Below are 72089 nucleotides of genomic sequence, written 5' to 3' on the forward strand. Positions count from 1 at the left end.
ACTGGGATATATGCTTCCCACCTAGTGATCTAGGTGGTAGTAGCAATCAGGTTATTAAGTTTGAAATGAAACTGTGCAGCCCTCTTACACTAGCAAGTGGAACTGCATGTTCTAAAACAGCCGGGAAGATAATTTCCCTAAAACCGTTACGTATATACGAGGTGGGAAGATAATATCCCAAAGACCTATAAAGAGTTAACAGGGGTGGTACCTAGAGCCTGACAAATCCTTCAACATGCCCTTTGTCCTATACGTTGTCTCTGTACACCTTATTGGCATAAATATGGGACGTAAAACAAATAAGAAAAAGCGTGTTCAAGAGGAAAAGGGTGCGCGGGAAGGACGGGGAGTCATAAATAATGTGTACTCTTTTCCACACCACCCAGCAGTAGAGTACCTGGCGCGTTTCTTTTAAATAGTAGTATCCCCAGTAGGCCTAAACCACTGACGGTGTTCTTAATCATTTTGTAGTGGCTCAATCCCTTTCATCTCATCTTCGCTGGTGCTGCTGCTATCAGGGCTTGATTAGGAGCTAGAACTGGAGAAACCTTCCAACCGTATTATAAGTTCGTCCACCTCGTAGTCCAAAGTCATCTCCTTTCCTATAGTAGTCTTAATTTCCTTCTCCACGTGTGAAACGGCGTTTTTCCAGTCTTCGGCAGTTACTCGATTGATTCCCTCAGACTTAAGTCTTTCGACCTCTGCCAGGGTGAATCGCTTGTTGTTTACCGCAACATTACCCTTAACTTGAGACCATATAAGTTCGATAGCGTTAAAATGGGGCAGTGGTGCGGGGGCAGCCTTATGACGTCATCGCCCTGCTCTCTGGCGATTTCGTCAATGTGATACACTGGTATTCTAGATTTCTTTTTCCTGATGAGGCCTAGAAAATTTTCCTTGTTTGCTTTGACCCCATGACGAACTAACCAGTCTATCATATCGTCCTTCCGACTAGCGTTTGTTGGGGCCTTATCAATCTGGACACTGTGGTAGGGAGCATTGCCCATCACTATCACGTGTTCGGTCTGATGTTCGGGAGTAGCTGTTCCTCAAACCACTTTCGGAAACTGTTGTGGTCGATCTTCGTGGTAATCTCCCGTCTTCCAGGATCTGAAGAGCAGTAACCACGAACCTGCTACGCAGGCGTAGCAGGGGGAGAGGTGATACTCCCACGTGGCGCGTCCCAGGTGGCGGATAGGGGGGTCCTAACCGGCTTGCCGGCGGACTTGAGGGAAATAAAATACCTCTCGCGGACCAAACACACACCCCCTGTGGGTGGGGGAGGCAGACGAATAATACACCCACGGTATCCCCTGCCTGTCGTGAGAGCCGACTAAAAGGGGCGACCAAGGGATGATTGTATTCGAACCATGCAACTAGATGTGATTAGTACCACCACGCGGAGAACACCAAGGGTCGCTTTTACTTGTGCGTAGTACCACCATATTAGGTACGAAATGGGTTTGTGATTAGTAGCACACAGGAGCACCGCGCGGTCGGCTTTTGCAGTACCTGTGATTAGTACCACCATATGAGCGGGACCATGGGATGATAGCTACCATGGACCTGCCTTACCTGTGATTAGTACCCACTCTATGAGGAACACCACGGGATAGGGAGAGGTCCCTGTGGTTAGTACTCTTATGTGATGAACATCATAGGTTTGCGTTGCCTGTGAATGGCTCCGCAACGTGAGAAAATCATAGGTCTGTATTCATGTCGAATTTCATAACCTCTGAGTAGTACAATAATATGTGGAATACCGCAAGTCTCTGCTACTTTTGATTAGTACCGCAACAGGACAGATACCATGGTTCTGCATTACTAGCGATAAGTATCATTCTGAAGGGCCTTTGACTTCTATTTTGGACCCATTTAGACACCAAGCATCCTCGATTTGCTTTGGAAGTGGTCCCTTGGTCAGTAATACTATTAACTATGATAGTTTTTTGAGTCGGATCCACTGATTGTTTTAAATTCATGTTCATTCATTCATTTCTTAATTCATTCATTCATTCAGTCATTCTTCATGACATTTTGTATTTTGGTCAGTGGATAATTTTTAACTTTTACTTCGTCGTTTCATTTCGTACCATTAGGGGCCGATGACCTCGATGTTAGGCCCCTTTAAACAACAAGCATCATCATCATCATGAAGAGCAGTAACGCGTCAGTCACAAATCCATTCGCTGATCCCGCGTGGCAGACAGTCAGTCGTCGTCCTCGTTCACTTGGTCCTGCGATTGTTCCATTGAGAGAGTCGTCGGTCCATCCCTTATTTCTGGTATGGCCAGCATTGACCCATGTCTCGTGTAGCCACACCACGAACCTGCTACGCACGCGTAGCAGGGGGAGAGGTGATACTCCCACGTGGCGCGTCCCAGGTGGCGGATAGGAGGGTCCTAACCGGCTTGCCGGCGGACTTGAGGGAAATAAAATACCTCTCGCGGACCAAACACACTACCCCCTATGGGTGGGGGACGCAGATGAAGAATACACCCACGGTATCCCCTGCCTGTCGTGAGAGGCGACTAAAAGGGGCGACCAAGGGATGATTAACTTGGAACTAAGAAACTGCTTTTCATTCGTGCCATCACGCGGGGAACACCAAGGGTTGCCTGTACTTGCGAGTTGTACCACTATATTCGGTACGAAATGGGTTTGTGATTAGTAGCAGCAGAGAGTTGGTTCCCCTGTGGGTTTTCCAGTACCCGTGTGTCGTACCCATGTGAGCAACACCGCGGGTCTGGGCGTAGCCTGTGAGTTGTACCACTTTTTTATGAGCGACACCATGGGTCTGCGTTGCCTTTGATTAGTATCCACTACGGGAGGAACACCACGGAGCCCGTGAGACCGGCATCCGTGCCTAGTACACCTAGCTGAGGAAACTCATTGGTTTGCGTTGGCTATGAGTTGCGCCATTGTGTGCGAAACAGCATAAGTCTGCGTTACCTGTACGAAGTACATTACTTGTGAGTAGTACCGTCTTGTGTGGAACACCGTGAGTTTTCGCTACTTTTGATTAGTACCGCAACATGACAAGTACCATGGTTCTACTTTACTCGCGACATGTACCATTCTGTCGGACCTTCGACATGGATTTTGCACCCCTTTAGACATCAAGCATCATTGTGCTTTGAGTGTTCCCTTGGTCAGTAATCAATTATGTACGATCTTTGTTTGAGTCTGATCCACTGTATTTTGTTTGTTTGTTTCCTCTTTCTTTTTGTGGGGTTCATGTCCATCCATTCATTCTTCATGTCACTATTATTTATTTTTTTGGTCAGCGGATGAATTTGACATTTTTGTTCTTTCATTTCGTACCATTAGGGGCCGATGACCTCGATGTTAGGCCCCTTTAAACAACAAACATCCGGGAGATAGTAGGTTCGAATCCCACTATCGGCAGCCCTGAAAATGGTTTTCCGTGGTTTCCCATTTTCACACCAGGCAAATGCTGGGGCTGTACCTTAATTAAGGCCACGGCCGCTTCCTTCCAACTCCTAGGCCTTTCCTATCCCATCGTCGCCATAAGACCTATCTGTGTCGGTGCGACGTAAAGCCCCTAGCAAAAAAAAAAAAAAACAACAAACATCATCATCATCATCGTTTAGCCACACAATAGACATTAGATCCCGCCTTCAAATGTTTTGCAGGAACGTACTCCTTGGACCTACTACGTCATCTCCCTCCAACAGCAGCTTCCTACCGTTGATAGTTTTATATTAAAAACCAAGGCTATGAACCACTTTCAGTAAGGAAGATTAACTGCCTTTAAATAACTCGTTCGGAAGTGTAAATAGCAGCTTTTGAATTGTTGGATGTTCCCTTCTGGAATAGTAGGAATATATGTGATAGCGAATTGCATCCTCTTTAAACGGATCCAGCTTTGTAATTCTGGACGTGCCAGGCCTCTTCTTTCCAGGCGTTGACAGTTTTGATGACCCCTCTTCTGAGATCTTATATTTCTCAATCGTAACTCTTGTCACAGTACTTTTGCTAACTCTAAGAGCATTGGCAGTGCGTTCCTGGACTCTCTGGAATGGAATTAAGGGAACACTCCGTTCCGATAAACTCGTAGCCTCCTCTTCAAAGAATTCCCTTGCAGCACATATCATTTCTCTTCCTTGGTGAGGAATTGTCACACCATGGCCGGCGGTACTTTTTTTGAGGTGGACAAGTCCTGGGCCTCTCGCCCTGGAGGAGTATTCATAGTACTCGAAATATAAATTAAAATACAATGATTGTACGTAAATAGTATTTAAAATACAGTTAGATACTTACTAACGGCCACAAAAGAGAAATAGAATGCCACTCACACTGGGCTGCTTGCGACAAGATCTAACTCAGAAGTGAGAGGTTTGGCAACTCCAAGCAAGACGAGCTGGTCAGAAGATTTATCTCCATGGACGGAAAGGAAAACCAACCTGGAAGTCTTAAGGGAAGTTAAAGAAGAGAGAAGATTTTTAAACGAAATGGAAAACAGGAAATTAAACTGCTGGGAAAGAAAGGGAGAGGAAGACGTAGGATGAAGTATTTGGACATCAAGAAGAGGTTAGGTTGTGTCAACTACATGGAACTGAAACGAACAACCAATGAAAGAAAAGAGTGGTTGCCTTTAGAATATTTATTTATTTATTTATTTATTTATTTATTTATTTATTTATTTATTTATTTATTTATTTATTTATTTATTTATTGATTAGCAACCGCAGTCGCCCCACCCTCGGTTCCATGGCAACCATACCCCCACTCCCTTTATCCCGCCACGGCAGGCAGTAAACGGACCTCCCTCTAAGAAATGTCAGACATCAACATTAGTTATTACAGGTATAGGGAATGGAGAGAGATGTTAAAATTTCTTCAGATGGGGTTAGCCGTGGGGTCCTAAAAGTTAAGCATAGGTCCCGCAAGAAGAGCTTGCCAAAGAAAGCTGCGCAGAACTTCGGCAGTGTTCGGGTGGGCTCGGTAGTGGTACTGCACGCCCCCTCACTTCGCTAAATCGGCTTACTGCCAGCAGTTAGTGCTGGGAAAGGAGCGGTAGGAGCGGAGCAGTTGTTCGCGCAACATGAATCGGTATCTCCGATTACCTCCGTTGCCTCCGCTTCCTCCGTTAAAACCGTTATGCAAGAAAAGGAGCGGTAGGAGCGGAGTAGTTTGTTTTAGTATGACCTATTTTAAGTAGAGTGTCAACGCGGCCAAGCCGTTGGACTGTTACGTATGGTAACCTTTTTAAGCAACAGATGTAGTGGTGTTTTTTACTGAAGAAATTACCGTATATTATATAATATACCAATACATCATTTAATGTAACAATAATTCATAATTTTTTGATATATCAAGGAGAAGTATGTTATAAAAAGGCAGCCTCATAATACACTGACTGACAGAGCAAATGCAACACCAAGGAGGAGTGGTTCGAAAGGGATGAAAGTTGGGGAAAAAACGGAGTCGGCACGGAAGAATAATTGATGTTTATTTCAAACCGATATGCAGGTTACACAATGCGCACGGCATCGACTCAGTAGGATGTAGGACCACCGCGAGCGGCGATGCACGCAGAAACACGTCGAGGTACAGAGTCAATAAGAGTGCGGATGGTGTCCTGAGGGATGGTTCTCCATTCTCTGTCAACCATTTGCCACAGTTGGTCGTCCGTACGAGGCTGGGGCAGAGTTTGCAAACGGCGTCCAATGAGATCCCACACGTGTTCGATTGGTGAGAGATCCGGAGAGTACGCTGGCCACGGAAGCATCTGTACACCTCGTAGAGCCTGTTGGGAGATGCGAGCAGTTTGTGGGCGGGCATTATCCTGCTGAAACAGAGCATTGGGCAGCCCCTGAAGGTACGGGAGTGCCACCGGCCGCAGCACATGGTGCACGTAGCGGTGGGCATTTAACGTGCCTTGAATACGCACTAGAGGTGACGTGGAATCATACGCAATAGCGCCCCAAACCATGATGCCGCGTTGTCTAGCGGTAGGGCGCTCCACAGTTACTGCCGGATTTGACCTTTCTCCACGCCGACGTCACACTCGTCTGCGGTGACTATCACTGACAGAACAGAAGCATGACTCATCGGAGAACACGACGTTCCGCCATTCCCTCATCCAAGTCGCTCTAGCCCGGCACCATGCCAGGCGTGCACGTCTATGCTGTGGAGTCAATGGTAGTCTTCTGAGCGGACGCCGGGAGTGCAGGCCTCCTTCAACCAATCGACGGGAAATTGTTCTGGTCGATATTGGAACAGCCAGGGTGTCTTGCACATGCTGAAGAATGGCGGTTGACGTGGCGTGCGGGGCTGCCACCGCTTGGCGGCGGATGCGCCGATCCTCGCGTGCTGACGTCACTCGGGCTGCTCCTGGACCCCTCGCACGTGCCACATGTCCCTGCGCCAACCATCTTCGCCACAGGCGCTGTACCGTGGACACATCCCTATGGGTATCGGCTGCTAGTTGACGAAGCGACCAACCTGCCCTTCTCAGCCCGATCACCATACCCCTCGTAAAGTCGTCTGTCTGCTGGAAATGCCTCCGTTGACGGCGGCCTGGCATTCTTAGCTATACACGTGTCCTGTGGCACACGACAACACGTTCTACAATGACTGTCGGCTGAGAAATCACGGTACGAAGTGGGCCATTCGCCAACGCCGTGTCCCATTTATCGTTCGCTACGTGCGCAGCACAGCGGCGCATTTCACATCATGAGCATACCTCAGTGACGTCAGTCTACCCTGCAATTGGCATAAAGTTCTGACCACTCCTTCTTGGTGTTGCATTTGCTCTGTCAGTCAGTGTAAATACACCCAATTACTTCGGAACCACAGCCATGCACCAAACACGTAAATAAATAAATGAATAAATAAATGAATAAATAAATAAATAAATAAATAAATAAATAAATAAATAAATAAACGTTTCAGTCAAGAAGAAACGAAGTTCAAGGCAACATACGTTACTTTAAGAAGTATTTAGAGTTTGCACGTAAGAAAAGCGAAGTGTTTGCTCATTCTGGCGATAAAGCATTTCTTCTTGCTGTGATTATTTCTCTGGCAGCAGAAAACCTTCTCTCCGCTGGGACAGAGGTAGCCAGAATACAAAGGTAGTATCCAGCTATTTCATGAAGCGGATTGAGCTAATTGAGCCCAGTACTTGACAGGGTCAGTCAACCTATGCTATGGCTCTAATTCCACGTACTGCCTTAGGAGTATCGTGGTATTCGACGTAGGCGTCATAACACGTCGCTTCTGGGCCAGATTTGCCTCCAGAAACGCTAAGCAGTGGTATGAGTATTTCAAATATAGCCCTGACTTTGAAACATTTAGTGAACAGCTTAAAATTTGTCAGTTTTATTTCGCTATTCCAAGTTGAAATGCAACCGTTGAAAGAGTGTATTCCCTAATTAATACACAGTGGTCAGAAGAAAGAAACCGTTTGCTGACCGAGTCGGATAAGGGTATTATAATAGTAAAGTACAACTTTAGAAACATGTCATGTAGACAGTTTTACAATTATTCATTTTAAAAAATCATCTTTCCTCTCGAATGTGGGTGCAGTCGATAAGTACCAGCATAAAATAGTTACAACTTCAGCATCTTCATCAGCATAACAGTTATAAAGTATGTAATACTAAGTTTTGTAAGTAAATATTAAAATTACATTTGTCCTCCATTTTTAGAACAATTTTATGAAAAGTCCTCCCTGTATTAAGAGTCTGTCCTCCATTTGAAAATTTAGAGTTGGTCACTCTAAAGAAATTAGATGTGCCGCCTCCCGTTGAAAAACTACGTGCACACAATTTGCACTTGGCAGATTTCTTCTGATCGCCTTCTGCATCGAAAATATTCAAAACGACTGATGGTTTTCGTGGCATTAGCTACATAGTGAAGGTGGTGCCAGAAAGTTCACCCGTCACACGCAGCAACTGACAGGAAGGAGTGTTTTGAATGAATGAGCAGAGCAGGTTCGCTCCGTTTCCTCCGCCAGCCTCCGTATACCTCCGCAATTCTCCGCAGTAGTACCGGAGAATACCGGTGGAGCGCTTCACTTGCTACAACCGATTCAATCACTCGGAGGACTGCCTCCTCTCCCAGCACTACCAGCAGTTGTTAATGAACTGTCTGCGCTGGCGGTCTGGCCAGCTGAACTGTGACCAGCGTTCGAGTGAAATCTCAGCGCTTGTATGTAATGCCTTATTGTAGTTATAATCAGAGCCAGGACACATTAACCTATAGCATAATGATATTGTTGGACATGCAGAATCAGAAACATTGAATAAAATAACAATAATAATAACAAACAGATTAAGAATTATGTAATCGTAAAATAGCAGTTAACTTACCCAATGGCTTGTTCTAGTTCGCATCTTCCACGAATCTGCTACGCAGGCGTAGCAGGGGGAGAGGTGATACTCCCACGTGGCGCGTCCCAGGTGGCGGATAGGGGGGTCCTAACCGGCTTGCCGGCGGGCTTGAGGGAAATAAAATACCTCTCGCGGACCAAACACACACCCCCTGTGGGTGGGGGAGGCTGACGAATAATACACCCACGGTATACCCTGCCTGTCGTGCGAGGCGACTAAAAGGGGCGACCAAGGGATGAATGAATTAGAACCATGCAACTACTTTTGATGCGTACCATCATGCGGGGAACACCATGGGTTGCATGTACTTGCGAGTAGTATCACTAATATGGTACGAAATATGTTTGTGATTCGTTGCAGTAAAAAGCCTGGCCTGGTGGATTCCAGTACCCGTGCGTTGTACCCATGTGGGCAACACCGCGGGTCTGGGCGTAGCCTGTGAGTTGTACCACTATATGAGCGACAGCGTGGGTCTGCGTTGCCTGCGATTAGTACTCACTATGTGCGGAACACCACGGGGCCCTTGGGACCGGCACCCGTGACTAGTACCCTAGGTGCGGAAACTCATCGGTTTGCGTTGGCTGTAAGTGACGCCATTGTGTGCGAAACACCATAGGTCTGCGTTACCTGTACGAAGTACAATACTTGTGAGTAGTACCATCTTTTGTGGAACACCGTGAGTCTTCGCTACTTCTGATTAATACCCCAACATGACACATACCATGGTTCTATTTTACTCGCGACATGTACCATTCTGTGGGGCCTTAGACGTGGATTTTGCACACCCTTTAGACACCAAGCATCATTGTGCTTTGTAAGTGGTTCCTTGGTCGGTAACAATGTTATTTTCGATCTGCATTGAGTCCGCTCCACTGGTTTTTGTTTTGTGTTTTGTTGGGTTCATGTCCATCCATTCATTCATTCTTCATGACATTTTATTTTTATTTTGGTCAGTGGATGCCTTTGAATTTTTTGTTCTTTCATTTCGTACCATTAGGGGCCGATGACCTTCGATGTTAGGCCCCTTAAAACAACAAGCATCATCATCATCATCATCATCATTTATTTTGGTCAGTGGATATCTTTGAATTTTTTGTTCTTTCATTTCGTACCATTAGGGGCCGATGACCTTCGATGTTAGGCCCCTTAAAACAACAAGCATCATCATCATCATCATCATCATCACCAGTACCCGTGAGTCGTGCCCGAGTGTGCAACACCCCAGGTCTGGGCGTTGCGTGTGAGTTGTACCCGTGTGAGCGACACCACGCGTCTGGGCGTAGCCTGTGAGTTGTACCACTATATGAGCGACACCGTGGGTCTGCGTTGCCAGTCATTAGTACCCACTATGTGAGGAACACCACGGGAATGCCGGCGCTCGTGCTTAGTACACCTAGGTGAGGAACCTCATCGGTATGCGTTGGCTATGAGTGGCGCTATTGTGTGAGAAACACCATAGGTCTGCGTTACCTTTACGACGTACAATACTTGTGAGTAATACCTTACTGCTTGGAACACCGTGACTTTACGCTACCTTTGATTAGTACCGCAGCTCGAGAAATATCATGGTTCTACTTCTCGCGACTTGTACCGTACTGAGGGGCCGTACACCAGGTTTTTGGACCCCTTCAGACATCAAGCATAATCGATTCAGGACTATGCTTTGTAAGTGGTCCCTTGGTCAGTAATACCATTATTTATGACCTTTTTTAGTCGGTTCCACTGTTTTTTTGTTTGTTTCTTGTTTGTTTTTTGTTATTTTTTAGGTTCATGTCCATCCATTCATTTTTCATGACTTTTATTTATTTTGGTCAGTGGATTTTTTGAACTTTTTGTTATTTCATTTCGTACCATTAGGGGCCGATGACCTCGATGTTAGGCCCCTTAAAACAACAAGCATCATCATCATCATCAAACAGACACCCCCTGTGGGTGGGGGAGGCTGACGAATAATACACCCACGGTATCCCCTGCCTGTCGTGAGAAGCGACTAAAAGGGGCGACCAACGGATGATTGAATTAGAACCATGAAACTACTTTTGATTCGTGCCATCACGCAGGGAACAGCATTGGTTGCCTGTACTTGCGAGTTGTACCACTATGTTCGGTACGAAATGGGTTTGTGTTTAGTAGTAGTCATGAGCGTGGCCTGGGGGTTTCCAGTACCCGTGCGTCGTACCCATGTGAGCACCACCGCGGGTCTGGGCGTAGCCTGTCACTTGTACCACTATATGAGCGACACCGTGGGTCTGCGTTGCCTTTGATTAGTATCCACTCTGTGAGGAACACCACGGGACCCGTGGGACCGGCATCCGTGCCTAGTACACCTAGGTGAGGAAACTCATTGGTTTGCGTTGGCTATGAGTGGCGCCATTGTGTGAGAAACACCATAGGTCTGCGTTACCTGTACGAAGTACAATACTTGTGAGTAGTACCGTCTTGTGTGGAACACCGTGAGTTTCGCTACTTTTGATTAGTACCCCAACATGCCAATACCATGGTTCTACTTTACTCGCGACATGTACCATTCTGTGGGGCCTTAGACGTGCATTTTGCACCCCTTTCGACATCAAGCATCATCGTGCTTTATGAGTGGTCCCTTGGTCAGTAATCAATTATGTATGGTCTTTGAGTCTGATCCACTGTATTTTGGTTGTTTGTTTCCTTTTTTTGTGTTTTTTTGTTGGGTTCATGTCCATCCATTCATTCTTCATGACGACATTATTATTTTTTTGGTCAGTGGATGAATTTGACATTTTTGTTCTTTCATTTCGTACCATTAGGGGCCGATGACCTCGATGTTACGCCCCTTTAAACAACAAGCACCATCATCATCATCATAGACTACGGCAGTGCAGCATATGGCTCAGCAAGGCCAAGCGTGCTTGGGACGCTGAACAGTATCCACCACAGCGGGGTTAGGTTGGCGACGGGAGCTTTCCGTACAAGCCCCATTTCCAGCCTGCTCGCTGAGTCTGGTGTGCCACCTTTACATCTGAGGCGCCAACATATGCTTCTTTCGTATGCAGCAAATTTGCGACAGATGCCACTTCATCCAAGCTATCCTTGCGTGTTCAACAATGGCAACCGTTTGCTGTACGCTGCTTGTCCTCGAGCAACGCGGCCGGATGGAATACGTTTGGATAGCAGTTACCGATTGTTCGACGTACCTTCGGTTCCTTGCCTTGTCAGACAACCAAGTGGGGTACTTCCGTGGGTAGTACGCCGACCTGAAATAATCCTGGATCTGCACACTGGCCCGAAATAAAACACGGACCCTTCGATTTATCGGAGGCTCTTCCTGTCCGTTGTTGGCCGCTATCCAGGTTCAGTCGTCGGCTACACGGATGGTTCGAGGACAGATACGAAGGTGGGCTGTGCGTTCGTTGTCGACAATGATAGGTTTCTTTTTGCTCTCCCGGAAACCTGTAGTGTGTCCACAGCAGAGCTCTATGCTATCCGCGAAGCTCTGCGGTACGTACTGTACAATGAGCGCCGACACTTTCTCGTGTGTACTGACTCCTTGAGTTCGCTCCAGTCTATTGATTCTTGTTTCCCTCGGCACCCTCTGGTGCAGCGGATCCAGGACCTGCTGGCCGGGTTTTCGGATGCCGGCACCAGAATCACGTTTCTATGGCTTCCGAGCCACATGGGCATAGAGGGAAATGAATTAGCAGATAAGGCTGCCAAGGAGGCAGTTGCACTGCCCCCGTTGCCTTTCAAGGTTCCAGCTAGTGATATTCGCTCTCAGCTGAGGCATCTGGTTATGTCATATTGGGAGATGGAGTGGCAATAAGCTGCGAGCGATAAAAGGAACAACGAAGGTTTGGAGGACTTCCCTTCGGGCTTCGCGGAGGGAAGCCGTGGTATTATGTCGTCTTCGGGGCCATGGTATCCTGACTCACTCGCATCTTTTGAAAGGGGAACCGCCTCCGATGTGTACCTGCGGCGAACACCTTACCGTGGTACACATCCTTACGGAGTGTGTGGACCTGGTCGATCTGCGCCGTAGTCTTAACCTTCCGAGTACAATCTCCCTTATCTTGCGAGATGCCGAGCAGTCAGCAGACCACCTCATCCGCTTTATGGGGGATAGTGGTCTGTTTCATCGTGTGTGATGATGTCCTTTGTCCTAGTGTTTTTTGTGTCAATAGTGCTTTTATCCCATTGACTTCATTTTAGTTTGTGTTGCGCATTTTAATGTGTTCTTTTAATGTCTAATGTTCAGTACGTATATATATCTGTCCTAGCAAGCAATGCCTTATTCCTTTGTCTGCTGTATTTTCTCTTATTTTATTACAAAATAAGGCATTGCGAATCAGATCCACTGATTCTTTTAATCTCATGCTCATTTTCCATTCCCATTTTTTAAACTCTAGTCACTGGATACGTTTTAAAATTTTAACTGTCATGTATCCTGTCGTCCATCTCGTTCCATTAGGGGCCGATGACCTTCGCTGTTAGGACCCTTAAAACAACAAGCATCATCATCATCACCTACTTGTGCGACTACGCTCGAAAGCCCGTGCAAGCAACCACCCAGGAAGCGGCGGGTGGGAGTGTTATGTACCCGGGCAGTAGTATCCGCCTGGCAATACAGGTCCCCGCACAGCCGAATGCCAGAAGGACATATTATTATTAATTATTTTTATTTTTTTCCCTATATTTAGTGCTCTGTACACGCTATGGGGTACATGCTATTGCGGGTGACTAGAGGGATGGAGTCCTAGTGCTAATTGCTTCAGTCATCCCGTATTAGGCATAGTCTAACTTCGGACCCCGGGCCGTACCTGCTACGACCAGGTGGGTATTGCCTTGGCTGCTTGGTTCGGCTACAGAGGCCCCTGATCTGAGTGGGTGACATTCGGAGACGATGATTTTGGGCATGGCGTCGAAGCAAGTTCCGCCAGCCACATCGGGTAGTTCGCTACCCAAGTCTTTAACATTTGATTCCCTAAAGGGGGCAACCCCTTGGGAACAAGCGCAGCGACTTAATCTGGGTTCCCCACGAACCTGCTACGCAGGCGTAGCAGGGGGAGAGGTGATACTCCCACGTGGCGCGTCCCAGGTGGCGGATAGGGGGGTCCTAACCGGCTTGCCGGCGGACTTGAGGGAAATAAAATACCTCTCGCGGACCAAACACACTACCCCCCTGCGGGTGGGGGACGCACATGTAGAATACACCCGCGGTATCCCCTGCCTGTCGTAAGAGGCGACTAAAAGGGGCGACCAAGGGCTGACTGAATTAGAACCATGAAAATAATTTTGAATCGTACCATCACGCGGGGAACACCATAGGTTGCCTGTACTTGCGAGTAGTACCACTAAATTCGGTACGCAATAGGTTTGTGATTAGTAGCAGTAAAAGCCTGCCCTGGTGGATTCCAGTACCCGTGCGTCGTACCCATGTGTGCAACACCGCGGGTCTGGGCGTAGCCTGTGAGTTGTACCACTATATGTGCAGCACCGTGGGTCTGCGTTGCCTGTGATTAGTACCCACTATGTGAGGAACACCACGGGAATACCGGCGCCCGTGTTTAGTACACCTAGGTGGGGAACCTTCTCGGTTTGCGTTGACTCTGAGTTGGGCCATTGTGTGAGACACACCATAGGTCTGCGTTACTTGTACGTATTGCAATACTTGTGAGTAGTACCATCTTTTGTGGAACACCGTGAGTCTTCGCTACTTCTGATTAATACCCCTGCATGACACATACCATGGTTCTATTTTACTCGTGACACGTACCATTCTGTGGGGCCTTAGACGTGGATTTTGCACCCCCTTTAGACACCAAGCATCATTGTGCTTTATAAGTGGTTCCTTGGTCGGTAATAATGTTATTTTCGATCTGTACTGAGTCCGATCGACTGGTTTTTGTTTGTTTTGTGTTTTGTTGAGTTTCTGTCCATCCATTCATTCTTCATGCCATATTTTCTTTTTATTTTGATCAGTGGATGCCTTTGCAAGTTTTGTTCTTTCATTTCGTACCATTGGGGGCCGATGACCTTTGATGTTAGGCCCCTTCAAACAACAAGTATCATCATCATCATCAATCTGGGTTCCAGCTTCCCTCGGTTCCTGGTTGCTACCAGAACCGATGGGCAGGATTTCAAGATGGTTAAATCGATCCTCTTCAGTCGCTACATCGAAGGTGTACATGGTGAACTTGAGGACCTGAAAAATTCGCAATGGTGGTTTGCTTGTTAAGACGGGTACTGCGCCCCAAGCCGATCAATTGCTTAATGCGACCACTTTGGCGATATCCCCGTCAAGGTGGAAGAGAACAAAACATTGAATCTGGTTCGTGGATTTATTTTCCACCGCGATCTCGTCCTGAACACTGACGATGAATTGATGGAAGAAATGAAGCACCGTGGCGTGACCCACGTCCGGCGTATCACACGCAAAGTCGACGGTGAAGACGTTGCCACGGTTGCGTTCATAGTCTCCTTCAAATTGTCGGTGTTGCCCGAGAAAGTCAAGGTAACAACCTATCGTTGCGATGTGAGGCCGTACATCCCGCCTACTATGCGATGCTATCAATGCGAGAGATTCGGACACATAGTATCTCCTTGTTCGAATCAGTCTGTGTGTGGTACATGTGGGAAAGTAACTCACGGCGCGGCTGAGTGCACACCTCCGTATAAGTGCTCTAATTGCTCTGGGCTTCATTCTCCTCGGGATCGGAACTGTCCGACCTATCTGAGCGAGAAGAAGATCCAGGAGATCTAGACCCTGGTTGGTCCTTCCTACCAGGAAGCGCGCCGTAAGTTCAATTCTCTGAATGCACTGGCCAAAACACTCGACTTTAGCTTGATAGCACAGTCCCTGCCAGGTTCCTCATTTTCCACTGGATCACCTTTCCAGAAGATCGCTGCGCCCAAGGCGGCAGTTGCTCCTGCGAGCAACGCCGCAACGAGAACGAGCTCGAAGCCGGGTACACCCCGGCTTTCGACCACCACTAAGCCTGTGCCGGCTAATAAACCTAAGCCGGCACAAAAGGGGAAGAAGACAACATCTCCTTCCCCCACGAGGTCGGCGACAGCCGCGCCTAAGCCGGCGGAGGCGGCATCGTCGACCAGGGCTGGGAAACCACCTCCCAGCCCGTCTAAACAAGAATCGAAGGTGGGGAAGAGGAACGCCCTTACTAGCCGTTGTTCTACTTCTCCTACGAATGGGGCCTCACGCCCTCCACCTGGAGAACATGATTCTGCGCCAGCGGGTTTTCCTTCTGGGAAACCTGCGCGCTCACCTCGTAGGCAGAAACCCCGCCCCCGGACTACGTCGAAAAAATTTTAGGCGTGCATCACCTGGTCTAGTGACGAGGCGCTGAATATGGAGCATGAATCTCCATCTTCGGATGGGGATGTGGGTGTAGGTTAGGTAGCATTACGATGCTCCTATCATATAACTTCGAAGTCCACACTTACAATATGGCACTGTTACAATGGAATTGTAACGGTTATGATAGGCATCTTGCTGAGCTGCGCCAGCTCATTAGCGAGTATTCGGCGAGTATAATCTGTATTCTGGAAACAAATTTCCGACCAGGTCATCATACGGTATTGAGAAATTTTCGACTACACTCGACAGAACGACACTATGCTCACCGGGCTTCCGGTGGCGTTGGCATTTTTGTCCGTTCTGATACCTACAGCGAGGAGGTTCCAATAAGAACCCCGCTGCAGGCCGTAGCTGTTCGCGTTCCGCTGCCTGTCATAACAACAGTGTGTAATGTTTATCTTCCACCCGGTCAGTCTCTTAACATCAATGACGTCACTGATCTTATCGATCAGCTTCCACCTCCCTTCCTCTTGTTGGGCGACTTAAGCAAGTATTGCACGTCGTACAAGTAACGCAGTCCTATAGTGTTTCCCACACAATGGCGCCACTCATAGCCATCGCAAACCGATGAGGTTCCTCACCTAGGTGTACTAGTCACGGGTCCCAGTATTCCCGTGGTGTTCCTCACATAGTGGGTACTAATCACAGGCAACGCACACCCACGGTGTTGCTCACATGGGTACGACTCACGGGTACTGAAAACTCACAATCGAACCAAGTCAGTGCTGCTACTATTCATAAACCTATTTCGTACCGAATATAGTGTTACTACTCGCAAGTATAGGCAACCCATGGTGTTCGCCGCATGATGATACGAATCAAAAGTAGTTTCATGGTTCTAATTCAATCATCGCTTGGTCGCCCCTTTTAGTCGCCTCTCAAGACAGGCAGGGGATAACGTGGGTGTATTTTTTCGTCTGCGTTCCCCACCCACAGGGGGTAGAGAGCGAGAAAAAAGAAGAAAGAAGGGGTCCGTCACTTCGAAAAATGAAGTAACGGACGATGACAGGCAAGGGCCACGAAGGGCATGAAAATGAAAGACTCCCTAGTCCTCGAATTCGCTAATACCGTCGGGGTCGGAAAAGAACAAGAGTTGACCAAGGGAGGTCGGACAGGATAGAAGAAAGTGAGGAGCCTGGCACAAGTAAGTGGAAGCAATGCCGAGACTCAGCTAAGGGCTCCGTGCTCGCCAATACACACTCCCAAGTTGAGAGCCCCTTGGGCCCCTTGTAGTCGCCTCTTACGACAGACAGAGGATACCGCGTAAGTTGCTTATCCTCGAGCAACGCGGCCGGTTGGAATACGCTTGGAGAGCAGTTACAGGTTGTTTAACGTACCTTCGGTTCCTTGCCTTACAAGACAACCAAGTGGGGTACCTCCGTGGGTAGTACGGCGACCTGAAATCATCCTGGACCTACATACTGGCCCGAAGGAAAACACGGACCCTTCGATTTATTGGAGGCTCTTCTTGTCCGTTGGTGGCCGCTATCCCGGTTCAGTCGTTGTCTACACGGATGGTTCAAGGACAGATACGAAGGTGGGCTGTGCGTTCGTTGTTGACAATGATAGGTTTCTTTTCCCTCTTCCGGAAACCTGTAGTGTGTACACAGCAGAGCTCTATGCTATCTGTGAGGCTCTGCGGTACTCACTGTACAATGAACGCCGACACTTTCTTGTGTGTACTGACTCCTTGAGTTCACTCCAGTCTATTGATACCTGTTTCCCTCGGCACCCTCTGGTGCAGCTGATCCAGGACCTGCTGGCCGGGTGTTCGGATGCCGGCACCAGAATTACGTTTCTGTGGCTCCCAAGCCACATGGGCATCGAGGGAAACGAGTTAGCAGATCAGGCTGCCAAGGAGGCAGTTACACTGCCCCCGTTGCCTTTCAAGGTTCCAGCAAGTGATATTCGCTCTCAGCTGAGACATCTGGTCATGCCCCATTGGGAGATGGAGTGGCAGGTTATTCCACTTCCCAATAAGCTGAGAGCGATAAAAGGAACAACGAAGGTATGGAGGACTTCCCTTCGGGCTTCGCGGAGGGAAGCCGTGGTATTATGTCGTCTTCGGATCGGCCACTGTATCGTAACTCACTCGCATCTTTTGAAAGGAGAACCCCCTCCGGTGTGTACCTGCGGCGACCATCTTACCGTGGTACACATCCTTACGTAGTGTATGGACCTGGTCGATCTTCGCCGTAGTCTTAACCTTCCGGGTACCATCTCCCTTCTCTTGCGAGATGACGTGCAGTCAGCAGACCTCGTCATCCGCTTTGAGGGATAGTGGTCTTGTTTATCGTCTGTACTGGTGTCCTTTGTGCTAGTGTATTTATGTCAGTTGGGCTTTTATCCCATTGACTTCATTTTAGTTTGTGCTGCGTATTTTAATGTGTTATTTTAACGTCTAATATAAATTATATATCTGCACTACCAGGCAATGCCTTATTCCTTTTCTCCCTGTATTTTCTCTTATTTTATTGGAAAATAAGGCATTTCGAATTAGATCCACTGCTATTTTAATCTCATACTCATTTTCTCATCATATTTTTTAACTCTTGTCAGTGGATACATTTTAAAATTTTAAATATATGTAACCTGTCGTCCATCACGTTTCATTAGGGGCCGATGACCTTAGATGTTAGGCCCCTCAAAACAACAAGCATCATCATCATCATCATCATCATCATCATCATCATCGTACCATCGTGTGTGGAACACCGTGAGCCTTCGCTACTTTTGATTAGTACCCCAACATGACAAATACCATGGTTCTACTTTACTAGCGAGATGTACCGTTGACCTGGATTTTGAACCCCTTTAGAAAACAAGCGTCATCATCATTATCAGGATTGTACTTTAGAATGGTCCCTTGGTCGGTAACGCTGTTTCTTTCTGGTAGTTTTTGTATAGGATCCACTGATTGTTTTGGGTCATGTCTATCCATTCATTCTTCAAGTCGCCTTTTTTCTTTTGGTCAGTGGATGATTTAAAACTTTTATTTTGTCATTTCATTTCGTGCCACCCGGGGCCGATGACCTGGATGTTAGGCCCCTTAAAACGACAAGCATCATCATCGTCATCTTTGGATGTGTATTGTTTTCTGTGGCCATTACTGCTTCTGCTCTGTGTTGTAATTCCGAAGATTTTCGTTTGTTTACCGCCATTGTAAAGTCATATCGTATTTCTATGGATACTTACGTAGTGTTTAGTGCAGTTTTTAAGTGTTACCAAGTTTTTGTGGTAGGTAGAGGTGAAAGAAGGTGCGGGTGGTGAACAGGTCTCAGGCTACGAAGTTAAAATTAATTTAAAATTTCACAGGGTTATATTTTCTTTTCAAAATACAGAAATAACAAAAATGGCAGGTACAGAGTAGCAAGGCAACAAAAGTACAATTACAGTATTTACAGGATTTGGGCTTCGAGCCCCGAACTCACAATTCTTGGGCAACTAGCCCAACTTTACCCCAAAACAAGATTTAACAGAGGGGCAGAAAACCCCATTCATGCCCAGGAGCACTTGCTCTAAATTACACAGAAAAGCCTCCTTGAGGCATACAACACTCAATTTTCGAGAAAGAGCCACTCGCTCTCAACTTTAAGCCTATCAAAGGCCACACCCCACCAATCTGCCTGTGCCGGCTAAGAAACCTACGCCGGCACAGAAGGGGAAGAAGACAACGTCTCCTTCCCCTACACGGTCGGCGAAAGCCGCGCCTAAGCCGGCGGAGGCGGCATCGTCGACCAGGGCTGGGAACTCCCCTCCTAGCCCGTCTAAACATGAATCGACGGCGGGGAAGAAGAACGCCCTTAATAGGCGCTCTTCCAAATCTCCTATAAATGGGGTGTCACGCCCTCCACCTGGAGGGCCTGATTCTGCGTCAGCAGGTCTTCCTTCGGGGAAACCTGCGCGCTCCCCTCGTGGGCAGAAACCCCGCACCCGGACTACGTCGAAGAAGTTGAAGGCCTGCATCACCTCGTCTGATGACGAGGAGCTGCACATGGAACACGAATATCCATCTTCGGATGGGGATGTTAGTGTAGGTTAGGTTAGGTAGCATTCCGTTGCTCCTATCCTAATCCTCAGAAGTCCACATTTACAATATGGCACTGTTACAATGGAATTGTAACGGTTATGATAGGCATCTTGCTGAGTTGCGCCAGCTCATTAGCGAGTATTCGGCGAGTATAGTCTGTATTCAGGAAACAAATTTCCGAGCAGATCATCATACGGTATTGCGAAATTTTCCGACTATACTCGACAGAACGACATTATGCTCACCGGGCTTCCGGTGGCGTTGGCATTTTTGTCCGTTCTGATACCTACAGCGAGGAGGTTCCAATACTAACCCCGCTGGAGGCTGTAGCTGTTTGCGTACCGCTGCCTGTCATAACTACAGTGTGTAATGTTTATTTTCCACCAGGTGAGGCTCTTAACATCGATCATGTCACTGATCTTCTCGATCAGCTTCCACCTCCCTTCCTCTTGTTGGGCGATTTCAACGCCCATCACCCCATCTGGGGCTCTGAGTCACCTTGCCCCCGGGGACGAGAGCTGGAAACATTAGTAACAGAGCTGGATTTATGTATTTTGAACACAGGGGAACCAACACACTTCAGTGTACGTTACGGCACATATTCTCGCATAGACGTAAGTCTATGCAGCCGAACATTGGTTCCGCTGTTTCGGTGGAACACACACGGCGATCTTTGTGACAGTGACCATTTTCCCATAATTCTTACTTTGCTGAACCACAAATCCGTCGAGGCGCCCCCTCGATGGATTTTTAAACATGCTGATTGGCCAAAGTACACATCACTAGCTGTCTTTCACGACAAAATCAGGCGGAACGTCGGCGAGGAAATAACTTACATCACCCAGGTTATTCTTGCTGCTGCTGAGGAGTCCATTCCGTTCTTCTCGGGGACTCCTCGCCGAAAGCTCGTTCCTTGGTGGAACGAAGACATAGCAGCAGCTATCAAAGAACGCCGTCGTGCTCACAGACATTACCGTAGACAGCCCGCTGCGGCCAACTTGGTAACATTTAAGAAACTCCGCGCTAAGGCGCGAGTTCTTATTCGCCAAAGTAAGAAGGCTTCATGGGAGAGATATGTGTCGTCTATGACGTCACATACTCCATCATCTCAAGTGTGGACTAAGCTTCGACGTATTTCGGGTATCCAAGGATCATCTTCTGTACCGGGAATTTCCATTGCAGGCAACATCTTCACTGAACCCCTCCTGATTGCTGACCATCTCGCTAGTCATTTCGCGGATGTATCTGGTTCCGGGAATTACCATTCTGATTTCCTCGCTCTGAAGCGGGAGGCGGAACGTTCTCACCTTAGTTTTGCCTCTCAAGCTTCAGAGGACTACAACGTGCCCTTTACGGAGTGGGAACTCCGCAGCGCCCTAGCGCTTTGCAAGGACACATCTCCTGGACCGGACAACATCCATAACCAGATGTTGCAACACCTTAGTGATAATAGTTTATTATATCTCCTTCGTGTGTTCAACCGAATCTGGATGGAGGGTGATTTTCCGTCTCAGTGGCGAGAGGGCATAGTCATTCCTGTCCTCAAGCCTGACAAAGATCCTAAGTATGCAGGAAGTTACAGACCGATTTGCCTTACAAACTGCCTGTGTAAGCTGTTTGAGAGGATGGTTAATCGGCGACTCGTGTGGTGTCTGGAGAAAAAAGGACTCTTGTCCGAGTACCAATGTGGATTTAGAGCCGCTCGATCCACCACTGACCACTTGGTACGGCTGGAAAGCTCTATCCAGGATGCGTTTCTCCGCAAACAGCACTTGGTAGCTGTTTTCTTTAACTTAGAGAAGGCTTATGACACCACATGGCGATATGGTATCGTTTCAGCCCTGCATCAGTGGAGATTCCGAGGTAACTTGCCGGCGTTTATTGCGAATTTCTTGTCCCTCCGTTTATTCCGTGTCCGAGTAGGGAGGACATATTCGCAATACCACGCACAAGAAAATGGAGTCCCACAGGGATCGGTCCTTAGTGTCACTCTGTTCGCGATTGCCATCAACGACATTGTTGCTGCTGCTGGTCCAGCAGTTATACCGTCGCTATATGTGGACGATTTTGCTCTGCACTATAGCTCGCGTAATATGGCAGTCGCAGAGCGACAATTACAACACGCTATTAGGAGGGTGGAGCAGTGGACCTTAGAACATGGCTTTCGGTTTTCTGCCGCAAAGACCTCTGTTGTCCACTTTTGTCGTCAACGTACTCTTCACCCCCATCCTGAGCTTAATTTAGACAACATCCTTCTTCCAGTTGTTGACACTTACCGATTTATTGGGCTCCTTTTTGACAGCAAATTATCGTGGGAGCCACACGTGCGGCAATTAAAAGTGCAATGCACTAGGAGGCTTAATATCCTTAAGTTTCTTAGCAGCACTTCTTGGGGGGCTGACCGCACGGTGCTCCTGCGATTCTATCGGGCACACATTTTTATCCCGGTTAGACTACGGCATTGCAGCATATTGCTCCGCAAGACCAAGCGTTCTTGCGCAGCTGAACAGTATCCACCACAGCGGGGTTAGGTTGGCGACGGGAGCTTTTCGTACAAGCTCCATCGCTAGCCTGCTCGCTGAGTCTGGTGTGCCGCCTTTACACCTGAGGCGCCAGCACCTTCTACTTACATATGCTGCAAATTTGCGACAGATGCCACTTCATACAAGCTATCCTTGCGTGTTTAACAATGGCAACCGTTTGCTGTACGCTGCTCGTCCTCGAGCGACGCGGCCGGTTGGGATACGCTTGGATAGCATTTCCGAATTGTTTGACGTACCTTCGGTTCCTTGTCTTGTCAGACAACCAAGTGGGGTACCTCCGTGGGTCGTACGACGACCTGAAATAATCCTGGATCTGCACACTGGCCCAAAGGGAAACACGGACCCTTCGATTTATCGGAGGCTCTTCCTGTCCGTTGTTGGCCGCTATCCAGGTTCAGTCGTCGTCTACACGGATGGTTCAAGGACAGATACGAAGGTGGGCTGTGCGTTCGTTGTTGGTAATGATAGGTTCCTTTTTGCTCTTCCGGCAACCTGTAGTGTGTACACAGCAGAGCTCTATGCTATCTGTGAGGCTCTGCGGTACGCACTGTACAATAAGCGCCGCCACTTCCTTCTGTGTACTGACTCCTTGAGTTCGCTTCAGTCTATTGATACCTGTTTCCCTCGACACCCTCTAGTGCAGCGGATCCAGGACCTGCTGGCCGGGTGTTCGGATGCCGGCACCAGAATCACGTTTCTGTGGCTCCCAAGCCACATGGGCATAGACGGAAACGAGTTAGTAGATCAGGCTGCCAAGGAGGCAGTTACACTGCCCCCGTTGCCTTTCAAGGTTCCAGCAAGTGATATTCGCTCCCAGCTGCGACATCTTGTTATGTCCCATTGGGAGATGGAGTGGCAGGCCATTCCACTTCCCAATAAGGTGAGAGCGATAAAAGGAACAACGAAGGTATGGAGAACTTCACTTCGGGCTTCGCGGAGGGAAGCCGTGGTATTATGTCGTCTTCGGATCGGCCACGGTATCTTGACTCACTCGCATCTTTTGAAAGGAGAACCCCCTCCGTTGTGTACCTTCGGCGACCGTCTTACCGTGGTGCACATCCTTACGGAGTGTGTGGACCTGGTCGATCTGCGCCGTAGTCTTAACCTTCCGAGTACTATCTCCCTTATCTTGCGTGATGACGAGCAGTCAGCAGACCTCGTCGTCCGCTTTATGAGGGATAGTGGACTGTTTTATCTTGTGTGATGCTGTCCTTTGTCCTAGTGTGTTTTGTGTCACTTCCGCTTTTATCCCATTGACTTCATTTTAGTTTGTGTTGCGTATTTTAATGTGTTATTTTAACGTCTCTCGTAAATTATGTACTACCCGGCAATGCCTTATTCTTTTGTTTTTCCTGTATATTCTCTTATTTTATTAGAAAATTAGGCATTGCGTATTAGATTCACTGATTGTTTTAATCTCACCCTCATTTTTCTCCATCATCATTTTTTTTAAACTTTAGTCAGTGGATATGTTTTTTTTAAATTTTAACATCATATCTCATGTCGTTTATCTCGTTCCATTAGGGGCCACGAACCTACTACGATGGCGTAGCGGGGGAGAGGTGATACTCCCACGTGGCGCGTCCCAGGTGGCGGATAGGGGGGTCCTAACCGGCTTGCCGGCGGACTTGAGGGAAATAAAATACCTCTCGCGGACCAAACACACTACCCCCTGCGGGTGGGGGACGCGCATGCAGAATACACCCGCGGTATCCCCTGCCTGTCGTAAGAGGCGACAAAAAGGGGCGACCTAGGCGCGGACATGGATTGCGGTTTGGTATAATGTGTTGGACCTCCTGTGGATGGGAGAGGCTGAATACATCCATAGGTAATCCCTGCCTGTCGTAGAAGGCGACTTAAAGGGTCATGTGGCCATGGTCCCCTCTTTATTTTTTATTATTTTTCTGAGGGTCAGATGTAGACCATTCAAAATATGATGTGCGTGCTGCCCGGCGATGGAGCTCCTATGTGTGCGACTACGCTCGAAAGCCCGTGCCAGCAACCACCCAGGACGCGGCGGGTGGGAGTATCATGTACCCGGGCAGTGGTATCCGCCTGACAACGCAGGTCCCCGCACAGCCGAATGCCAGAAGGACATATTATTATTAATTATTTTTATTTATTTTTTCTATTGTTAGTGCTCTGTACACGCTATGGGGTACATGCTATTGCGGGTGACCGGAGGAAGGGAGTCCTAGTGCTCATTGCCTCAGTCATCCCGTATTAGGCATCGTTCAACATCGGACCCCGGGCAATACCTGCTACGACCAGGTGGGTATTGCCTTGGCTGCTTGGTTCGGCTACAGAGACCCCTGATTGGAGTGGGTGGCATTCGGGGAGGATGCTATCGGGCATGGCTTCCAAACGAAGTCGGCTCTCACAAGGTGGTCGCACACCTAAGTCTTTAACTTTTGCTTCCCTGAGAGGTTCAACTCCCTGGGAACATGCGCAGCGTGAAGGAATGGGATCCAGCTTCCCTAGGTTTCTGGTCGCTACCAGAACCGATGGGCAGGATTTTAAGCTGGTGAAGTCGATCCTGTTTAGTAGACACATCGAAGGCGTCTATGGCGAACTGGAGGAACTTAAGAAACTGCGCAACGGTAGTTTGCTTCTAAAGACTCGTACAGCACTGCAAGCTGATCAGTTGCTTAAGTGCGAGCACTTTGGCGAAATCCCCGTCAAAGTGGAGGAGCATAAGTCCTTGGACCTGGTTCGCGGAGTCATCTTTCACCGCGACCTTATTTTGAACAATGACGACGAGTTGATGGAAGACATGAAGAACCGTGGCGTGACACACGTCCGGCGAATTACGCGCAAGGTCAACGGTGAAGACGTTGCCACTGGTGCCTTCATTGTCTCTTTCAAGTTGTCAGTGTTACCAGAGAAAGTCAAGGTACCAACTTATCGTTGCGATGTGAGGCCGTACATCCCGCCCCCTATGCGATGCTATCAATGCCAGCGATTCGGACATATGGTATCTCGCTGTTCGAATCAGGCTGTATGTGGTACATGTGGACGAGTAGCTCACGGCGCGGAGGAGTGCACAACTCCGTACAAGTGCACTAACTGCTCCGGTTTTCATTCTCCTCGGGATCGGAATTGTCCGACATACCTGAGTGAGAAGAAGATCCAGGAGATCAAAACCCTGGATGGTCTTTCCTACCAGGAAGCGCGCCGTAAGTTTCATTCTATGAATACACCTGCCCGTACACTCGACTATAGCTTGATAGCTCAGAGTCTTCCAGGTTCGTCATTTACGACCAAGACACCTGTCCAGACCGCTGCGCCCAAGGCGACTGTTGCTGCTCCCAGCAACGTCGCAAATAGTCAAAGCTCGAAGGGGGGGACCACCCCACCTTCGACCAACCAGAAGTCTGTGCCGGCTGGGAACTGCCAGCCGGGACAGCAAGGGGGGAAGACTAAGTCTCCCCCCCCCCTAGGAGGTCGACGAAAGTCGTGCCCCAGCCGGCGGAGGCGGCTTCGTTGACCAGGGCTGGGAAACCATCTCCCAGCCCGTCTAAACTTGAAAAGAAAAAGGGGAAGAAGAGCGCCCGTCCTGAGCGCTCTCGGACTTCCCCTGCGAAGGAGAAGTCATGCCCTCCATCTGGGGGATATGAGTCTGCGCCGGGAGGCACTCCTGCTCCCAAACCTGCGCGCTCTCCTCGTAGGGGACCCCCTCGCGCCCGAAAAGCGTCGAAGTTCTGGGCGGCACCCCTGCCATCTTTTGATGACAAGATGGATGTCGCGCTGTCCTCTACATCTACGGATGTAGAACTAGATAGTGTTTAGGCTTACGAGCATTTTGTTGCTCATAACCTAACACTCCTTTTATAGTCCACACTATGGCACTGTTACAGTGGAATTGTAACGGTTATGACAGGCATCTTGCTGAGTTACGGCAGCTTATTAGTGAGTACGCAGCGAGTATAGTCTGTATTCAGGAGACCAATTTCCGACCTGGTCATCACACGGTCTTGAGGCATTTCAAACTATACTCGACAGAACGATAATATGCTCACCGGGCTTCCTGAGGCGTTGGCATTTTTGTACGTTCTGATAGCTACAGCGAAGAGGTTCCTTTAAGAACCCCTCTTGAGGCTGTAGCTGTTCGCGTCTCGCTGCCTATCATAGCCACAATGTGTAATGTTTATCTTCCACCAGGCCAGCATCTGAACATCACTGATGTCGCTGATCTTATAGATCAGCTTCCACCACCCTCCCTCTTATTGGGCGATTTTAACGCCCATCACCCCATATGGGGCTCTGAGACGCCTTGCCCCCGAGGAAGAGAGCTGGAAACACTCCTATCAGATCTGGATTTATGTATTTTGAACACAGGGGAACCAACTCACTTTAGTGTACGTTACGGCACATATTCTCGCATAGACGTTAGTCTATGCAGCCGAACGTTGGTTCCACTGTTTCGGTGGAATGCACACGATGATCTCTGTGACAGTGACCATTTTCCCATCGTTCTTACTTTGTTGAATCATAAACCCGTCGAGGCTCCCCCTCGATGGATTCTTCAACATGCTGATTGGCCAAAGTACACATCACTAACTGTCTTTAGCGAAGATGTCAGGCGGACCGTCGGCGAGGAAATAACTTACATCACCCAAGTTATTCTTGCTGCTGCTGAGGAGTCCATTCCGTTTTTCTCGGGGACTCCTCGCCGAAAACTCGTTCCTTGGTGGAACGATGAAATAGCACCAGCCATCAAAGAACGCCGTCTCGCTCATAAGCGTTACCGTAGACAGCCTACTGTGGCCAACTTGGTAACATTTAAGAAATTCCGCGCTAAGCCGCGAGTTCTTATTCGACAAAGTAAGAAGGCTTCATGGGAGAGATATGTGTCGTCCATGACGTCACATACTCCATCATCTCAAGTGTGGACGAAACTTCGAAGAATTTCGGGTATTCAAGGATCATCTGCTGTACCGGGAATTTCCATTGCAGGCAGTATCGCCACTGATCCCCTCGCGATTGCTAACCATCTCGCTAGTCATTTCGCGGTTGTCTCTGGCTCCGGGAATTACAATCCTGATTTCCACCCTCTGAAGCGGGAGGCAGAACATCATCACCTGAGTTTTGCCACCCAAGCTTCAGAAGACTACAACGTGCCCTTTACGGAGTGGGAACTCCGCAGCGCCTTAGCGCTTTGCAAGGACACGTCTCCTGGACCGGACAACATCCATAACCAGATGTTGAAACACCTTAGAGATGATAGTTTACTATATCTCCTTCGTGTGTTCAACCGAATCTGGACAGAGGGTGATTTTCCGTCTCAGTGGCGAGAGGGCATAGTCATCCCTGTCCTCAAGCCTGACAAAGATCCTAAGTATGCAGGAAGTTACAGACCGATTTGTCTTACAAATTGCCTGTGTAAGCTCTTTGAGAGGATGGTAAATCGCAGACTCGTGTGGTGTCTGGAGAAACAAGGACTCTTGTCCGAGTACCAATGTGGATTTCGAGCCGCTCGATCCACCACAGACCACTTGGTACGCCTGGAGAGCTCTATCCAGGATGCGTTTCTCCGAAAACAGCACTTGGTAGCTGTCTTCTTTGACTTGGAGAAGGCCTACGACACCACCTGGCGATATGGCATCCTTTCAGTCCTGCATCAATGGAGATTCCGAGGTAACTTGCCGGTATTTATTGCGAATTTTTTGTCCCTCCGTCTATTCCGTGTCCGAGTAGGTAGGACATATTCGCAATACCACGTTCAAGAAAATGGAGTCCCACAGGGATCGGTTCTTAGTGTCACTCTGTTCGCGATTGCCATAAACGGTATTGTCGCTGCTGCTGGTCCACCCGTAATACCGTCCCTATATGTGGATGATTTTGCTGTGCACTATAGCTCGTGCAGTATGGCAGTCGCAGACTGACAGTTACAGCAAGCTATTAGGAGGGTGGAGAAGTGGACCTTAGAACATGGCTTTCGGTTTTCTGCCGCAAAGACCTCCGTTGTCCACTTTTGTCGTCAACGTACACTTCACCCTCATCCTGAGCTTTATCTAGGTAATGTCGTTCTTCCAGTTGTTGACACCTACCGATTTCTTGGGCTCCTTTTTGACAGGAAATTATCGTGGGAGCCACACGTGCGGGAGCTAAAAGTGCAATGCACCAAGAGGCTTAACCTCTTGAAGTTTCTTAGCAGCACTAATTGGGGAGCTGACCGCGTGGTGCTCCTGCGATTCTATCGGGCACACATTTTATCTCGGTTAGACTACGGCAGTGCAGCATATGGCTCCGCAAGGCCAAGCGTTCTTGCGAAGCTGAACAGTATCCACCACAGCGGGGTTAGGTTGGCGACGGGAGCTTTTCGCACTAGCCCCATCGCTAGCCTGCTCGCTGAGTCTGGTGTGCCGCCTTTACACCTGAGGCGCCAGCAACTACTACTTATGTATGCTGCAAATTTGCGACAGATGCCACTTCATCCGAGCTATCCCTGCGTATTCAACAACGGCAACCGTTTGTTGTACGTTGCTCATCCTCGTGCGACGCGGCCGGTTGGGATACGCTTGGATAGCAGTTATGAATTGTTTGACGTACCTTCGATTCCTTGCCTTGTCAGACAACCAAGTGGGGTACCTCCGTGGGTTGTACGACGACCTGAAACCACGAACCTGCTACGCAGGCGTAGCAGGGGGAGAGGTGATACTCCCACGTGGCGCGTCCCAGGTGGCGGATAGGGGGGTCCTAACCGGCTTGCCGGCGGACTTGAGGGAAATAAAATACCTCTCGCGGACCAAACACACACCCCCTGTGGGTGTGGGAGGCTGACGAATAATACACCCACGGCATCCCCTGCCTGTCGTGAGAGGCGACTAAAAGGGGCGACCAAGGGTTGATTGTATTAGAGCCATGAAATTACTTGTGATTAGTACCACCACGCGGAGAACACCAAGGGTTGCTTTTACTTGTGCGTAGTACCTCTACATTAGGTACTAAATTGGTTTGTGATCAGTAGCACACAGGAGCACCGCGCGGTCGGCTTTTGCAGTACCTGTGATTAGTACCACCATATGAGCAGGACCATGGGATGATAGCTACCAAGGTTCTGCCTTGCCTATGATTAGTACCCACTATATGAGGAACACCACGGGATAGGGAGAGGTCCCTGTGGTTAGCACTCCTATGTGATGAACACCATAGGTTTGCGTTGCCTGTAAATGGCGCCGCAAAGTGAGAAAAGCATAGGTCTGTATTATGTCGAATTTCATAAGCTCTGAGTAGTACAATAATGTGTGGAATGCCGCAAGTCTCTGCTACTTTTGATTAGTACCGCAACAGAACAAATACCATGGTTCTATTTTGATAGCGATCAGTACCGTTATGAGGGGCGGATAAATGCTATTTAGGACCCCCTTTTGACTGCACGCATATACGATTCCGTGTTATGCTATAGCAGTAGTCCCTTGGTCAGTAATACGATATTGTCACGTCTGTTTATGTGAATGTGAGACATTGCGGGTCGCAACCACTGATTGTTTTAAATTCATGTCCATCCATTCATTCTTCGTTCTCACGGTTTTGAATTTTGGTCAGTGGAGAATTTTAGATTTTTAATATGTCATTCCATTTCGTCTCATTTCGCACCATTAGGGGCCGATGACCTAGATGTTAGGCCCCTTTAAACAACAATCATCAATCGACGACCTGAAATCATCCTGGATTTGCACACTGGCCCGAAAGGAGACACGGACCCTTCGATTTATCGGAGGATCTACCTATCCGTTCTTGGCCGCTATCCAGGTTCGGTCGTCGTTTACACGGATGGTTCAAGGACAGATACGAAGGTGGGCTGTGGGTTCGTTGTCGACAATGATCGGTTTCTTTTTGCTCTCCCGGACACCTGTAGTGTGTACACGGCAGAGCTCTATGCTATCTGTGAGGCTCTGCGGTACGCAGTAGACAATGTACGCCGACACTTTCTCGTGTGTACTGACTCCTTGAGTTCGCTTCAGTCTATTGATACCTGTTTCCCTCGGCACCCTCTGGTGCAGCGGATCCAGGACCTGCTGGCTGGGTGTTCGGATGCCGGCACCAGAATTACGTTTTTATGGCTCCCCAGCCACATGGGCATAGAGGGAAACGAGTTAGTAGATCGGGCTGCCAAGGAGGCAGTTACACTGCCCCCGTTGCCTTTCAAGGTTCCAGCAAGTGATATTCGCTCTCAGCTGAGACATCTGGTTATGTCTCATTGGGAGATGGAGTGGCAGGCCATCCCACTTCCCAATAAGCTGCGAGCGATAAAAGGAACAACGAAGGTATGGAGGACTTCCCCTCGGGCTTCGCGGAGGGAAGCCGTGGTATTATGTCGCCTTCGGATCGGCCACGGTATCTTGACGCACTCCCATCTACTGAAAGGAGAACCCCCTCCGGTGTGTACCTGCGGCGACCATCTTACCGTGGTACACATCCTTACGGAGTGCGTGGACCTGGTCGATCTGCGCCGTAGTATTAACCTTCCGAGTACTATCTCCCTTATCTTGCGCGATGATGAGCAGTCAGCAGACCTCGTCATCCGCTTTATGAGGGATTGCGGTCTGTTTTATCGTGTGTGATGATGTCTTTTGTCCTAGTGTTGTTTATGTCAGTTGCGCTTTTATCTCATTGACTTCATTTTGGTTTGTATTGCGCATTTTAATGTGTTATTTGAACGTCTAATGTAAATTATGTGTTAATATCTGTATTACTGGGCAATGCCTTATTCCTTCGATTTCCTGCACTTTCTCTTATTTTAATAGATCATAAGGCATTGCGTGTTAGATCCACTGACTGTTTTAATCTCACCCTCATTTTTCTTCATCACCATTCTTTTTTAACTCTGGTCAGTGGATACTTTTTAAAATTTTGACTTCATGTCTCATGTCATTCATTTCGTTCCATTAGGGGCCGATGACCTTCGATGTTAGGCCCCTTAAAGCAACAAGCATGATGATGTATTACCATTGTCCACTTCAATGTTCACACACGAGTCTCTAATCAAATCATGCCTGTGGGGCACGTTTACTACAAAGATGTTAGTGTGAGTCAGCTGACCTAGTGTACATTTAAGTTCAGAAATAACAATCTTAGCGTCGTTGTGAGCTACGTCGTTCGTCCCGCCGATGATCACTCCTGCATCACGACTTCCGAGATATTTTGCCGCCTGCTCTGTGTTTTCCAATACTTTCTTCATTGGGGCCCCAGGATAGATGACTGCCGATGCTGCAATATCTTCATTGACTATTTTCTCCGCAATTCCCCTCGCCTGGCTATCACCAAATATAAGAATGTTCGATACTTTCTCCGGTGCACTGTGTGGGATTTTAGGCCTAACTTTGCCGCTCCTCGTAACGGATTTTGCGCTATACGTTTGACTGCTTCCTATACGGATACCTTGCTTATAGCTTACTTCCCTCAGGGCTGAAAATCTATTTTTGGTGTCAATTACAAAGTTGTTTTTATTAAACTGTACAATTTTCCACCTAGAATCTGAAGCAACTTGACACCACGCGCTAGTATTCTCGGAGCCACCTGTGTTCTGAGTGTTTACTGGTACCGGTACTTTCGATTCCAGTAAACGTACCTTTTCCTTTATAATCTCATTCTCCGCTTTTAATGCTTGTAAATCCTGTTGCAATAAAGAGAGAATTACAATTACATTATCATTACCTCCATCCTCCAAGTAATGAGACGCCAGCGATTCGTTGACCGTTATAGGCCTAGGTTTGTTACCGCTATTCAAATTGCTCTCGCCACAGCTAACACAAGTCCAAGTATCTTCATTATTAGCAAAACCAGCACTACATATACACTCACAATGGTACCAAATTAAACACGTTTCACACTGGATACCATTCTTCACTCGCTTCTTGTTTACACCACATTTATTCCCGATTATTTCGCAAGAGAACCGGGAGCTATCTTCACTTACATTCTTCGCTGACGCCATCTTGTACCATCATATATCACCTCTGCGTTCCACAGATACTCTGGAACAGTTACATCACTTGGAAACTGGGGATCATAATTAGCACGGTTACAATCGTATTCATTCTTTTGGGAGAAAAAATCAAGATAATGATGATGATCATCATCATCGTAAGAAGACGACTAGGCATATGTGAATATTGGGCTACACTTATCATTATCATTCGAATGGCATGTTTTTTTTTTACAGGAGAGGGATGACTGTCACCAGTCCCACGAACTTGTGAAAAAAATTTCTCAATACAATCTGTTGATAATCTACCAGTTAACAGATACTCAATCCTCGCGAAGTGAGTTCCTCAAATAACCGTATAACACTAGCAGTAGAAAACTGGTAAACGGTCTGTATAGGCTTCCATAATATTTTATTATTGAAAAGCAAAGATGGGAAACACCCTAAGATATCTTTCAGAAATTTTAGTATGTCAACATTGCTGCTGCTAAGACAATCACTTTTATGCATACTTGACATTATATCATATCACCTGTCTACTAGTTGTATGAACCAACTTGTTGCTACTGCATCATCAGGTATGATCCCTATAGATATACAAAATAACAAAGCAGAAGAAACGTTATGGGAAAATAATGTCCTTGCTAAAGGTACCCTACTTTTTTCAAAGGCACTTGGATCTACAGTCTTCATTGTAAGTTTTGGAACCAACACAGGACCACCTTTTTCTTGGTATTCAACCAAACTAGTGACATATTTGAGTGACACTGTGCCAGATTTTAGTTTTACGTCGCTTACGATATTTTCAGGAAAGTTGATGCCTTGTTTTAACAAATAATTTCTGATGTTTTTCAGTACGTGGGGGACATCAGCTACAAAATAATGCTTTCCTCTGGCTTACAAGGATGTGATATTTTGCAGTTAATTTAGTTCCTAATAGAATGAACCCCAACCACCCCCCACATACCCCTGTTATTCGAACCCATATCACTATACACACACTTTACAAGTAGACCATGTAAATATTAATTCGTTATGAGATTTTTAACAAAGTCCACAACTTGACAGGATTTGTAGAGTTTCCTGTAAAAACATAGGCTACAACTTGTTTCCAGTGTACGTTAAACCTCTTACAGTGAATACAAGGGCATAACTAGCGATTTCAGGCTCGTCAGAAGGACTAAACTCACTGCTAACAAAGCCAACGTACCTCTTCAGACATTTATCGTATTCTATATGTGGTCTTAATTGCAATTCATGGGTGACGAAACACAGATTTTACCATCATCACCAACAGACTGCAACTTAACACCCAGCCTTTGAATTACGTCATATTGAATCCCTTGAGTAAACGTGCAAGATTATATCCTTCTGCTTAGTGTGCTCGGGGAAGGTAAACGATATGAAAGACTCCTCAAAGGATGCCTTCCACGAACCTACTACGATGGCGTAGCAGGGGGAGAGGTGATACTCCCACGTCGCGCGCCACAGGTTGCGGATAGGGGGGTCCTAACCGGCTTGCCGGCGGACTTGAGGGAAATAAAATACCTCTCGCGGACCAAACACACTACCCCTTGCGGGTGGGAGACGCATATGTAGAATACAACCGCGGTATCCCCTGTCTGTCGTAAGTGGCGACTAAAAGGGGCGACCAAGGGATGCTGGTATTAGAACCATGAAACTACTATTGATTAGTACGTTACGGCACTTATTCTCGCATAGAATAGACGTAAGTCTGTGCAGCCGAACGTTGGTTCCGCTCTTTCAGTGGAACACACACGACGATCTTTGTGACAGTGACCATTTTCCCATAATTCTTACTTTGCTGAACCACAAATCCGTCGAGGCTCCCCCTCGATGGATTTTTAAACATGCTGATTGGCCAAAGTACACATCACTAGCTGTCTTTAACGACAAAATCAGGCGGACCGTCGGCGAAGAAGTAACTTACATCACCCAGGTTATTCTTGCTGCTGCTGAGGAGTCCATTCCGTTCTACTCGGGGACTCCTCGCCCAAAAGCTCGTTCCTTGGTGGAACGCAGACATAGCAGCAGCTATCAAAGAACGCCGTCGCGCTCACAAACAATACCGTAGACAGCCCACTGCGGCCAACTTGGTAACATTTAAGAAACACCGCGCAAAGGCGCGAGTTCTTATTCGCCAAAGTAAGAAGGCTTCATGGGAGAGATATGTGTCGTCTATGACGTCACATACTCCATCATCTCAGGTGTGGACTAAGCTTCGACGTATTTCGGGTATCCAAGGATCATCTTCTGTACCGGGAATTTCCATTGAAGGCAATACCGTCACTGAACCCCTCCTGATTGCTGACCACCTCGCTAGTCATTTCGCGGATGTATCTGGCTCCGGGAATTACCATCCTGATTTCCTCGCTCTGAAGCGGGAGGCGGAACGTTCTAACCTTAGTTTTGCCTCTCAAGCTTCAGAGGACTACAACGTGCCCTTTACGGAGTGGGAACTCCGCAGCGCCCTAGCGCTTTGCAAGGACACGTCTCCTGGACCGGACAACATCCACAACCAGATGTTGAAACACCTTAGTGATGATAGTCTACTCTATCTCCTTCGTGTGTTCAACCGAATCTGGATGGAGGGTGATTTTCCGTCTCAGTGGCGAGAGGGCATAGTTATTCCTGTCCTCAAGCCTGACAAAGATCCTAAGTATGCAGGAAGTTACCGACCGATTTGCCTTACAAACTGCCTGTGTAAGCTGTTTGAGAGGATGGTTAATCGCCGGCTTGTGTGGTGTCTGGAGAAACAAGGACTCTTGTCCGAGTACCAATGTGGATTTCGAGCCGCTCGATCCACCACAGACCACTTGGTACGGCTGGAAAGCTCTATCCAGGATGCGTTTCTCCGCAAACAGCACTTGGTGGCTGTTTTCTTTGACTTAGAGAAGGCTTATGACACCACATGGCGATATGGTATCCTTTCAGCCCTGCATCAATGGAGATTCCGAGGTAACTTGCCGGCGTTTATTGCGAATTTCTTGTCCCTCCGTCTATTCTGTGTCCGAGTAGGGAGGACATATTCGCAATACCACGTACAAGAAAATGGAGTCCCACAGGGATCGGTCCTTAGTGTCACTCTGTTCGCGATTGCCATCCACGGTATTGTTGCTGCTGCTGGTCCAGCAGTTATACCGTCGCTATATGTGGACGATTTTGCTCTGCACTATAGCTCGCGTAATATGGCAGTCGCAGAGCGACAATTACAACACGCTATTAGGAGGGTGGAGCAGTGGACCTTAGAACATGGCTTTCGGTTTTCTGCCGCAAAGACCTCCGTTGTCCACTTTTGTCGTCAACGTACTCTTCACCCCCATCCTGAGCTTTATTTAGACAACGTCGTTCTTCCAGTTGTTGACACTTACCGATTTCTTGGGCTCCTTTTTGACAGTAAATTATCGTGGGAGCCACACGTGCGGCAGTTAAAATTGCGATGCACTAGGAATCTTAATATCCTTAAGTTTCTTAGCAGCACTTCTTGGGGGGCTGACCGCACGGTGCTCCTGCGATTCTATCGGGCACACATTTTATCCCGGTTAGACTACGGCAGTGCAGCATATGGCTCCGCAAGACCAAGCGTTCTTGCGAAGCTGAACAGTATCCACCACAGCGGGGTTAGGTTGGCGACGGGAGCTTTTCGTACAAGCCCCATCGCTAGCCTGCTCGCTGAGTCTGGTGTGCCGCCTTTACACCTGAGGCGCCAGCAACTTCTCCTTACATATGCTGCCAATTTGCGACAGATGCCACTTCATCCAAGCTATCCTTGCGTGTTCAACAATGGCAACCGTTTGCTGTACGCTGCTCGTCCTCGAGCGACGCGGCCGGTTGGGATACGCTTGGATAGTATTTCCGAATCGTTTGACGTACCTTCGGTTCCTTGCCTTGTCAGACAACCAAGTGGGGTACCTCCGTGGGTCGTACGACGACCTGAAGTAATCCTGGATCTGCACACTGGCCCAAAGGAAAACACGGACCCTTCGATTTATCGGAGGCTCTTCCTGTCCGTTGTTGGCCGCTATCCAGGTTCAGTCGTCGTCTACACGGACGGGTCAAGGACAGATACGAAGGTGGGCTGTGCGTTCGTTGTTAACAATGATAGGTTCCTTTTTGCTCTTCCGGCAACCTGTAGTGTGTACACAGCAGAGCTCTATGCTATCTATGAGGCTCTGCGGTACGCACTGTACAATGGGCGCCGACACTTTCTTCTGTGTACCGACTCCTTGAGTTCGCTCCAGTCTATAGATACCTGTTTCCCTCGGCACCCTCTGGTGCAGCTAATCCAGGACCTGCTGGCCGGGTGTTGGGATGCTGGCACCAGAATCACGTTTCTGTGGCTCCCAAGCCACATGGGCATAGAGGGAAACGAGTTAGTAGATCAGGCTGCCAAGGAGGCAGTTACACTGCCCCCGTTGCCTTTCAAGGTTCCAGTAAGAGATATTCGCTCCCAGCTGCGACATCTTGTTATGTCCCATTGGGAGATGGAGTGGCAGGCCATTCCACTTCCCAATAAGCTGAGAGCGATAAAAGGAACAACGAAGGTATGGAGGACTTCCCTTCGGGCTTCGCGGAGGGAAGCCGTGGTATTATGTCGTCTTCGGATCGGCCACGGTATCTTGACTCACTCGCATCTTTTGAAAGGAGAACCCCCTCCGGTGTGTACCTGCGGCGACCATCTTACCGTGGTGCACATCCTTACGGAGTGTGTGGACCTGGTCGATCTGCGCCGTAGTCTTAACCTTCCGAGTACTATCTCCCTTATCTTGCGTGATGACGAGCAGTCAGCAGACCTCGTCGTCCGCTTTATGAGGGATAGTGGACTGTTTTCTCGTGTGTGATGCTGTCCTGTGTCCTAGTGTGTTTTGTGTCACTTTCGCTTTTATCCTATTGACTTAATTTTAGTTTGTGTTGCGTATTTTAATGTGTTATTTTAACGTCTCTCGTAAATGATGTACTACCAGGCAATGCCTTATGCTTTTGTTTTCCTGTAGATTCTCTTATTTTATTAGAAAATAAGGCATTGCGTATTAGATTCACTGATTGTTTTAATCTCACCCTCATTTTTCTCCATCATTTTTTTTAAACTCTAGTCAGTGGATATGTTTTTAAAATTTTAACATCATCTCTCATGTCGTTCTTCTCGTTCAATTAGGGGCCGATGACCTTCGATGTTAGGCCCCTTTAAACAACAAGCATCATCATCAGAAAATATCAAAATAATGATGATGATGATCATCATCATAAGAAGACGACTTAGGCATATGTCAATATTGGGCTACACTTATCATTCGAATGGCATTTCTTTTCTTTTACCACGAACCTGCTACGCAGGCGTAGCAGGGGGAGAGGTGATACTCCCACGTGGCGCGTCCCAGGTGGCGTATAGGGGGGTCCTAACCGGCTTGCCGGCGGACTTGAGGGAAATAAAATACCTCTCGCGGACCAAACACACACCCCCTGTGGGTGGGGGAGGCTGACGAATTATACACCCACGGTATCCCCTGCCTGTCGTGCGAGGCGACTAAAAGGGACGACCAAGAGATGAATGAATTAGAACCATGAAACTGCTCTTGATTCGTACCATCATGCGGGGAACACCATGGATTGCATGTACTTGCGAGTAGTATCACTAACATGGTACGAAATATGTTTGTGATTCGTTGCAGTAAAAAGCCTGGCCGGGTGGATTCCAGTACCCGTGCGTTGTGGCCATGTGGGCAACACCGCGGGTCTGGGCGTAGCCTGTGAGTTGTACCACTATATGAGCGACACCGTGGGTCTGCGTTGCCTGTGATTAGTACTCACTATGTGCGGAACACCACGGGGCCCTTGGGACCTGCACCCGTGACTAGTACCCTAGGTGAGGAAACTCCTCGGTTTGCGTTGGCTGTAAGTGGCGCCATTGTGTGCGAAACACCATAGGTCTGCGTTACCTGTACGAAGTACAATACTTGTGAGTAGTACCATCTTTTGTGGAACACCGTGAGTCTTCGCTACTTCTGATTAATACCCCAACATGACACATACCATGGTTCTATTTTACTCGCGACATGTACCATTCTGTGGGGCCTTAGACGTGGATTTTGCACCCCCTTTAGACACCAAGCATCATTGTGCTTTATAAGTGGTTCCTTGGTCGGTAATAATGTTATTTTCTTTCTCTATTGAATCCGATCCACTGGTTTTTGTTTTTGTTTGTTTGTTTTGTGTTTTGTTTTATTACTGTCCATCCATTCATTCTTCATGATATTTTTTATTTTTATTTTGGTTTGTAATTTTTGTTCTTTCATTTCGTACCATTAGGGGCCGATGACCTTCGATGTTAGGCCCCTTAAAACAACAAGCATCATCATCAGCATCTTTTCTTTTACAGGAGAGGGATGACTGTCACCAGTCCCACGAACTTGTAAAAAAAATTCTCAACACAATCTGTTGATAATCTACCAGTTAACAGATACTCAATCCTCGCGAAGTGAGTTCCTCAAATAACCGTGTAACACTAGCAGTAGAAAACTGGTAGGCGGTCTGTATAGGCTTCCATAATATTTTATTATTGAAAAGCAAAGATGAGAACCACCCTAAGATATCTTTCAGAAATTTTAGTATGTCAACATTGCTGCTGCTAAGACAATCACTTTTATGCATACTTGACATTATATCATATCACCTGTCTACTAGTTGTATGAACCGACTTGTTGCTACTGCATCAGCAGGTATGATCCCTATAGATATACAAAATAACAAAGCAGAAGAAACATGGGAAAATAATGTCCTTGCTAAAGGTATCCTACTTTTTTCAAAGGCACTTGTATCTACAGTCTTCATTGTAAGTTTTGGAACCAACACAGGACCACCTTTTTCTTGGTATTCAACCAAACTAGTGACATATTTGAGTGACACTGTGCCAGATTTTAGTTTTACGTCGCTTACTATATTTTCAGGAAAGTTGATGCCTTGTTTTAACAAATAATTTCTGATGTTTTTCAGTGCGTGGGGGACATCAGCTACAAAATAATGCTTTCCTCTGGCTTACAAGGATGTGATATTTTGCAGTTAATTTAGTTCCTAATAGAATGAACCCCAACCACCCCCCACATACCCCTGTTATTCGAACCCATATCACTATACACACACTTTACAAGTAGACCATGTAAATATTAATTCGTTATGAGATTTTTAACAAAGTCCACAACTTGACAGGATTTGTAGAGTTTCCTGTAAAAACATAGGCTACAACTTGTTTCCAGTGTACGTTAAACCTCTTACAATGAATACAAGGGCATAACTAGCGATTTCAGGCTCGTCAGAAGGACTAAACTCACTGCTAACAAAGCCAACGTACCTCTTCAGACATTTATCGTATTCAATATGGGGTGTCTTAATTGCATTTCATGGGTGACGAAACACAGATTTTACCATCATCACCAACAGACTGCAATTTATCACCCAGCCTTTGAATTACGTCATATTGTATCCCTTGAGTAAACGTGCAAGATTATATCCTTCTGCTTAGTGTGCTCGGGGAACGTAAACGATATGAAAGACTCCTCAAAAGCATGCCTTCCACGAACCTACTACGATGGCGCAGGAGGGGGAGAGGTGATACTCCCACGCGGCGCGCCACAGGTGCCGGATAGGGGGGTCCTAACCGGCTTGCCGGCGGACTTGAGGGAAATAAAATACCTCTCGCGGACCAAACACACTACCCCCTGTGGGTGGGGGAGGCTGACGAATAATACACCCACGGTATCCCCTGCCTGTCGTGCGAGGCGACTAAAAGGGGCGACCAAGGGATGAATGAATTAGAACCATGAAACGACTCTTGATTCGTACCATCATGCGGGGAACACCATGGGTTGCATGTACTTGCGAGTAGTATCACCAACATGGTACGAAGTATGTTTGTGATTCGTTGCAGTAAAAAGCCTGGCCTGGTGGATTCCAGTACCCGTGCGTTGTGGCCATGTGGGCAACACCGCGGGTCTGGGCGTAGCCTGTGAGTTGTACCACTATATGAGCGACATCGTGGGTCTGCGTTGCCTGTGATTAGTACTCACTATGCGCGGAACACCACGGGGCCCTTGGGACCGGCACCCGTGACTAGTACCCTAGGTGAGGAAACTCATCGGTTTGCGTTGGCTGTGGGTGGCGCCATTGTGTGCGAAACACCATAGGTCTGCGTTACCTGTACGAAGTACAATACTTGTGAGTAGTACCATCTTTTGTGGAACACCGTGAGTCCTCGCTACTTCTGATTAATACCCCAACGTGATACATACCATGGTTCTATTTTACTCGCGACATGTACCATTCTGTGGGGCCTTAGACGTGGATTTTGCACCCCCTTTAGACACCAAGCATCATTGTGCTTTATGAGTGGTTCCTTGGTTGGTTATAATGTTATTTTCGTTCTCTGTTGAATCCGATCCACTGGTTTTTGTTTTTGTTTGTTTGTTTTGTGTTTTGTTGGGTTCCTGTCCATCCATTCATTCTTCATGACATTTTTTATTTTTATTTTGATCAGTGGATGCCTTTGTAATTTTTGTTCTTTCATTTCGTACCATTAGGGGCCGATGACCTTCGAAGTTAGGCCCCTTAAAACAACAAGCATCATCATCATCATCTGTCTGTCGTAAGAGGCGACAAAAAGGGGCGACCTTGGCGCGGACATGGATTGCGGTTTGGTATAATGTGTTGGACCTCCTGTGGATGGGAGAGGCTGAATACATCCGTAGGTAATCCCTGCCTGTCGTAGAAGGCGACTTAAAGGGTCATGCCGCCATGGTCCCCTCGTTATTGTATTATTGTTTTTTGAGGGTTGGATGTAGACCATTTTAAATTATTAATGTGCGTGCTGCTCGGCGATGGAGCTCCTATGTGTGCGACTACGCTCGAAAGCTCGTGCCAGCAACAACCCAGGACGCGGCGGTAGGGAGTGTCATGTACCCGGGCAGTAGTATCCGCCTGATAACGCAGGTCCCCGCACAATCGAATGCCAGGACATATTCTTATTAATTATTTTTGTTTCTTCTTATTTATAGTACTCTGTACAGGCTATGGGGTACATGCTATTGCGGGTGACTGGAGGAAGGGAGTCCTAGTGCTCATTGCCTCAGTCATCCCGTATTAGGCATCGTCCAACATCGGACCCCGGGCAGTACCTGCTATGACCAGGTGGGTATTGCCTTGGCTGCTTGGTTCGGCTACAGAGACCCCTGATTGGAGTGGGTAGCATTCGGGGAGGAAGCTATCGGGCATGGCTTCCAAACGAAGTCTGCTCTCTCAAGGTGGTCCCCCAACCTAAGTCTTTAACTTTTGCTTCCCTGAGAGGTTCAACTCCCTGGGAACAGGCGCAGCGTCAAGGAATGGGATCCAGCTTCACTAGGTTCTGGTCGCTACCAGAACCGATGGGCATGATTTTAAGCTGGTGAAGTCGATGCTTTTTAGTCGACACATGTAAGGTTTCTCCGGCGAACTTGAGGATCTCAAGAAAATGCGCAACGGTAGTTTGCACATGAAGACTTGTACAGTGCTGCAAGCTGATCAGTTGCTTAAGTGCGACCACTTTGGCGAAATCCCCGTCAAAATGCAGGAGCATAAATCCTTGAACCTGCTTCGCGAAGTCATCTTTCACCGCGACCTTATTTTGAACACTGACGACTAGTTGATGGAAGATATGAAGAACCGTGGCGTGACACACGTCCGGCGTATTACGCGCAAGGTCAACGGTGAAGACGTTGCCACTGGTGCCTTCATTGTCTCTTTCAGGTTGTAAGTGTTACCAGAGAATGTCAAGGTAACAACTTATCGTTGCGATATGAGGCCGTACATCCCGCCTCCTATGCGATGCTATCAATGCCAGCGATTCGGACATATGGTATCCCGCTGTTCGAATCAGTCTGTATGTGGTACATGTGGACGAGTAGCTCACGGCGCGGAGGAGTGCACAACTCCATACAAGTGCACTAACTGCTCCGGTTTTCATTCTCCTCGGGATCGGAATTGTCCGACATATCTGAGTGAGAAGAAGATCCAGGAGATCAAGACCCTGGATGGTCTTTCCTAACAGGAAGCGCGCCGTAAGTTTAATTCTACGAATACAGCTGCCCGTACACTCGACTATAGCTTGATAGCTCAGAGTCTTCCAGGTTCATCATTTACAACCTCGACACCTGTGCAGACCGCTGCGCCCAAGGCGACTGTTGCTGCTCCCAGCAACGTCGCAAATAGTCAAAGCTCGAACCCACCAGAAGCCTGTGCAGGCTGGCAGGCACAGCAAGGGGGGAAGACTAAGTCGGTACCCTTGCCATCTTTTGATGACGGGATGGATGTCGCGCTGTCCTCTACATCTACGGATGTAGAAGTAGATAGTGTTTAGGCTTGCGAGCATTTTGTCGCTCATAATATAACACTCTTTTTATAGTCCACACTATGGCACTGTTACAGTGGAATTGTAGCGGTTATGACAGGCATCTTGCTGAGTTACGTCAGCTCATTAGTGAGTACGCAGCGAGTATTGTCTGTATTCAGGAGACCAACTTCAGACCTGGTCATCGTACGGTCTTGAGAAATTTCAGAGTATACTCGACAGAACGGTACTATGCTCACCGGGCTTCCGGTGGTGTTGGCATTTTTCTACGTTCAGATACCTACGGCGAAGAGGTTCCATTAAGAACCCCACTCGAGGCTGTCGCTGTTCGCGTTCCGCTGCCTGTCATAGCAACAATATGTAATGTTTATCTTCCACCCGGCCAGCATCAGAACATCAATGATGTCGCTGATCTTATAGATCAGCTTCCACCACCCTTCCTCTCATTGGGAGATTTTAACGCCGATCACCCCATATGGGGTTCTGAGACGCCTTGCCCCCGAGGAAGAGAGCTGGAAACACTTCTAACGGATCTGGATTTATGTACACTGACTGACAGAGCAAATGCAACACCAAGAAGGAGTGGATCGAAAGGGATGAAAGTTGGGGAAAAACAGAGACTGCACGGAAGAATAATTGATGTTTATTTCAAACCGATATGCAGGTTACACAATGCGCACGGCATCGACTCAATAGGATGTAGGACCACCGCGAGCGGCGAAGCACGCAGAAACACGTCGAGGTACAGAGTCAATAAGAGTGCGGATGGTGTCCTGAGGGATGGTTCTCCATTCTCTGTCAACCATTTGCCACAGTTGGTCGTCCGTAAGAGGCTGGGGCAGAGTTTGCAAACGGCGTCCAATGAGATCCCACACGTGTTCGATTGGTGAGAGATCCGGAGAGTACGCTGGCCACGGAAGCATCTGTACACCTCGTAGAGCCTGTTGGGAAATGCGAGCAGTGTGTGGGCGGGCATTATCCTGCTGAAACAGAGCATTGGGCAGCCCCTGAAGGTACGGGAGTGCCACCGGCCGCAGCACATGGTGCACGTAGCGGTGGGCATTTAACGTGCCTTGAATACGCACTAGAGGTGACGTGGAATCATACTCAATAGCGCTCCAAACCATGATGCCGCGTTGTCTAGCGGTAGGGCGCTCCACATTTACTGCCGGATTTGACCTTTCTCCACGCCGACGTCACACTCGTCTGCGGTGACTATCACTGACAGAACAGAAGCGTGACTCATCGGAGAACACGACGTTCCGCCATTCCCTCATCCAAGTCGCTCTAGCCCGGCAGCATGCCAGGCGTGCACGTCTATGCTGTGGAGTCAATGGTAGTCTTCTGAGCGGACGCCGGGAGTGCAGGCCTCCTTCAACCAATCGACGGGAAATTGTTCTGGTCGATATTGGAACAGCCAGGGTGTCTTGCACATGCTGAAGAATGGCGGTTGACGTGGCGTGCGGGGCTGCCACCGCTTGGCGGCGGATGCGCCTATCCTCTCGTGCTGACGTCACTCGGGCTGCGCCTGGACCCCTCGCACGTGCCACATGTCCCTGCGCCAACCATCTTCGCCACAGGCGCTGCACCGTGGACACATCCCTATGGGTATCGGCTGCGATTTGACGAAGCGACTAACCTGCCCTTCTCAGCCCGATCACCATACCCCTCGTAAAGTCGCCTGTCTGGTGGAAATGCCTCCGTTGACGGCGGCCTGGCATTCTTAGCTATACATGTGTCCTGTGGCACACGACAACACGTTCTACAATGACTGTCGGCTGAGAAATCACGGTACGAAGTGGGCCATTCGCCAACGCCGTGTCCCATTTATCGTTCGCTACGTGCGCAGCACAGCGGCGCATTTCACATCATGAGCATACCTCAGTGACGTCAGTCTACCCTGCAATTGGCATAATGTTCTGACCACTCCTTCTTGGTGTTGCATTTGCTCTGTCAGTCAGTGTATTTTGAACACAGGGGAACCAACTCACTGTAGTGTACGTTACGGCACATACTGTCGCATAGACGGTAGTCTATGCAGCCGAACGTTGGTTCCAGTGTTTCGGTGGAATGCACACGATGATCTCTGTGACAGTGACCATTTTCCCATCATTCTTACTTTGTTGAAACATAAACCCATCGAGGCTCTCCCTCGATGGATTCTTAAACATGCTGATTGGCCAAAGTATACATCACTAGCTGTCTTTAAGGATGATGTCAGTCGGACCGTTTGCGAGGAAATAACTTACGTCACCCAAGTTTTCTTGCTTCTGCTGAGGTGTCCATTCCGTTTTTCTCTGGGACTCCTCGCCGAAAACTCGTTCCTTGGTGGAACGATGAAATAGCAGCAGCAGCAATCAAAGAACGCCGTCGCGCTCATAAGCGTTACCGTAGACAGCCTACTGTGGCCAACTCGGTAACATTTAAGAAACTCCGCGTTAAGACGCGAGTTCTTATTCGACAAAGTAAGAAGGCTTCATGGGAGAGATATGTGTATCCAAAAATCATCTGCTGTACCGGGAATTTCCATTGCAGGCAGTGTCGCCACTGACCCTCTCGCTATTGCTGACCATCTACCTAGTCATTTCGCGGATGTATCTGGCTCCGGGAATTACCATCCTGATTTCCTCGCTCTGAAGCGGGAGGCAGAACTTCATCACCTTAGTTTCGCCACCCAAGCTTCAGAGGACTACAACGTGCGCTTTACGGAGTGGAAACTCCGCAGCACCTTAGCGCTTTGCAAGGACACGTCTCCTGGACCGGACAACACCCATAACCAGATGTTGAAACACCTTAGTGATGATAGTTTACTATATCTCCTTCGTGTGTTCATCCGAATCTGGATAGAGGGTGATTTTCCGTCTCAGTGGCGAGAGGGCATAGTCATTCCTGTCCTCAGGCCTGACAAGGATCCTAAGTATGCAGGAAGCTACAGATCAACTTGTCTTACAAACTGCCTGTGTAAGCTATTTGAGAGAAAATCGCCGACTCGTGTGGTGTCTGGAGAAACAAGGACTCTTGTCCGAGTACCAATGTGGTTTTCGAGCCGCTCGATCCGCCACTGATCACTTGGTATGACTGGAGAGTTCTATCCAGGATGCGTTTCTCCTCAAACAGCACTTGGTAGCTGTTTTCTTTGACTTAGAGAAGGCCTACGACACCACATGGCGATATGGTATCCTTTCAGTCCTGCATCAATGGAGTTTCCGAAGTCACTTGCCGGTATTGATTGCGAATTTTTTGTTACTCCGTCTATTCCGTGTCCGAGTAGGGAGGACATATTCGCAATACTACGTTCAAGAAAATGGAGTCCCACGTGGATCGGTCCTTACTGTCTCTCTGTTCGCGATTGCCATAAACAGCATTGTCGCTGCTGCTGGTCCAGCAGTAATACCGTTCCTATACGTGGGCGACTTCGCTCTGCACTATAGCTCGTGTAGTATGGCAGTCGCAGAGCGACAGTTACAGCAAGCTATTAGGAGGGTGGAGCAGTGGACCTTGGAACATAGCTTTCGGTTTTCTACTGCAAAGACTTCTGTTGTCCACTTTTGTCGTCAACCTACTCTGCATCCTCATCCTGAGCTTTCTCTAGGAAATGTCGCTCTTCCCGTGGTTGACACCGATTTCTTGGGCTCCTTTTTGATAGTAAATTATCGTGGGAGCCACACGTACGGCAGCTAAAAGTGCAATGCACCAAGAGGCTAAATCTCTTAAAATTTCTTAGCAGCACTAATTGGGGAGCTGACCGTGCGGTGCTCCTACGATTCTACGGCAGTGCTGCATATGGCTCCGCAAGACCAGTCGTTCTTGCGAAGCTGAACAGCATCCACCACAGCGGGGTTAGGTTGGCGACGGGAGGTTTTCGAAGAAGCCCCATCGCTAGCCTGCTCGCTGAGTCTGGTGTGCCGCTTTTACACCTGAGGCGCCAGCAAATGCTTCTTTCGTATGCTGCAAATTTGCGACAGATGCCACTTCATCCCAGCTATCTTTGCGTATTCAACAACGGCACCCGTTTGCTGTACGCTGCTTGTCCTCGAGGAACGCGGCCGGTTGGAATACGCTTGGATAGCAGGTACAGGTTGTTTAACGTACCTTCGGTTTCTTACCTTGTCAGACAACCGAGTGGGGTACCTCCGTGGGTAGTACGGCGTCCTGAAATAATCCTGGACCTACACACTGGCCCGAAAGAAAACACGTGCCCTTCGATTTATCGGAAATGTCGCTCTTCCCGTGGTTGACACTTACCGATTTCTTTCAAGGTTCCAGCAAGTGATATTCGCTCTCAGCTGCGACATCTGGTTCTGTCCCATTGGGAGATGGAGTGGCAGGTCATTCCACTTCCCAATAAGCTGAGAGCGATAAAAGGAACAACGAAGGTATGGAAGACCTCCCTTCGGGCTTTGCGGCGGGAAGCCGTGGTATTATGTCGTCTTCGGATCGGCCATGGTATCGTGACACACTCGCATCTTTTGAAAGGAGAACCTCCTCCGGTGTGTACCTGCGGTGACCATCTTACCGTGGTACACATCCTTACGGAGTGTACGGACCCGGTTGATCTTCGCCGTAGTGTCAACCTACCGAGTACCATCTCCCTTATCCTGCGTGATGACGAGCAGTCAGCATACCTCGTCATCCCCTTTATGAGGGTTAGTGGTCTGTTCTATCGTATGTAATGATGTCCTTTGTGCTTGTGACTTTGTGTCAATTACGCTCTTATCCTATTGACTTCATTTTAGTTTGTGTTGCGCATTTTAATGTGTTCTTTTAATGTCTAATGTAAATTATGTAAATATATCTGTACTACCAAGCAATGCCTTATTCCATTGTCTCCTGTAATTTCTCTTATTTTATTCCAAAATAAGGCATTGCGAATTAGATCCACTGATTGTTTTAATCTCATACTCATTTTTCATCACCATTTTTTAAAACTCTTATCACTGGATACGTTTTAAAATTTTAAATGTCATATCATGTCGTACATCTCGTTCTATTAGGGGCCGATGGCCTTCGATGTTAGGCCCCTTTAAACAACAAGCATCTTCATCATCATCATCATTATCTCGACATCGTTACCCGTGACGATCGCTGCGCTCCAGGCGACTGTTGCTCCTCAGAGCAACGTCGCAAAGAGTAAAAGCTCGAAGGCCACGAACCTGCTACGCAGGCGTAGCAGGGGGAGAGGTGATACTCCCACGTGGCGCGTCCCAGGTGGCGGATAGGGGGGTCCTAACCGGCTTGCCGGCGGACTTGAGGGAAATAAAATACCTCTCGCGGACCAAACACACACCCCCTGTGGGTGGGGGAGGCTGACGAATAATACACCCACGGTATCCCCTGCCTGTCGTGCGAGGCGACTAAAAGGGGCGACCAAGGGATGTTTAAATTGGAACCATGAAACTGCTTTTGATTCGTGCCATCACGCGGGGAACACCATGGGTTGCTTTTACTTGTGCGTAGTACCACTACATTAGGTACGAAATTGGTTTGTGATTAGTAGCACACAGGAGCACCGCGCGGTCGGCTTTTGCAGTACCTGTGAATAGTACCACCATATGAGCAGGACCATGGGATGATAGCTACCATGGTTCTGCCTTGCCTATGATTAGTACCCACTATATGAGGAACACCACGGGATAGGGAGAGGTCCCTGTGGTTAGTACTCTTCTGTGATGAACATCATAGGTTTGCGTTGCCTGTAAATGGCGCCGCAAAGTGAGAAAAACATAGGTCTGTATTAAATGTCGAATTTCATAAGCTCTGAGTAGTACAATAATGTGTGGAATGCCGAAAGTCTCTGCTACTTTTGATTAGTACCGTAACAGGACAGCTACCATGGTTCTATTTTGATAGCGACCATTACCGTTATGAGGGGCCGATAACTTCGATTTAGGACCCCCTTTTGACTGCACGCATAATCGATTCAGTGTTATGCTATAGCAGTAGTCCCTTGGTCAGTAATACGATATTGTCACGTCCGTTTATGTGACTGTGCGACATTGCGGGTCGCAACCACTGATTGTTTTAAATTCATGTCCATCCATTCATTCTTCGTTGTCACATTTTTGAATTCTGGTCAGTGGAGAATTTTAGACTTTTAATATGTCATTCCATTTCGTCTCATTTCGTACCATTAGGGGCCGATGACCTAGATGTTAGGCCCCTTTAAACAACAATCATCATCATCATCATCATCAAAGCTCGAAGGGGGTGACTGTCCCACCTTCGACCAACCCGAAGTCTGTACAGGCTGGCAGTCCCCAGCCGGCACAGCAAGGGTTGGAAGACTTCAAAGAGGTCGGCGAAAGCCGTGCCCCAGCCGGCGGAGGCGGCTTCGTCGAGCAGGGCTGGGAAACCATCTCCCAGCCCGTCTAACAAGAAAAGAAGGCGGCGAGGAAGAGCGCCCGTGCTGAACGCTCTCGGAGTCTGCGCAAGGAGGTACTCTTGCTCCCAAACCTGCGCGCTCTCCTCGTAGGGGACGTGCTCGCCCCCGAAAAGCGTCGAAGTTAAGGGCGGCACCCCTTCCATCTACGGATGTAGAAGTAGATAGTGTTTAGGCTTACGAGCATTTTGTCGCTCATAACCTAACACCCCTTTTATAGTCCACACTATGTTTTATCGTGTGTGATAATGTCCTTTGTCCTAATGTTCGTTTTTTTTGTGTGTGTGACTTGCTCTTTTATCCCATTGAATTCATTTTAGTTTGTTTTGCGTATTTTAGTGCGTTATTTCAACGTCAACACCAAGCATCATCATCATCATCATCATCATCATCATCAAGTTCACCGTTCGAATTTGTTCGTTTTTAGCACTAGCGGCTCCTGACAACAATTGACTAACCCTATTGGACATTTCAGAAAGATGTTCCAATAATTTACTACCTTCCTTAGCATGATCGTCCTTCAATTTCAGAGACAATAGCTCCCTACCCAATTGTAAAAATGGAGCAATCTAACCTGAACACGCTTAAGCTGATTTGTAGAAGGGTCACTTACTTGAAAGTAACTAACAACACAGTAGCGTAGCCAGGATCGGCCAATTGGGGGGGTGGGGGCGGGGGTTACAGTTACAAAATTAAGATATAACATAATGAAAGTGCTTGTGCGTGTGTGGTACGCGCATGCATGACTGTCATAAGGATATTGTATGCGATATTCAGATTGCAATACACTACAAAATTGTTACTTTAAAATACAGAATAAGAACAATATGATCGAAGTCAGCAGTTTTATCTAGAACGGTATGTTCAGTTTACAATATAAAATCCAATTTTCGAGGCTTCCTAGAAAATAAATGCTATATATCAGTTGGTTTTACAACTATGTCTCTGTGAATGTTCAAGGGAGCCAACTCGTTGAGTCGACTTTCACTCTGTGGTATTTCTGAGGTAGGTTTTCAGGCGTCTTGATGTTGAAAATGATCTCTCACTGGCTGCAGTGGTGACAGGTAGGGTGGCAAACACTGTCAACAAACAGTAGATTGCAGGGAGTTTATCTTAATCACATAAAAGAAGTGCCTCTAAAGCACCTTTGGGATTCTCCTGTAGAGAAGAAAGCAAGCCGTAGCACACACTCATCTCTCCTATAACACTAACTTCACCGCATTGGACATCCACAGAATACTTTTTTGTTAAGACTGTAATTGCCTCTTCATCTTCCTTAGTAGGTGTTTTCTTGTCACTTCGAGGCAGAAGGCACATAAAAGACTGCAAAGTCAGTTTATGAGATGTGAAATGTTCTCTTGGTTCTGCTAAGAAATTGTCCAAACAAAAAGGTATGAATATGGATATGTGAAAATATTCTTCTGGACTACCAAATGTTTCTACATTGCACCTCTGCCTTTGGCGCTTTGTTATACGAGGAATGGGAATTTGTGTGACCAATTGAGTAGCTTTCTTGCTTGCTTGCATAAATATATTTATGAACTCCTCTTCTACGTTTCCTCTGATCTTGATAATCCTGTCCTCCACAACATTAGCATATGAAAATGCTTTTGCAATGTCCAGCTCTTCACTTTAAAAAAAATCTGCTAAGAGGAGCATTTATACTAAATACTTTATTTAGTATATATATGGATACAAGGAATTCTGATTTCTGCACAGCACACAATTGTTGAGCATTAGTAGAGGCCTCTTTATTATTCCACTGTATTATATTTTCAAGAACTGCAACGACGGCATCGATGATGATGATGCTTGTTGTTTAAAGGGGCCTAACATCGAGGCCATCGGCTCCTAATGGTACGAAATGAAATTACAACAAAAAGTTCAAAAAATCCACTGACCAAAAAAAAATCTTGAAAAATGAATGGATGGACATGAACCCAAAAAACAAAAACAAAAAAAACAGTGGATCCGACTCAAAAAAGGTCATAAATAACACTATTACTGACCAAGGAACCACTTATAAAGCACAGTCCTGAATCGGGGGTGCTTGATGTCTAAAGGGGTCCAAACACTAAGGCCCCTCAGAATGGTACATGTCGCGAGTAAAGTAGAACCATGGTATTTGTCATGTTGGGGTACTAATCAAAAGTAGCGAAGACTCACGGTGTTCCACACAAAATGGTACTACTCACAAGTATTGTACTTCAAATAGGTAACGCAAACCTATGGTGTTTCTCACACAATGGCGCCACTCATAGCCAACGTAAACCGATGAGGTTCCTCACCTAGGTGTACTAGTCACGGGTGCCGGTCCCACGGGCCCCGTGGTGTTCCTCACATAGGGGGTACTAATCACAGGCAACGCAGACAGACTGTGTCGCTCATATAGTGGTAAAACTCACAGGCAACGCCCAGACCCGCGGTGTTGCTCACATGGGTACGACACACGGGTACTGAAAGCCCACAGGAGAACCCCTCTTGCTGCTAAAAATCACAAACCTATTTCGTACCTAATGTAGTGGTACTACTCGCAAGTACAGGCAACCCATGGTGTTCCTCGCATGATGGTACGAATCAAAAGTAGTTTCATGGTCCTAATTCAATCATCCCTTGGTCGCCCCTTTTAGTCGCCTCTTACTACAGGCAGGGATACTGCGGGTGTATTCTACACGTGCGTCCCCCACCCGCAGGTGGTAGTGTGTTTGGTCCGCGAGTGGTATTTTATTTCCCTCAAGTCCGCCGGCAAGCAAGTTAAGACCCCCCTATCCGCCACGTGGGAGTATCACCTCTCCCCCTGCTACGCCAGCGTAAGTAGGGTCGTGGAACGACGGTATCAAGCAGTTCAAAAAAAAATACTGCAAATGAGCCATGGCGCTTCACTCATCTTGTTGGACACAACGCTTTAAGCCTCGTTTTTTCACTTTCAGGAACAGTGGCATCGATTCTTTAGACGCATTTAACCTTTTAGGAAACCTTAAAAGTGAAATATTCCCCACAGTACCCAAACAGTTTCTGATTCCTTGGATTGAGCATGCATGGGTTATAGCAATATTGAGAACATGTGAGCTGCAGTTCACCTACAAAGACAATGGGTATGTCTCCCTTATTATCGCTTGGAGGCCATTAAACTGCCCGCTCATAGCGTTAGCTCCATCATATCCTTGCCCTTTTAAATAATTTGACTCCTATATTCTCAAGCACATCAATTATTTTGGCAGCCAAACCTCTTCCATTGGCGTCAGTGCTCGGTACAAACTGAAGGAAGTCCTCCTAGAGTGTCAGAGAGTGAGGGTCGACATACCGAACTCAAAAGTAACATTTGTTCCATTCCAGAAATGTCACTTGTCTCATCGGCCAGTCTAGTGAAGCACTGTGATCTGTTCACTCTGCGCACGGTGTTGTCAACAATAAAGTCATTGCATACGTAAATGTTCTCGTTTTGAGTTTGTGGTCTAATGTACATAGCACTGCGGCTGCTTGTAAGCAAATGCGTTTTTAAATCCTCATCCCCATTTCTTGCACGAAAACGAAGAAAAGTCCTGAAATTTCCATCATTTTCAGTAGGCTCTTCATCATTCAATATAAGGGGTAAACCTTGGCGGCCACACAAAATTATAGTTTCGATAATAGGAATAATTTTCTTTCTGCGGTCTTCGATTTCCTTTTTCACGTTCTTGTCGATTTGTATGTCGATTGGGTCTTGCTTATTCTCAGCGACAAGTTTGAATTGGCTCGCCCGTAATATACAATTCTCGTGGTACTCGGTTTTTTCATGATTATTGAACTCTTCAACAGCATCTTTCCACATGTTGAACTTAGCTTTAACAAGTTTGCCCAAGGGCTGATGTCCTACTCCAGCTCCATGAGAAGAAATGAGCACACAATATCTACAATAAGCACCATCGTCAATTTGAGAATATGTTAGCCACTTCCATCTATTTAACCATTGGAGTTGAAATTTTAAGTTCCTCTTGCCACTACCTGGTAACTTGAAGTTGTAATCTGGCACCCAAATATCAGTGAGAACATTGTGCCTAGTTTCAACGTCCATCTGAAAAATTTCCATAAGTATTGAGTAACCAGAATGGCCGTGACTTTGTCAACTTCTCTACGCAGCTGGGTGTAAAAGGGGGTAGTGCCCGGCTTGATCCCCGCCTTAAGTGCTTGGTCCTCGGGCAGCCAGGTGGCCTTACCTGTGCGCGAAATTTGATACCCAGGTACTTGTAAGTGCACGGTACCAGAGCAGCGGTTCCTGATCTCCTCCTGCCAATCACTTGTGTTGCATGCGCGTCCGAAACACATATCATAGTAAGCCAGGGAGGCGAGTTGGGCATTGCTCAGTTTCTGCAAGTATATATCCCTTGAGCACTTTCGGACATATGAGCCAAACATCTTGAGGTGCTGCTGGCATCGAAATGCGTCCGCAAAGAGTATCCGAGAGCGCAGGAGGTTGCCGTAGATTAGCCCACAATGGCGGGACCCCAGGCACGCCACCATTATAGCACAAACCAGCGGTTGCGGCGTGCCAATGGGAATATGCTTAAAGACATGATTCACCGCTTCCAAGCGCCGCCTAGGTGTATTGAGCTTGAGCCCCAATTGCTCCCTCACACATTTGGTCTCATCGGCTTTGGGCGCAGTGTGCACGATGTGCCAGCACAAGTCGGCGATGTGGATAGTTTGATGAGCGTTATCAGTAGGTGAAGTAGGCGGCATTAATCTATTGAGTATCTTCAGGTGGCGTCTACGACGCGCGGATCTGAGGTTAAGCGTAGGTGCCAACAAAGACACACTGTCAGCCGACGGCAATGCCTGCCCTTCACGAATGGACATGCCCACGCGCTTAGGTAGGGAGACTATGGGACATGACCCATCTGGGTCATCCGCGAACCGAAACACATACTGGTAGGCCTGGGGATTGTTCTGTGCTAGCCATTCAACCACGGTGGAAGGAAGGGATGTGCCTAGTGTGATGGACCGTCTCACGGCACTGACCCGCCCCGTGGACAACAGGGATTGGACAACATGCTGGGCAACAGCGATGGCATAGTTGTGGGCCTTAGACCCTGGAGTGCCGGTCGCCTTGCAACGCTTGACGTGTGAATGGGGCCGGTCGCTAGTGCTGAAAGCTTGACCACTCGCGTCCTTACCATCGGCCCCCAACTGTGTGAGTAGCCAAACCATGAGATTGGTTATCGAACGAGCTTCACCGTCGGTCTGCCTATGATACACCTCTAAGACTCTCGCTACTTCAGCCTCAGGCATTTTCAGTTTATACCTCAAAATTGCACTAAATGCGACCGCAGCTGGGCGACCATGCCGCGCATCCTCAACTAGCCTGTCAGTGACCTCTTTATGGTACTTACGATAGACACAAGGCAGGCTTGAATCTTCATACTGTGGGTACCATGCTAACAGCTGTGCCACGAACCTGCTACGCAGGCGTAGCAGGGGGAGAGGTGATACTCCCACGTGGCGCGTCCCAGGTGGCGGATAGTGGGGTCCTAACCGGCTTGCCGGCGGACTTGAGGGAAATAAAATACCTCTCGCGGACCAAACACACTAGCCCCTGCGGGTGGGGGACGCACATGTAGAATACACCCGCGGTATCCCCTGCCTGTCGTAAGAGGCGACTAAAAGGGGCGACCAAGGGCTGACTGAATTAGAACCATGAAACTAATTTTGAATCGTACCATCACGCGGGGAACACCATAGGTTGCCTTTACTTGCGAGTAGTACCACTAAATTTGGTACGAAATAGGTTTGTGATTAGTAGCAGTAAAATCCTGGCCTGGTGGATTCCAGTACCCGTGCGTCGTACCCATGTGAGCAACACTGCGGGTCTGGGCGTAGCCTGTGAGTTGTACCACTATATGAGCAGCACCGTGGGTCTGCGTTGCCTGTGATTAGTACCCACTATGTGAGGAACACCGCGGGAATACCGGCGCCCGTGTTTAGTACACCTAGGTGGGGAACCTTCTCGGTTTGCGTTGGCTATGAGTTGCGCCATTGTGTGAGACACACCATAGGTCTGCGTTACTTGTACGTATTGCAATACTTGTGAGTAGTACCATCTTTTGTGGAACACCGTGAGTCTTCGCTACTTCTGATTAATACCCCAACATGACACATACCATGGTTCTATTTTACTCGCGACACGTACCATTCTGTGGGGCCTTAGACGTGGATTTTGCACCCCCTTTAGACACCAAGCATCATTGTGCTTTATAAGTGGTTCCTTGGTCGGTAATAATGTTATTTTCGATCTGTTTTGAGTCTGATCCACTGGTTTTTGTTTGTTTGTTTGTTTGTTTGTTTGTTTGTTTGTTTGGTGTTTTGTTTTGTTTGGTTCCTGTCCATCCATCCATTCATTCTTCATGATATATTTTATTTTTATTTTGGTCAGTGGATGCCTTTGAAATTTTTGTTCTTTCATTTCGTACCATTAGGGGCCGATGACCTTCGATGTTAGGCCCCTTAAAACAACAAGCATCATCATCATCATCATCATCTAACAGCTGTGCTGGGATGAAGTGTGGGGGAGCCCACACCGACCCCACTAACCACATGAGCCAAGTGATAATAACCCGCTGACGGGCAGAGTGTTGAGTTACTGATGCGTCTTCAAAATAGTAGGTCACAGGTGGTCCGCCCAAGGTGCCGACTGTGCAACAATAATTGTTGTAGACAATGATTAACTGCTTCGCCTGTAATTCAGGGCCTAGGGCCCGACTGGCCGCGAAATGCATGCCTTGAGCCCGGCGGGATGATGGGACGTGCCAGGTGCAAATATCAGGAGTTAAGGAGGTCCACTCCTTTATGTCGTGCCTCATCTGGGACTGGTGGAGCTCGCCCCGGTGGCAGCGGTTGCGTTTGCGTCTGATTGGGTCGGCATGCCTTCCGCAATGGTCAGGCCCAACAGGGAGGCTGGCAAGTGAAAAACCGGAATCTGCTCGCTGGCAAACCCAGGGAGGCAGCCCACCCCCTCCAACTTCACCCCACTCATGGCTTTCAGGGCTTTGAGATCGGATGTGCGTATGCTAGGTGGGTTCAAGCATGGTGCCACCACCTCCTGCCGCTCATGGCAATACGTCGCTAGGGAGCACGGCTCTATGATGTAGAGCTCATCATTCCATGAGTACCTCGGGGATCGGGTTACTCCAACGCACATTAGAGGCTGGGATCCACCTGGCCAAAGTGGCATTGATGGCCGGGACATCCAGGGGCTCCAGGAACTTGAGGATTGTCTTCAGCGCCAAGGAGCCGTAGGCGACGGCCATGGCCGGGAACGATGCTGCGGCACGGTCAGCATAACCCTTGCTTCCCAGGTTAGCATACCAGCCCTTATCCTCGTCCCCAGCTAACAGGTCAATCTCCTTATCGAAGTTGACCTTCGGGCAGGCACCGCTAACCCCCCATTCCAGAGGGCGCATGGCCAGCCAGTCGTTGATGGCTAGCAGGGATTCGACTCTAGGGGCCTGTGAGGCGGGTAGGTCGGTATATGATTGGTCAGCATTCTGGTCGGAAGCAAAGGCGCCTGGCCAGTGCTGACCAGGATAGCATAATCCAGGAACTGTGCATCCCAACCATAATGGAAAAGCCTTTCGGCTGTATGAATACATTAAACTCTGCACACTCGGGCCCTCCCCTTGGGGTACGTTGAGTGGTGACGACAATATAGCAGTCACTAGAGTCGGAAGCTGCCCTCCTCTTAGCCATGTGGACAAGTGAGAAGTGGTGAGTGAATAATCGTAGAGCACAGTCGTGCTCGCCGCACGCAACACAGCCGTATACAGGGCTGCACACTGCACCCTCTGAGCTGGGATTATTGCAAGGAAGGCGGCCGCCTCATCGTATGAATCTTGCGCAAATTTGGCGGTATGTCCAAGGATCTTTGCCACATAATTGTAGTCCTTTCGGGCGGGCAAATGCGTTGCGCTGCGACTCCATTCAGAACGTAGTGGGGCGAATCTCCCACCAGCAGTCGCGGTGTACCCCAGCCCAAACAAGTCGTTCGCAACATAAAGCCCCCGCACAAGATCGTCCCATTCAGTCCTAAATGATGCCAGCTTAAAGGCTAATGCCAATAATTGGCTGGAGCTAACCATCTAGGCCCCTGGTGCAACTGGGGCTCCTGATGGACTGCTACGAGGACCGGGACTGCAGGCCAGTTGACGAAGATGCCTTGGGGCAGATGCTGCGCCGCCCGGGCTTCTGCATAACCTAGGCGTCGACCCGGAGCTGCCAGCCAGTACAATGCCTGTAGGTCGGCTAGCTGGAAATCGATGTTCTCAATTAGCGTCAGGCGCCCTGAGGCTACTCCATTGATCCAAGCCCTGGGTCCAGGCGCTGCAGCATTCACATTCACACATTGCACATAGTCTCCGGCGGGAAAGGCCGTAGCTATAGGCGCCGCCTGGAAAGTGGTGCATGAGTCCAGAGCCAAAGCCCAGTAAAACAGCTTCGCATATATGCCAACGTTATCATAGTACTGCATATTCATGCCTGCCGTGCCCACGCACGCCCTCGCAAACTGAATGTTACTAGGGTTGAGAGCTCCCAGTAACACGGAAGACGTTGTGCGTTCGTTTAGTGCCGTGCCGATGTATAGCTGGTCCAAAGCTGTCTTGTCGACAGGCTCCAAAATGCGGGATTGCGTGAACTTGACATTATGGATCCGCGTATTAGGTACTGGGTTGGCGCCACTAAAACTGGCCAACACCGGTGCGGACACCTCGGCAGGCTCCTGGTAGCCACCACCCACTGCGGGCCTGGTGACATCACTCTTAATACTCATAACACCCCTTTCAAGTTGAAAGACGTCTGAGTGCCTAGTGATGTCGACTTGCTGCATCCTGAAGTAATTTGTAAGTGTGGCCGTGCTTTTAGCATCCACAAACGTTTCGCTTGAAAGGTTTGGAGCTTCAACGCTGTTATCACCTACTCGCACAGTGGGGTTTACATTGGGGCTACAGGCGCCAGGCCGAAATCGCTTAGGTGGGTGGGGCCTTTGGCTGTCGTCTGGAACCTGCACACGATTGGCAACCACGTCTACAGCCGCATCTTGGCCAGTAGTACTGGTGCTTGGCACAATTGGGATCAACGCACCCGCAGCGGTAGGGGACGTTGGTGGTCCGCCCTTTGGAAGTGGGGCATTGGGGTTGATGGCACGCTGGATGGGGGCGGGGACCTGGGTGGTGGGTCACCTCGTGCTGCACTAGTATTCCTACCCTTTCTTGTTTTACTCGCTCCTCTGGATGGGCAGTGTAGTGTTGAGGGCCTAGAGCCGAGCTTCCTAGAGGAACGCTTAGCCCACTCAACCTTGACTTGGCCTCGCTTTCTGACTGCAACGGGGGTGCAGAGATAGTCACCTCGCTTGTGGAAATGGGATCCGACACTGAGTGGGCTAACGACATTTCGAGTATCGAGCTGGTCGACACTTCTTGACCTAGCTCTCCTTCCAAGCAGTGGCCTGTTTTTTCCTTTTTGTCTGCCCGCGAGTGGGGTTCAGATGGTGATGAACCTGTCTCATCTGAGCTAACATACTCAGAAGGCCCTCGACTCGTTTGCGCCCTTGGGGTTGCTTGGTCATCATCAGGCTCTAACGGCTAGGGGGATTTGTCTCCACCCCCAACCGCGTCATCGAACACAGGTCCAAACTGTAATATAGCTTGTCCTATGTCCACAATCGGCCCCAACCTGGCTGGTGGGGGGTGGGGCGCGGCAGGCAGCTCTGTAGCCTGCTCGGCAGGATTGACTCCCGGTTCTCCCTCGCTCCTCTCCTCTTCCATCGTTGGTTTGGTTTGGTTTGAAGACATGATGGCAGATAATTATAATAATCACGACGGGAAGCTCCCTCTGAGCATGTTGTCCCCACCGCAGTGAGGCCGTATCCCGCCGGTTATTCCTAACAACATAACCCTCGCTTGGAAATTGGCTGCCAACTTTCGGCGGTTGCTCAACCCGCCTATCCAGGCCCCTGAAGCTATCCCACCTGCTAGCAGGCCCAGGCACTCTCATCACGGCCGCTTTCCGAATGCCGTTCCTGAGGTGCCCAGTTTGAACAATATACGTGCCTGAGCGACATCACACCACCTTCGGGCGCGCCCTTACCTTAACTCCACCAAGAACCGCGCATTGCACGCCTTTCGGTCGGCCAGGACGATGTGAGACAACTCACTGCGTCCTATAGTCCAAAGCACTGCACTTGAATACTGCCGCATATCCGCTACACCACCGGCTGTGGTGCTTAGGGTGACAGCAACAGCGGTATTCTTTAACCGTCCGCCGTGGGATCGCAGATGGCCCTTTCGAGCGTTCAGCATTCCCGTGGAAATATGGGTTCAGGTTCCGTCGGCCAGATACATTCATCACCATACACACAACATTCACACCAGAGGGCGCAAGCCACAGTCGACAGCCGTTTTCTGGACCGCAGACCTGGGGTGCACCCAGGCGGTGCCCTTCCGTGTTCCTATTCACTAGGAGGCTTCGCCTCCTAATGTAGGGTGTGTCCACGCACGCCAGCTTTCGCCTGGGACTTGCGCCCTCTGGATTTCCACCGTTTTGGTGAAAATCAAAAATTTCCATAAGTGAATGTAAATTTTTCTACTTTATTTGTAACTATTCGATAATGATAAAATATTTATAATTATGGAATTAATCATCAAAGTTTAACAACTGATAATAATTACCACTTTCGAACGTCCAAAAATGTTCCCACCATCAGTTCAGGGTTGTAGTTCGACCTGCTGCACTATTTTGATAATAGTACTAATACTGTGTGTGTGATGTCTTACCTTAGCAGATTTTCCCACACAGTTTGCTATGTCCCTTGCATTTGCATACAATTCACTGGCACTAGAAGTTGATGCGGATGGTAAGTCCAAGCTTTGATGGCATTTAGTTGGTGAGCACAGATTTTTAATCGGTTCTGTTACAGCTTCAGCAGATGATTCAGGTTGTATACATTCCGTTGAAATATTCTGTTCACTTTCCTCCTTTTTGGATTTCTTTTGGAAAAGCGTGACTAAACTAGATTGCCTTTTGCGGACCGGTGGATCCATAATCGTATTTTGGTGATTCTGATGTGGTAAACCAATAGCTAACACTAAACACAACACGTTACTACTTTAAATGCACTTTGAGTCACTCGTTAAGACCTAATACTGCCGTCCAGTAACCAGTTACGTTTCTAATACAAACTGAAGGAGCTTGCGTCATCAGAGTTGATAAGTGAAAACAAAGCATGGGCGAAGGATTTGTTCGTTGCCATGGAGGCGAGTGTAACCTTGAGGTATCGCATATTTCACTTTTCGGCTCTGATGTCGACACACGGCGCTCTTCCGCCTCGGACTGCAAGAAAAGCAGTGTTTCGCGATGGCATGGTAAAGTATGACCCATTATTCAGTTAACTGAATAAACTGTTCGACGTTCTTATAACGATACAATGTGAGGTTCGTGAAATATTTAATGAGCAAATGTACAAAATACAATATGATAAATGCCACGAACCTGCTACGCAGGCGTAGCAGGGGGAGAGGTGATACTCCCACGTGGCGCGTCCCAGGTGGCGGATAGGGGGGTCCTAACCGGCTTGCCGGCGGACTTGAGGGAAATAAAATACCTCTCGCGGACCAAACACACACCCCCTGTGGGTGGGGGAGGCAGACGAATAATACACCCACGGTATCCCCTGCCTGTCGTGAGAGGCGACTAAAAGGGGCGACCAAGGGATGATTGCATTCGAACCATGAAACTACATGTGCTTAGTACCACCACGCGGAGAACACCAAGGGTCGCTTTTACTTGTGCGTAGTACCACTATATTAGGTACGAAATAGGTTTATGATTAGTAGCACACAGGAGCACCGCGCGGTCGGCTTTTGCAGTACCTTTGATTAGTACCTCCATAGGAGCAGAACCATGGGATGATAGCTACCATGGTTCTGCCTTGCCTATGATTAGTACCCACTATATGAGGAACACCACGGGATAGGGAGAGGTCCCTGTGGTTAGTACTCTCATGTGATGAACACCATAGGTTTGCGTTGCCTGTAAATGGCGCCGCAAAGTGAGAAAACCATAGGTCTGTATTATACGTCGAATATCATAACCTCTGAGTAGTACAATAATGTGTGGAATACCGCAAGCCTCTGCTACTTTTGATTAGTACCGCAACAGGACGGATACCATGGTTCTACATTACAAGCTATAAGTATCATTCTGAGGGGCCTTTGATCTGTATTTTGGACCCATTTAGACACCAAGCATTCTCGATTCAGGATAGTGCTTTGGAAGTGGTCCCTTGGTCTGTACTACTTTTAACTATGATAGTTTTTTGAGACGGTTCCACTGATTGTTTTAAATTCATATTCATTCATTCATTCATTCATTCATTCATTCTTCATGACATTTTTTATTTTGGTCAGTGGATGATTTTGAATTTTTCCTTTGTCGTTTCATTTCGTACCATTAGGGGCCGATGACCTCGATGTTAGGCCCCTTTAAACAACAAGCATCATCATCATCATCAATATGATAAATGATGATGTACAGTATAATAGTACCAGTATATAGGCCTAGTATAAAACTGCGCTTGCTTCTTCACTAAGCGCTTACAATGATACTAAAAGGGAACCGCTTTACAGTAAAAAGCACACCATAGCAGTAACTCATTTGAATAATTATGAAATGATTAATTACATTTCGGGAGAATACAAAATACCGTATTCTATGTGCAATAACAAACTTAATCTAATCCAGTTACAAAAGCATCGTAGACTAAGTAAGTGAACTAATTTTAAGAATTATAAAATGAATAACGAAATCTAAGAAGAGTCCGAAATAGGAATTTTACGGGTTTTCTTGCAATTTACTTTTCGTCGCACCGATATAGATAGGCCTTATGGCGACGATGGGACACGGAAGCGTGGGAAGGAAGCGACCATGGCCTTAATTAAGGTACAGCCTCAGTATTTGCTTGGTGTGCAAATAGGAAACCACGAAAAACTGACAGTGGGGTTCGAACCCACTATCTCCCGAATGCAAGATCACAGCTAACAGCACGGCCAACTCGCTCGGTTTTACGTACGTGTAACTATGTAGTTACGAAAGCATAGTAAGATAGTTGACAAACTAAGTGAACTAATTTAAATGATTATAAAATGAGTAATTAATCTAAGAGTCGAATATCGGTATTATTTTTGTTACGGAGTTATCCGTGGAAGGCAGAGGTGAAAGAAGGTGCGGGCTGGAATGGGTCTAACTACAAGTCCGAAAGATGAATTAAAATTTCAATAAAGGTTATATTTTCGAAACTAAACAATGGTGACATAGAATTTTGGGCATACAACAAATAACAAGAAGTTAAATCAGGTACACAATCAAGAAGTCCAAGATTAGATAAAAACTTAAACCAGTTTCCCCTAAGGGAAATAACAAAATCAGGTACCAGAGTAGATTTACAAGAAAAGCCAGAGTTTCGGGTTCTTACAAGTTCTGGGCTTCGTGCCCCAAGTTACAATTCCTGAGCCCTCAGCTCATAACCACAAATTACCAAACGGCAGAAAAGCCTTAATTACATGGAGCATTAGCTCCCAGCAATCAAAATGTCACGCCTCCCCGAGGCACCTTTCAAAATACCAAGAAGAGCTGACCCGCTCTCGATCTTTCACGCCTATTTAAGAGGCCATAAACTGACTTTACACTAACTGCCCTCAAGGCACACTTATAATGGCACAGGGGTACCTCGTACCCAATCTACTGGGCCTTCTCAGGAAGGAAAACAAAACGGGTTAAACAAATGGCCCAAAATACAAAATTGAATGGAGGCGAGTACTTGCACTCTACACTAAAGTTTGTTAAAACGTATGTGGCGCTAGGCCGATAATACAGGGGCTAATCCCAATCTATGGAGGTGACTAGTCTGCAAAATAAATTTAACACTAAGAAGGAAGAGAAAGACGGTTACGAAAACGTAGTCTCCTCGAATTCCAAAAATGACGGGGAGCTCGAGAGGGTAAGGCACTCTCTATCCCCGAATTACAGTTAAAGATATTGTAGTTTTTACATAGAGTGAGAAGGGATTTACATTTTAAAGAGATGGGTTACATATTAAAGGTTTTGAACCTTCCCCGAGTGTTAAACTGCTGAGCTACCAAGAAATACAGATGTTAAAAGGCCATTACCTTGTAGAAGAACGGCTGCCTGAAGAACGAGGCGCTACATATTCACACACTGAGAAAGATGTAATACGAATGGCCCGGAGACAACAAAATCAGCAGTTTTTATACCTTCGTGGAAAATTCGAGACCTTTCAGGAATGAATAGACACACCCACTCAATTTTTATTGGTTGACAGCAAAACCTTATACACAACGCGAAGAAGAAACACCTTATTGGTGGGAAATTAATTACAGAAATTTAGGATTGGTTAAATTCAAAGCAGGCGGAAAGGAAGCTTAATAATGCCAACCCTCAAATAAAAGAACAAAATTTAGTAAAAACAAAACTGATGAATACAAAATTTCTTCAAGAAAGTTCATTCCTTCACACTAGGGCGCATAATCATAGTTTTTTTGGTAGAGACCTCTGTTAGTTCAGTTGTTAAAGTTCCGGGCTTCTCCTGTAGGGAGGTATTTTAAGGCGGAAAATTCAAATGTGCGGCGTAGAGGTGTACCAACCGGTACAGACCTTCCCCCCCCCCCCCCCCCCCCCGCCACCAAAAGTCCTTTCCAAGGGGTGACACAGAAGAATTTCTTTAACAAGGTTTAAAAACATTTTGACATATTTGGTGATTGAGAAATTAATTGGATTCCAGTTTCCTTGCAATTAGATGTGTAAAAAAAATTAACATCACATTAATCGATAAAACTTTTTTTTTCCGAATAGCATATGAATCTTGGAGAAAAACAACTTTTCAAAGTATTTTGTGTTTGATCAACATTTTCTGTTTCCTTGGCAATAGCTTGTTGAAAATTCTTGGAAGAGGTATTAGAGGTTGAAATTGATTTGTAGAAGAATTTAGAAGAGAAAATACAACTTTTCAATAGTCGGAGGTCTCAGAAGTTGCTTGATATAGATGGGTGGGACTAGTCTAAGTCCAGCTTTAGAGTTTCTTTGTTGTAGTAGAATTGCGAAACCAAAAACATAAATTCATGGGGGTAATAATTTTCTAAGTCCACCAAAGGTTGATTTGAAGCAAAAATGTATTAATTGCAGATATAGAGTGTTCATGTAAATGTTGAAGTACATTAGCTGCTGATTAATTTTGACGGCAAGACCTGCCGCCGCTGCCTGTGTCCTGTGAAGGCCGCTCGGGCCCCTCAAGTACCCTGAGATACCTCTCTCCCGCTACTATGAGAGGGGTAGTCGTGGTGAAGCACGCCACAGATGCGAAGTTTGTTTACAGTCCTCGAGTAGCTTGCGGGTGGTGCGCCACACATCAGCCTTGGCCGAAAGGAGGGCTCCGGCTCGCCGTACTCTGGTTGACCTCACTGGAGTGGAGTGGGCCTGTACCCCACATCAGTGGCGGTACGCGTCGCACGGCTGCGGGGGCACTGAAACAGTAAGATCTCGGCGGCAAAATTTGTGTTGGACCTTAATGTTTTTAGGGTACTGTCTTGGTGGTGAGGCTGAGAGGCCAGCGGCGTTTAAACTTTTATTTTATTTTTATTTTTATTGCCACTGGTGTGGTTTAGCAGGAGACGGGAGCGTGGTAATGGCCGTATTGACAGGACAGCAGAGTAACTATGGGGAAGGTTGTACAAGGTAAATGAACAAACACAGAGCAGAAGGCCTTAAAAATAAATAAAAACCACAAAAAATATAACCTTTGAGGTTCTTACAAGATGTTAAAGATCCAATGAGCAAGTAATTTACACAGGTTTCACCTGAGACAGGTGAACCCATAAGATTCTCTCCGTGGCTGGATTGCTCACTAACAATGTGACCGGCGTTAAAAAATCCAAGACGGTGCACGGCCCATGAAATCTGGGGGCAAGCTTGCGTGTTGGGAACAAACTTAAACATCAAAGAAGCTGGAGTAAACTGATGGGATTCATGAACCGCCGAATTTAAAGTAAAAGCTAACCAATGCAGGGACGTGTCCCACCTAGAATGATCTTCATGATGATAGACAATAAGAGCCGACCTCAGATTACGATTGACCCGTTCAGCTAGAGATGGTTGAGGATAGTAAGCAGAAGTAGTCACATGAGAGATGGACAGATCAAAACAGAATTTACGAAAGAGATTGGAGGTGAAAGCTTCAGCATTATCAGAAACAATATATTGACAGGGACCAAAAGAAGCGAAGATGGAATTTAAACAAGAAATGGTGGACTGAGCGGTAGCCAGCTTAGTCGGAAATAACCATGAGAATCTAGTGAAGCCATGTACACACACAAGGATGAACTTGTTGGCATTCCCCTTTGACTGGGGGAAGGGTCCTACGTAGTCGATGTAAAGACGTTCCATGGAGCGCGACGCTTGGTGAGAAGACAATAGGCCTAGCTTAGTGGACATGGTGGGTTTACTAAGCCAACAAGATTTACAAGCTTTTACTAATTCACGAATTTCGCCGTCCATACCTTTCCAAATGAACATTTCTCGGATCATTTCTCTAGTTTTGAAGATACCTAAATGCCACGAAACTGCTACGCAGATGCAACAGGGGGAGAGGTGATACTCCCACGTGGCGCGTCCCAGGTGGCGGATAGGAGTGTACTAACCGGCTTTCCGGCGGACTTGAGGGATATAAAATGCCTCTCGCGGACCAAACACACTACCCCATGTAGGTGGGTGACGCAGACGAAGAATACACCCACGGTATCCCCTTCCTGCCGTAAGGGGCGACTAAAAGGGGCGACCAAGGGATGATCAAATTAGAACCATGAGACAACTTGTGCTTTGTACCACCACGCGGGGAACGCCATGAGTCGTCTTTACTTGCGCGTAGTACCACTATGTTAGGTACCATATAGGTTTGTAATTAGTAGCAATAGAGTACGTTGGTGGCTTGTACAGTACCTGTGATTCGTACCCCTATATGAGCAATACCATGGGATGAGCGACACCATGGTTCTGCCTTGCCTATGCTTAGTACCCGCTGTGTGAGGAACACGCCGGGTCCCTGTGGTTAGTCCAATTTTTTTAGGAACATCATAGGTTTGCGTTGCATGCATAGGTTTGCGTTGCCTATAAATACCGCCGCAGTGTGCGAAACACCATAGGTCTGTATTCCCTGTGCAAATTTAATTACCTGTGTTTAGTACCATACTGTGTGGAATGCCGCGAGTCTAAGCTACTTTTGATTAGTACCGCAACATGACAAATGCCATGGTTCTACTTTCCTAACGATAAGTACCATTATGAGAGGCCGATGGCTTGGATTTGGACCATTTTGGACTAACAGCGTTGTCGATTTAGTATTATGCTATAGACGCAATCCCTTGGTCAGTAATACTATTGTTTCACGTCAGTTTTTGTGAATGCGAGACTTTGCGTATCGGATCCACTGATTGTTTTAAATTCATCTCCATCCGTGCATTTTTCGCCCTCACATTTTGAATTCTGGTCAGTGGAGGCTTTTGGACTTTTAATTTGTCATTTCACTTTGTCTCATTTCGTACCATTAGGGGCCGATGACCTCGATGTTAGGCCCCTTTAAACAACAAGCATCATCATCACTTCCTCTTGGTGTCAGGCCTATTTGCTTTGTTACGTCGGCTAGGTGCGTTGTTAAAGTTGTGGCCCCACCCGGCCGAAAAAAAATATTTGTGGGTTCACAGTCCACTTTCGATGTTTGGAGATAAATAAAATACCCCTCGCGGACCAAACACACACCCCCTGTGGGTGGGGGAGGCTGACGAATAATACACCCACGGTATCTCACCACGAACCTACTACGGTGGCGTAGCAGGGGGAGAGGTGATACTCCCACGTGGCGCGTCCCAGGTGGCGGATAGGGGGGTCCTAACCGGCTTGCCGGCGGACTTGAGGGAAATAAAATACCTCTCGCGGACCAAACACACTACCCCCTGCGGGTGGGGGACACACATGCAGAATACACCCGCGGTATCCCCTGCCTGTCGTAAGAGGCGACAAAAAGGGGCGACCTTGGCGCGGACATGGATTGCGGTTTGGTATAATGTGATGGACCTCCTGTGGATGGGAGAGGCTGAATACATCCATAGGTAATCCCTGCCTGTCGTAGAAGGCGACTTAAAGGGTCATGTGGCCATGGTCCCCTCTTTATTTTTTTATTATTTTTCCGAGGGTCAGATGTAGACCATTCAAAATTTGATGTGCGTGCTGCCCGGCGATGGAGCTCCTATGTGTGCGACTACGCTCGAAAGCCCGTGCCAGCAACCACCCAGGACGCGGCGGGTGGGAGTATCATGTACCCGGGCTGTGGTATCCGCCTGACAACGCAGGTCCCCGCACAGCCGAATGCCAGAAGGACATATTATTATTAATTATTTTTATTTTTTTCTCTATATTTAGTGCTCTGTAAACGCTATGGGGTACATGCTATTGCGGGTGACTGGAGGAAGGGAGTCTTAGTGCTCATTGCCTCAGTCATGCCGTCTTAGGCATCGTCCAACATCGGACCCCGGGCAGTACCTGCTATGACCAGGTGGGTATTGCCTTGGCTGCTTGGTTCGGCTACAGAGACCCCTGATCGGAGTGGGTGGCATTCGGGGAGGATGCTATCGGGCATGGCTTCCAAACGAAGTCTGCTCTCTCAAGGTGGTCGCCCACCTAAGTCTTTAACTTTTGCTTCCCTGAGAGGTTCAACTCCCTGGGAACATGCGCAGCGTGAAGGAATGGGATCCAGCTTCCCTAGGTTTCTGGTCGCTACCAGAACCGATGGGAACGATTTTAAGCTGGTGAAGTCGGTCCTTTTTTGTCGGCACATCGAAGGCGTCTATGGCGAACTGGAGGAACTTAAGAAAATGCGCAACGGTAGTTTGCTTCTCAAGACTCGTACAGCACTGCAAGCTGATCAGTTGCTTAAGTGCGAGCACTTTGGCGAAATCCCCGTCAAAGTGGAGGAGCATAAGTCCTTGAACCTGGTTCGCGGAGTCATCTTTCACCGCGACCTTATTTTGAACACTGACGACGAGTTGATGGAAGACATGAAGAACCGTGGCGTGACACACGTCCGGCGCATTACGCGCAAGGTCAACGGTGAAGACGTTGCCACTGGTGCCTTCATTGTCTCTTTCAAGTTGTCAGTGTTACCAGAGAAAGTCAAGGTAACCACTTATCGTTGCGATGTGAGGCCGTACATCCCGCCTCCTATGCGATGCTATCAATGCCAGCGATTCGGACATATGGTATCTCGCTCTTCGAATCAGGCTGTATGTGGTACATGTGGACGAGTAGCTCACGGCGCGGAGGAGTGCACAACTCCATACAAGTGCACTAACTGCTCCGGTTTTCATTCTCCTCGGGATCGGAATTGTCCGACATACCTGAGTGAGAAGAAGATCCAGGAGATCAAGACCCTGGATGGTCTTTCCTACCAGGAAGCGCGCCGTAAGTTTCATTCTATGAATACACCTGCCCGTACACTCGACTATAGCTTGATAGCTCAGAGTCTTCCAGGTTCGTCATTTACAACCAAGACACCTGTCCAGACCGCTGCGCCCAAGGCGACTGTTGCTGCTCCCAGCAACGTCGCAAATAGTCAAAGCTCGAAGGGGGGGACCACCCCACCTTCGACCAACCAGAAGTCTGTGCCGGCTGGGAACTCCCAGCCGGCACAGCAAGGGGGGAAGACTAAGTCTCCCCCCCCCTAGGAGGTCGACGAAAGTCGTGCCCCAGCCGGCGGAGGCGGCTTCGTTGACCAGGGCTGGGAAACCATCTCCCAGCCCGTCTAAACCTGAAAAAAAGAAGGGGAAGAAGAGCGCCCGTTCAGAGCGCTCTCGGCCTTCCCCTGCGAAGGAGAAGTCATGCCCCCCATCTGGAGGGTATGAGTCTGCGCCAGGAGGCACTCCTGCTCCCAAACCTGCGCGCTCTCCTCGTAGGGGACCCCCTCGCGCCCGAAATTTGTCGAAGTTCTGGGCGGCACCCCTGCCATCTTTTGATGACGGGATGGATGTCGCGCTGTCCTCTACATCTACGGATGTAGAATTAGATAGTGTTTAGGCTAACGAGCATTTTTCGCTCATAACCTAACACTCCTTTTACAGTCCACACTATGACACTGTTACAGTGGAATTGTAATGGTTATGACAGGCATCTTGCTGAGTTACGTCAGCTTATTAGTGAGTACGCAGCGAGTATAGTCTGTATTCAGGAGACCAATTTCAGACCTGGTCATCATACGGTCTTGAGGAATTTCAAACTATACTCGACAGAACGGTACTATGCTCACCGGGCTTCCGGCGGCGTTGGCATTTTTGTACGTTCTGATAGCTACAGCGAAGAGGTTCCATTACGAACCCCTCTAGAGGCTGTAGCTGTTCGCATCTCGCTGCCTGTCATAGCAACAGTGTGTAATGTTTATCTTTCACCAGGCCAGCATCTGAACATCAATGATGTCGCTGATCTTATAGATCAGCTTCCACCACCCTTCCTCTTATTGGGCGATTTTAACGCCCATCACCCCATATGGGGCTCTGAGACGCCTTGTCCCCGAGGAAGAGAGTTGGAAACACTTATAACAGATCTGGATTTATGTATTTTGAACACAGGGGAACCAACTCACTTTAGTGTACGTTACGGCACATACTCTCGCATAGACGGTAGTCTATGCAGCCGAACGTTGGTTCCACTGTTTCGGTGGAATGCACACGATGATCTCTGTGACAGTGACCATTTTCCCATTATTCTTACTTTGTTGAAAGATAAACCCGTCGAGGCTCCCCCTCGATGGATTCTTAAACATGCTGATTGGCCAAAGTACACATCACTAGCTGTCTTTCACGATGATGTCAGGCGGACCGTCGGCGAGGAAATAACTTACGTCACCCAAGTTATTCTTGCTGCTGCTGAGGAGTCCATTCCGTTTTTCTCGGGGGCTCCTCGCCGTAAACTCGTTCCTTGGTGGAACGATGAAATAGCAGCAGCCATCAAAGAACGCCGTCGCGCTCATAAACGTTACCGTCGACAGCCTACTGTGGCCAACTTGGTAACATTTAAGAAACTCCGCGCTAAGGCGCGAGTTCTTATTCGACAAAGTAAGAAGGCTTCATGGGAGAGATATGTGTCGTCCATGACGTCGCATACTCCATCATCTCAAGTGTGGACGAAACTTCGACGACTTTCGGGTATTCAAGGATCATCTGCTGTACCGGGAATTTCCATTGCAGGCAGTGTCGCCACTGATCCCCTCGCGATTGCTAATCATCTCGCTAGTCATTTCGCGGATGTCTCTGGCTCCGGGAATTACAATCCTGATTTCCTCCCTCTGAAGCGGGAGGCTGAACGTCATCACCTTAGTTTTGCCACCCAAGCTTCAGAGGACTACAACGTGCCCTTTACGGAGTGGGAACTCCGCAGCGCATTAGCGCTTTGCAAGGACACGTCTCCTGGACCGGACAACATCCATAACCAGATGTTGAAACACCTTAGTGATGATAGTTTACTATATATCCTTCGTGTGTTCAACCGAATCTGGACAGAGGGTGATTTTCCGTCTCAGTGGCGAGAGGGCATAGTCATCCCTGTCCTCAAGCCTGACAAAGATCCTAAGTATGCAGGAAGTTACAGACCGATTTGTCTTACAAATTGCCTGTGTAAGCTCTTTGAGAGGATGGTAAATCGCAGACTCGTGTGGTGTCTGGAGAAACAAGGACTCTTGTCCGAGTACCAATGTGGATTTCGAGCCGCTCGATCCACCACAGACCACTTGGTACGCCTGGAGAGCTCTATCCAGGATGCGTTTCTCCGCAAACAGCACTTGGTAGCTGTCTTCTTTGACTTGGAGAAGGCCTACGACACCACCTGGCGATATGGCATCCTTTCAGTCCTGCATCAATGGAGATTCCGAGGTCACTTGCCGGTATTTATTGCGAATTTTTTGTCCCTCCGTCTATTCCGTGTCCGAGTAGGGAGGACATATTCGCAATACCACGTTCAAGAAAATGGAGTACCACAGGGATCGGTTCTTAGTGTCACTCTGTTCGCGATTGCCATAAACGGTATTGTCGCGGCTGCTGGTCCAGCCGTCATACCGTCCCTATATGTGGATGATTTTGCTCTGCACTATAGCTCGTGCAGTATGGCAGTCGCAGAGCGACAGTTACAGCAAGCTATTAGGAGGGTGGAGAAGTGGACCTTAGAACATGGCTTTCGGTTTTCTGCCGCAAAGACCTCCGTTGTCCACTTTTGTCGTCAACGTACACTTCACCCTCATCCTGAGCTTTATCTAGGTAATGTCGTTCTTCCAGTTGTTGACACCTACCGATTTCTTGGGCTCCTTTTTGACAGTAAATTATCGTGGGAGCCACACGTGCGGCAGTTAACAGTGCAATGCACTAGGAAGCTTAATATCCTTAAGTTTCTTAGCAGCACTTCTTGGGGGGCTGACCGCGCGGTGCTCCTGCGATTCTATCGGGCACACATTTTATCCCGGTTAGACTACGGCAGTGCAGCATATGGCTCCGCAAGACCAAGCGTTCTTGCGAAGCTGAACAGTATCCACCACAGCGGGGTTAGGTTGGCGACGGGAGCTTTTCGTACAAGCCCCATCGCTAGCCTGCTCGCTGAGTCTGGTGTGCCGCCTTTACACCTGAGGCGCCAGCAACTTCTACTTACATATGCTGCAAATTTGCGACAGATGCCACTTCATCCCAGCTATCCTTGCGTGTTCAACAATGGCAACCGTTTGCTGTACGCTGCTCGTCCTCGAGCGACGCGGCCGGTTGGGATACGCTTGGATAACATTTCCGAATTGTTTGACGTACCTTCGGTTCCTTGCCTTGTCAAACAACCAAGTGGGGTACCTCCGTGGGTCGTACGACGACCTGAAGTAATCCTGGATCTGCACACTGGTCCAAAGGAAAACACGGACCCTTCGATTTATCGGAGGCTCTTCCTGTCCGTTGTTGGCCGCTATCCAGGTTCAGTCGTCGTCTACACGGATGGTTCAA

The sequence above is a fragment of the Anabrus simplex genome, chromosome 4, assembly GCF_040414725.1.
Source record: "Anabrus simplex isolate iqAnaSimp1 chromosome 4, ASM4041472v1, whole genome shotgun sequence".
Classification (NCBI taxonomy): Eukaryota; Metazoa; Arthropoda; class Insecta; order Orthoptera; family Tettigoniidae; genus Anabrus; species Anabrus simplex.